Source organism: Sparus aurata, chromosome 15 (assembly GCF_900880675.1).
Source record: "Sparus aurata chromosome 15, fSpaAur1.1, whole genome shotgun sequence".
Taxonomy (NCBI): Eukaryota; Metazoa; Chordata; class Actinopteri; order Spariformes; family Sparidae; genus Sparus; species Sparus aurata.
In genome coordinates, this window is record NC_044201.1 from 23,377,400 (window position 1) to 23,449,488 (window position 72,089).

At 42.6% G+C, this 72,089-nt stretch overlaps 3 protein-coding genes across 3 annotated transcripts; 1 reads left to right on the forward strand and 2 right to left on the reverse strand.

Annotated features, from left to right (window-relative positions):
* Nucleotides 1-1,458: 1,458 nt before the first annotated feature.
* Nucleotides 1,459-8,411, forward strand: LOC115597121 (G-protein coupled receptor 26-like). The gene is made up of 3 exons (XM_030442819.1): nt 1,459-2,847; nt 4,203-4,316; nt 5,283-8,411. The coding sequence occupies exons 1-3, from the start codon at nt 2,177-2,179 to the stop codon at nt 5,620-5,622; spliced, it is 1,125 nt and encodes a 374-aa protein (XP_030298679.1). The 5' UTR covers nt 1,459-2,176; the 3' UTR covers nt 5,623-8,411.
* Nucleotides 8,412-26,070: 17,659 nt separating this feature from the next.
* On the reverse strand, nt 26,071-45,082 carry LOC115597120 (carbohydrate sulfotransferase 15-like). The gene is made up of 8 exons (XM_030442818.1): nt 44,599-45,082; nt 33,145-33,779; nt 31,619-31,958; nt 30,065-30,208; nt 28,659-28,815; nt 28,281-28,437; nt 26,886-27,033; nt 26,071-26,489 (listed from the first exon to the last, which is right to left on the reverse strand). The coding sequence occupies exons 2-8, from the start codon at nt 33,619-33,621 to the stop codon at nt 26,299-26,301; spliced, it is 1,614 nt and encodes a 537-aa protein (XP_030298678.1). The 5' UTR covers nt 33,622-33,779; nt 44,599-45,082; the 3' UTR covers nt 26,071-26,298.
* A 14,959-nt stretch (nt 45,083-60,041) lies between these two features.
* nkx1.2la (NK1 transcription factor related 2-like,a) lies at nt 60,042-63,932 on the reverse strand. Its single transcript, XM_030441198.1, has 2 exons — nt 62,642-63,932; nt 60,042-61,124 (listed from the first exon to the last, which is right to left on the reverse strand). Exons 1-2 carry the CDS (start codon nt 62,856-62,858, stop codon nt 60,532-60,534), a joined length of 810 nt encoding a protein of 269 aa, XP_030297058.1. The 5' UTR covers nt 62,859-63,932; the 3' UTR covers nt 60,042-60,531.
* Nucleotides 63,933-72,089: the final 8,157 nt, after the last annotated feature.

The window sequence follows — 72,089 nt, forward strand, 5'->3', positions numbered from 1 at the left end:
TTCTTTTTACCACATTTCTCCTGTTAGGCGAGTTTAATTACAAGTTACTTTGCAGATTAAGATAACAAAAAAACTTTATAAATAAAAAATATTCCAATATAATGAATGAACTGAATGAATTCAATACGTTATTTCAAATCAAATCAAACCAAATCAATTTTATTTATATAGTCCAAAATCGCAATCATATTGCCTCAATGGGCTTCATAATCTGTACAGTGAACGACATCCTCTGTGCTTACAAACTTGGTCCTATTTATGCTTAAAGTCTCAAACATGAAACTTTGCTCGTAGCATCACCAGGGTCTCTACTCATGAACAAGAGCATTGAGAACATTGTTTGTGTACACAGAGTTTATGAAAAAGAAGGTTTTTGAACTACTCACATTAGCTGCTACAGCTGCTGCAGCTGCTGCAGCTCCTGCGCGTCGCCGTCATGGCATACAAAAAGTGTCGATCCCCGAGTGTGACCTGATAGGCAGGAGAGTAATGGTGAACCGCTCCTCAAGCGTGCCTGTCAGGTCACACTCAGGGATCGACACTTTTTGTCTGCCATGACAGCGACGCGCCCCTAGCTCTCCCGTTCAAAATTAACGTGCCCAAAACCGAAACTACGGTAAATCTTAAAAGTGCCTCTTTCGTCGCAATTATGCTTTTACACGAAGGTTTGACTCATATTCAATCACAAATAAAGCCTTGGTTGCTTTTTGGCGAGAGTTTTGCTTTAACAGAAGGCAGCCCAACACGTGTGAGCTGTTTTTCATATTGAGGTTTTTTAGGTGTTGGCTCACCTCTGACCAGGTTCAGCAGCACCTGTTGAACACATCTGAAGTGTGTTGGACCGTGACCTCCAACATGTTCCGTGAAGCCAAGTTTAGGGCCTCATCCAACCGGAGGCGTCTACTAGGCGTCCTCAATAACTATGTTAGTACTGACATTCATTACATAACGTATAATGTTTTGGAGAAGAACAACTTTAGAAATGCTGGCAGGATGGTTGTTTTATAGTGCCGTGTACTCTCGGGCTGCCCGGTCTGGTCCTGATGATGTTAAAAAAAGAAGTTTAACATCCAATAAGTGTTTTAGACTTCTGGTAACTCCAGACAACTTATCCACTGACTGACTGGCTGGCTGAGCAGAAGGGAGTGTGTGATGTGACTCAGAACGTGTTGGATGTGAAGTAATGCATCAATATTTTTTTATGTAGTCTGTGAAATTGTTGATGCAGAAACACATTCTTGGCTAAAAGTGAGAAAACACAGTGTGCCCTCCCTCACAGGGCTGGAGGCTGCACACACACACACACACACACACACACACACTACTGCTGCAGATGCCAGAGGCGGTGCTGCTGCTGGACTGTGGACTTTATAATGTGGATGGAGAAGCCCGGTGCCTCCACAGAGCCCCGAGGCTTTGAAGGCTGCCCGGATGAGGCTGTGGGTCTCCCTCTGTCGCAGTGAGCTGGATACACTCTTAAGTGTTTCACTGCTGAGGAATCTGGATAAAGTGACGCTGTGGTTCAGTCCAGTCAGCCACTGACTGCAAACATACTTTGTAGCACTAAATCAGACTGTGCTCCTCTGACACACGCTCACCTGACAGATCGACGTTTGCACTCTGCTCAAAACATCTCCTCGCCAGAACTGCTCTGCTCAACGTGATGCTCGTGACATCAGCCAGCCAGTCTTGCGTCGTGCTTCTATTTTTACACTAAAAAGCTATTTTTGAGCAGGGGCCGCACCAACGTGCTTTTACACTCTCGGTTGCAGAGAAGACAGTATAAGAAGCTGGAGGCGACGACAGCTCCGAGTACTTCTATGTCGTTTTCCGAGCTGCCATCATGTCAATGCGCAATTGCGCAGCGAGGAAGCCCTCAGCTGTGAGACCAGTGGCATGACAAGGGTGCTTGAAAACTACCGCAGCGCCTCACCAGTACAAGCCTCCCGCTGTGACCCCGTTCCCATGACACGGAGTGTGAGATCTCCTCATGGTAATCAGGTGAGCTGTGTGAATCCTTCGCCGCGGACGCTGCTGGAGAGACCGCTCCGTTCACTGAAGGCATTTGGTGCTCGGGGAGCGAAAGAATGACAGTGTGCTGGACACTCACGATGACAGCTCGCATCAGGACTGTGGATGCACTCAGCAGAAGTGTGGATATTTGAGAGGAAGCACCATGGACGCAGCGGACATAGTTGCTTCCGTGTTGGTTTTGGGGATTATTATCGTGTCGCTGCTGTCCAACGTTGTGGTGCTGATCTGCTTTCTGTACAACCCGGAGATCCGCAGACAGGTACCCGGTCTCTTTATCCTCAACCTGACGTTTTGCAACCTGTTGCTAAGCGTGTCCAACATGCCACTAACTCTGGTCGGGCTCATCACCACGGGCCACCCCGGAGGCAGCGGCTTCTGTCAGGTTGTGGGTTTCCTCGACACTTTTCTCACCACGAACTCCATGCTCAGCATGGCAGCCCTCAGCATCGACCGATGGGTCGCCGTGGTGTTCCCGCTGAGCTACCACTCCAGAATCCGGCACCGGGACGCAGTGATCGCGCTCGGATACACGTGGATACACTCGCTCTGCTTCTCCACCGTGGCCACCTGCCGCTCCTGGGTCGGGTACCACCACCTTTACGCATCGTGCACTCTCTGCAATGTGCGGGCGAAGGGAGCCGGGACCCAGTTTATCATTTTCACCGTGGCTTTGCACTCTCTCACTTTCCTCCTCACGCTCATCGTGATGTGTGTCACGTATCTGAAAGTGCTGAAAGTTGCGAGGTTTCACTGTAAACGCATCGACGTGATCACTATGCAGACGCTGGTGCTGCTTGTGGATATTCACCCCAGGTAAACCATCGCCAGAGCTGCAGTCAGTGTGTCTCCATTTGTGTTTCACTCAGATGTTTGTGTATGTCCCTCTGCATCGTGTCCGGTGTGTGAAGCATGTTGATCCAACAGAATAAGCTCCAGTGAAGGATAAGTCTGCGTCTGAGATGGTGGTGCATGTTCTCTTCTTTGTCTTGATGACTCAAATAGTTGATGGACAGGAAAAAAAATCACTCTGCTATTCCACTTATTCACTGAAATTGTAAGAACAATGTGTATATTCTGTGCAATTTGAAAACCTTTAAAACCATGTGTGATGCACATTGATTAACCAGTTAATAGGTTATCAGCAAAATTGTGGGAATAACCCTTTACCGAGCACAACATGTTCCAAATATCCTGATCCTGAGGATGCTGAGATGAGGGCAACTTTATGTAAAATGTAATTCTGACCCTTTTTTGGGGGGTAATTCTGTCTTTTGTTTCTTTGAACTGAGAATAATTATTATGAAATTCAAGTCAGAATTTGTTCTCTTTACAATTCTGACCAAAAAAATGTCAGAATTGTGAGTTTAGAGTCCAAATCCTGACTTTGTTCTTAGAATTGACAATAATTATGACATAAGTGAGAATTCTGAGAAAAAAAACAACTTTTGAATTGTAAGAAATATTAATTCTGAGGAACAAAAGTATTAAGTTTAAAGTAAGAATTCTGACTTTTGTCTTCAAATTGAAAATAATTATTCTGACGTTAATGTCAGAATTCTGAGACAAAACTCAGAATTGTGAAAAAAAAAAATCTGAATTCTGAGTTTAGGCCCAGAATTAAAGTCAGATTTTTCAGAGTTTAATCTTAGAAATGTGAGTTTACAGTCAGAATTAAAAAAAAATTTCCTCATAATTATGATTTTAATTTCATAATCCTGACTTGCAGGAAGCAGGTGTAGTTAATTGGTGATGAAAGCAGTTAGCAGACACACCATACATTGGACACAAAACCCTCTGAAGTATAACTTAAAGTGGCTCGACATGAATCTAAAGTGTTTGTCTGATGATGGCTGAAGCCTGCTGGCATGTGACAGTATCATGTCTCCTGAAGGTCGACGAGGACTTCCTCGTGTTCTGCGTCTCCGTCATTTGCTCTCCGTCCCGATCCAGTCAAATAATTAAACTTTGAATCGCTTCCCCATTTGCATAATTGATATCTGTGCAGTGTGAAATTTCTCCACGGTAATCCACCGCGATAACAGCAGCACAGTTCACTGCCTCCATCCCCGCGTCATTGCCACATGTTTCCTCTGTGGACGGCTGCATTATGTCTGCCTGTCTCTGATCATGCCTCCTGGGTCGATAATGGTACCTCTGTGCTTTGGCAGCGTGCGACAGAAATGCTTGGATGAGCAGAAGCGGAGGAGGCTGAGGGCCACCAAGAAGATCAGCACGTTCATCGGCACGTTCGTGGTGTGCTTCAGCCCGTACGTCATCACGAGGTGAGCACACGTTTACAGCAACGCCTGTGAGATTTTGTGTGTGAGTCTCACCAAAACATTTCTTGTTTGATCTTCACTTTTTTTTAAATCACAATATTGAAAAGACAGATCCAACATTGACCTGCAGTTGAATTCTGTACATTGTGTTTTTTTCTCAGGAGTTTTTAAAAAAAAAGCTTCCAGATGATCTCCTTCATTTAGTTTAATGAGTAGAACTCTCCTCAGACTTCTTAGAGGGATTTCTGGGTTTTCACTTACCTCTCTGTGGCTGCTCCTGTGTTTATACTCGGCTCATCGCCTCAATGCAGATGCTGATGATTATTTCCTTGTTATCTGCAAACATTCGAAACATCTTTAACTGCTCGATTTTCATGATGTCAGACACAAACACACACACACACACACACACGTCTAATCCTTGTCCCTGAGCCTCCATTGCTGGGGAGATGAGAGAGGGAGAGAGAGAGAGAGCGACAGAGGAAGAGAGACATAGCAAATGAGCCTGTGATCGTATCACTGGCTCTCATTAGTATTAGCCCCGGTATTAATGGTGGCAACCTGTCAGAAGCTGTTAGAATTGTGGAATGGAAATAGGAAAGAAGCGCATTAGAAGAGACACGTTAGGTTTTTAAGGAGATCACACTAATTAAGAAGACAGATTAACAACAAAACAATGCTCCCGTTGGTTTTGACTTTGTGTCGGCTTAAATTTGATTTGATATACGAGGACAAAATAATTGGTTGTGTGACAAAAAAAAAAAAAATGACACCCATCCGTTCACATTCCCCGACACAGTGCTGACATTTCAGTGAAGTGTAATGATGACATTTTCACAATATTACAGCACTGGGGGAGGGTTCGCATTAGATGTCTTCCACTCCAGTTACACTGATCTGAGAATTGGCTTTAATTTCGCTCGTGGATGGCGTGTGACTTTTTTCCTCTCTTTGCTTGATTTGAGGTAGAATTGTGGAGCTCTTCCTCCCAGGGCCCATAAGCCCTCACTGGGGCGTGCTGTCCAAGTGTTTGGCCTACAGCAAGGCAGCAAGCGACCCGTTCGTCTACTCACTGCTGCGTCACCAGTACAGGAAGACCTGCAGCCTGCTGGCTAACAAAGTCCTCAAGAGGAGTCCGCTCAACTCCTCCTCCCTCAGGATGGAGAACAATGGGGGAAGGAGCAACGCCAACTCCAACACAACCAACAACACTCAACCGCAGACCAACAACACTCAACCGCAGACCAACAACACTCAACCGCAGACCAACAACATCCAACCGCAGACCAACAAGCCAGTTGGCCAGTGAAGGTCGTCACTTTCAGAGACAATTCAGGTACTTTATCATGCGAGGAGGCATGATCGATCTCTGTGTGACGGTGCAACATCAGAGTTGAACAAGCTTGTCTCTTGATTACATGTTGAAGTACAAGGCTGGCAATATTCTATACTTTTCTGATCATCAAAAGAATCCCGCCCCCAAGGACCCTCTTTGTCTTTCCCAGCCTGCCTGTGGCACTCATTCTTTCCCACTGATGACATAAGTCTTAAAAATAGGTCACAAATAAATCCATTCATTTTGGAAGAAGGTTAAATAATTTCCCGCAGCAGCTCGGCACTGCAGAGCTTTTGCAAACGCTCAACAAATGCACACGCAGGAGACATCTTTCATGAGGAGATGTGGTCCACCGGTGAGCTGTACATGAGACTAATCAAGTGGTAATGCCGGGCGACGTGTCCATTACAACACCCAAAATGTGTTGTCCTGATTGAGGACACCTCTCAGGGCATTATCCTGTTTCTAGACCTGCCAAAGGAAAAACAAAAAAAGTTAAGACTATTAATTCATATCTGCAAAATCTACAGTTTGTCACAAGCCATAACCCTGTGACTAATATGTGGAATGATCGTTAGAATCCCACAAGGTTCTTATGCAATGGAAATGTTCTACTCCATTAAATAGGACGATCCTGATAGTGTATACAGTGGACATTTGTATGAATAAGTTACGGAGCATGTGTACGGTCAGCTGCAGCCTCATGTAGCTCATTGACTAACTAACGAATGGGATGTGAGATAATCACCTGATAGCAGTTCAGAAGGACAGTGTGCAGCTACTTTTTGCAGCCTGTGTTTGTTCAGAGGGTTGTAGGAATAAGATTTTAGCGTGTTGTATTGTAAAAGGAGGCTTGTCGCCATGGTTACTCATTTTAGATACAGGCTAAGGGCATTAATCTAGAACGCTGAACAGACAGTTTCACAGGAACTACTTGGTGGATCCCTACGCACTGTAGCTGCAGCCAATCAGGCATAACTCGAGATAAACTAGTTGGCATGCCCACATGTTGGAAACACAGGTACTATTCAAATCATTGACCATTCAACCAATTCATTTTTCAATCAAGTCATTGAGAAATGCAGAATCTCGCCTGCCTTGTCCTTTAAAGAAGAGCAGACCGACCACTTTTGTAGGTTGTGTGTGTAGATTGTAATGAGATTTCAATACAAGTGTAATACAGTCGTTTTCTGCAAAGGGTGGCAGTTTCTAACGAGACGATTTTGTAGCATACTAGTAATTTTTGTGTCTCTGTAAGAATTTGTGTCATTAAACGCACAACCTGTGATGCAAATGTGAACAAGAGTGTGGCCCCATCTCCAAACTTCAGAGCGCAGGAGCCTGCCATCACTCCCAAATTGATTAGAGGATCTTATATGTAGACTAATGGTGCGTTCGGACCGAACCCGAAGAAAAAATGTGCGTGAGTTACATCATTTATATATAATATTATTATTATTATTGTTCCCCAAACAGCCAGAACACTGTCAGGCCTGAGCTAGCGACCAACTGCACGCATGGAGGGTGTGTATCTGTGTGTTTACATTCAGTGGAGTCTCTCAGCTGAATTCAGTACTCATCACCAACTCCAGCATTCTGTCTTCCTCTCCCCTCTCCCTCTCATGAAAAGCTAATAACATCTCCCCCCTAGCTCCATTTAGCTGCAGTCAACACAGTACAACACTCGTACAACAGAGGTCACCTCAGCGGACGGCAACAGGAGTGAAGAGGAATCAACTTTTTTAATCGTAAAAAGTTCAAAACCCCACAACACACGCGTACACATTTTTTGCAGGAAGTTAAATGTGGTCAGCTCGCACGAATACGCACTCCTCACGTATGCGAATTCACGTCTTTTTGCATTATCTTTGTGTGTAATCGAGATTGTGAAAGACTTGCCTCGCGTCCGGTCTGAATGCCCCATAACAACAAACTACAGCTTTAGATATTAACATTGATGCTAAGTTTGGTATAAATCAGTTTCGTACCTTTTATTACCTCAAGTCAGTATAGTTGTAAATGACATTGTCTAAAAAAAATCACTGTTTGGGCCTTTAAATCTGAATAGTTTTACATCCCATCTGATTTCTTGATTCGAATTAAAGCGTAACATGTGACCTCAGTGGTGTCTCTCTGGCTGGATCAAGTAGTTTCGGCTACTGTGTTAAAGGAATAGTACAAAGTAAGCGATGATGTTGACGCTGCGGTCATGTTGCGGCGCGTCACGATAATGGTTTAAATTGACATCACTATATTGTAGCTGTGAGGCCTGAGTTCTAAAGTGCCTTTTTAGACCATGAGCTCTCTAATCGAATCAAAACAGAGGGAAAAACCTTTCACATTCTGTCATCTGCTTGGTATTCTGTGCTGTGGTGAAGCGTGATAATAGAGCCTGTTAACGCGGTAGGGTCAAAGTGCAAGAACGTTTTCCCAGTAATGTTTATTTTGTATACCATCACATCGTATTGTTACATCAGGCAAAAACAGGGTAAAATATTATTTGAATGTGGTAGCAACTATTCAGTGATGTGTAATTAACATTCCAGCTCATGCTGTATGAGCGGCCGTGTGACGTCTGGGTTGCTAAAATAATTCATTTTGGACGACACTGGCAAATCAGGATGTTGTGTTTTTACTTTACTGTGACAGTATGAAGCCTTTAAAAAGCATAAAATCTATTTATTTTTGTCAAATCTGTGTCTGATTTTTTGCTAAATACGTTTGTGACTATATTGCAATAAATGCTGTGCATTTTGACCTTTTAAGTTTGTCCTTACACATTTGTTGATGTCCGTATTCATTGCTTTACAATTTGAAGTGATGCATATACAGTTCAGCAGTGTTACTTGAACAGTGCTTTACCACTAGACAGGCCTGCCAAGTCTTAGCACCTTTATTCTCCCACGCTGATCAAGTCAACGAGAAGGAATAATTAATTTGAAAAATCATTTAAGATGTGTTCCACCCACCACTGCTGCTGTTGATGTGGCAGCAGAACAAAGACTTTTAACAAAAGCATCGGGCTGAGAGTTAAAGGCTTTCCGTAATTGCAGAGCGTCTAGAAGGAGTGGGAAAAGAAGAAAAGGAGGCAAGAAGCAGAGGGGAAAGTCGGCACTACCTCGCCAAACTCAGGCAGCTGTGGCAGTATGAAAATACTCTGGAGATCTGCATCATCCGTCCTCCTCACCCTTATCAGATACCAAATATCTGTCATTGATCATCAACTGTCTGGTTCTTTTCCTTTACCCACTTTGAGAATTCATTCTTGAATCGATATCTATTCTCTTCCTGTCAAATACACGAAACAATCGTGACTTGACACACATCAAAGCTGCCTCCATTGTTTTATTATCATTCACAAAGGGGGGCCAAAAGCTGCGTTCACCGCCACTGTCTTCACAGAGCGAGCCAACCAAAGACAATTAGAGGAAAGTATTTCGAAAGTTTGGATGGATCCCCAGTCTGGAGGTGTGCGTATACCTAATCTCCCTGAGAGACTCGGTGAGTGGGCGTGAGGCAGACACAGACCTGCCATACACGAAAGGCTGTGTGCAGACCTTGTGATTAAGCTACAGCGGCGCGTAGGAAGTACAAGAGAGCAGCGGAGGAAGGCAATGAATCCGAGCACACTGGCTGACTTCACACAGCCGCTGTGTCAAGGCAAGAAGGGTTCTCCTGGTCTCAGGAAGTAGACGTAAACCATAAACCACCATCAGATCTCTCTGAAGTGAAAGATTGTCATTTGTTGTGAAAAAATGTAAAAATGTGTCATGTAGTCATTGCCATTTATTGTTGGGATTTAATTTCATTGCGGATTAATCAGTCAAGTATTATTTTTCCTCAATTAATTTGTTTGTTATGGTCAGAAAATTGTTTGAAAAAATGCCGATCAGTGCTTCCAAGAGACATAGATAATGATAATGGCAATTTTAATCAGATCATTTTGATGAGGAAGCGGGCCATCTGCAGCTAAATGTTTTTAACAATACTCTGAGACATCTCCAGCAGTGTTTGTGCAACCCAGTCGCCAAAATAAGTGGCAGCTAAAAACCACGGATGAGTTCAAAATGAACGTCTTCTTATGTTGCAACTTTTGTTTAGGTTCAGTTTTCCATTTCTCTCTTGTCATAGAAGATTGTCCGACTTCCTGTGAAAAATGTCAGTTTGGTCGCCATTAAAACAGCTACAACTCACCTGTCACCTGTTTGGCAGCCTTGTAGGTTGTAAGATCACTACTCCCTTCCTTCCTTCCGCCCCCTGATGTGAAAGTACATTAACAGGCATAAAATGTGAATGTCATGTGCAACATCTGCCTCAAATGTCAACCTCAGACTTATCCGTGGTTTGCTGAAACGTGAACTGCTGATATTATATCGTAGTTGACCGGGCTGGTTGGTGGCAACCAAAGAAGAGATTTTGAGCCGAACACAATGTTTTCCTAACCCTAACCAAGGTGCCTAAACCTGACCAGAGCACAAGTAAAGCATTGTGTCAAGAGAAAATTGGTTGAATCTTACCAAACGCAAAATTGCAACATAAAGAAACGTAAAGTGTTAACATATCTCTGGTTTTGTAGAAAAAGACGTGACCAACATTTATTCTGGCGACTGGGTTGCAAACCAATTAAGTGATGAGTAGCAGGCAATTATTACATTTGTTGTCATGTACACTGTACAGTGCCATCTGAGATTTTAAGGGACATATAAAATCAGAATCAGAAATACGTTTTCCATCCCTGTGAGTTAAATTGTGTACTGTACGTTAAAGACATATCAGGCAGCATGCGCCTAGATGAATGTAAACTCTTGTCCAGATGTGCCATAATGGAAAACAACTGACTTGAGCATAGAAAAACATAGAAGAAGAAGAAGAGGAAGAATCTTTATTCTTTAGAGCCTCCTGGATAGACCATAAAATAGCTGTACTTAACTTTAACTTAAGTTACTTTAACAAACAGCCAAAACAACTGTCAAAACTATGCAAAACATCCACAGTAACTGGAGTCACCCATGCAGAGCAACTTCTTTTAATCAGCGGCTACAGCGCTGAACTTCCTAAGTAATGAGTCATACCCCACACACTGAGAAAACTCGACTGATTGATCTTTGTAATTTCTTCACGACAACATAAGAGCAAACAATTTGTTTCACTGTACGCTCCCTCAGGTTTGCTCATTAATCGTACGACTACAGCGGAAGGTGTTACGCGTCAGTCGTGTGTTCAAACATCACAAATCACTTGATCAAAGCAAACCAAAACATGAGCGAATGGATGGTGTGGATATGCTCTTCCATCATGTCTGACTGTCTCCGAGTTTTTACTTGAGCATCAGGCTGACAGGCTCGTCTCTAACACAGCCAGAGGAACTATAGGACCGACTGCTGGCATGTAATGGGAGTCATGGGAACGTTGGCTCCAGATGTCATGGTATTCCCCCTTGCCCTCGAGCAAAGCAGCCTGCACTGATCACAGAAGAAATAAAAAAAGACCAACTATTTATGTCCAGGAATGCGGTATTTGTTTTTGCTGTGGGCTGTATTTTTTCCCTTTTTTTTTCGTCTGTCTCATGCATTTGCAGCAGTGTTTGAGGAGTATCATTGGCTCGAAGTGAAAATCTCATACCTCCATTATACAGTTTTGAGGATCCTCAAGGACTTCAAGCAGCTTTGATTTTTATACAGCTGGTTTGGAAAAGGTTTCATAAGCATAATTGTGTCAAGTCAAAGAGGAGATGATGCGGCTCATGAATGAGTCATGAAGATCAGGAAGAAAAAAAAAAAAAAAAAAAACCCCGATCCTGAATATTTCCACATCAATAAACATCGACAGAGGAAGTTGTTTTGATATCATGTGTAATCCACCATAAGGCCCCAGTCTGCTCCACATATCTGCAGAACAAATGTCAAGCTGATACTACAGTAAGACCAAACATATGGCAAATGTTTACTCTGTGCATTGAGTGTACCTGTGTATGTTTGCGTGTCTGTGTTTGAGCATTTTCTGGATATAGATGCTGCCTGTTTTGTCAGAGACCTTTTAGTCTGATGCACAAATGTCAACCTGCTGATGACAGTAGAGGAGGAATCAGTGGATCATCACAGCGATTAAGATTCATCCTCTGGGGACCATGGATGGCATTTTTGTGGCAGTCCGTCTTGTGTTAAATGTGGAGATATTTCAGGGGATGGATGAAAACTTTTATCCAATGTTTGTGCAAGACGAAATGTCAGAGGATCACCAAAGTCTCGCGGGTTCATTCTTTTGTCGCCCTTATCTATTTCAGCGAACTGCCAGGCTTAGCAAAAACCGGACCCAAACGCAGACAGAGGGGCAGCAGATTAGCAGCAAAAAGTGAGAAATGCTGTTACAAAAGACAGGCAACAAAACAAGAGCAAAACAACATACAAACCAGAAATAACATGCGGATTTTGAGAAACAATGCATGTAAAAATGACAGGACCGGGAAACATAGGAAACACAAATGTAAAACAGATGAACCAACGAAGAGTGAACGAAGATGAACTAATGAGACACAGGTGAGCACAGAAAAAGAGGGAGAAAAAAACAGACGGAGGAAGGAAGTCATCCTCACTACTGTTCATCAAATAGCACTGTGATACAAATGTTGGGGCCCAGCTGAACTGCTAGCATTGACAAAAATCTAAATCAATAAATAGGATTTTTTTTTTTTTTTTACTTGGGTTTAAAATGAACCACTTTACAAATAAAAAATGCCAAACTGTCATTCATTTAGTGACAGAAATGTAGAAAAGTAAGCTCAGACACTCGTGATCTGATCTGAGTTTCCTCGCGCTCCGTACAAGTACCAATCAAGATGTGCTTGGTGTCTCTTCTGCAATAAAAAGATAATCGCCTGGCAGCACTCTGCACAACCGACGCAGCTCATTGTTCCACATTCAAAGCAACAAAGGCAATTAAGAACTTAATCCAGTCTGGCCTTTACCAGAATAGATTAGACCGGTGAGCCGCTATAAGATCTATCGGAGCCACCTTTCCAGCAAATGTGACAGAGTGAGCAGAGGCATTGTGTATAGAAATCAGTTTGTCCAAAATGACTCCTGAATTTTGACGCAAGGGAGAGAAGAAGGTACACTTTAAGATGCACTTTTCTGACAAAACACACACTACCACACGGATCTCTTCTCCTCCTGCGGCTGCATCATCTCTCTGTTGAAGCCGGAGACAATGGCGGCTCCTCGAAGTGTAGCTTCACGTCTGAGTCACATCCACAGCTGAGTAATGCTGCCCTGAATCAAACAACAGCTCAACTCCAGGGGAGGGAATTCTGCTGCACTTTGTGCTTAAAAATAGATCAGAGGGTAAGAAGTGCTCCATATTTTCTTTTCTTTTTTCTTGTTTTCATTCCTAATCAAAATTCAAGACAAAGACAGCAGATGCATTGAGGTGTACCCACAAGGCGTTTGTTTGCATGTGAATACCAAGTGGACTGATTTGCATTCTACTGCTCACTACAGGTATCATGAGTGCTTTTTAAAGAGTACTCAAAGATATCCTGCACGGGCACGTTTACCGCTGCGAGCCCGTTGTGGATGTAGCCTCTCGTCACTTTAACTGGGCCTGCTGCTGTGAGGGATGTGCTGCCGACAGTTAATGAGAGTATGATGTATGTGGCTTCAGTCGTCACAGTGAATCATCTCCAACCATCTGTTTTTCCGAGATCTGAAGATACAGTAACTGGAGAAAGTTTGGCGGAAAGTGACGTTCGGATGTCCAACAGATGGTTCTCAGCGCAAAACTTCTGATTGGTATCAAATAATTAAAGCGCAGTGATCCATTTTTAATGCTTTGATTTATCTATTTAAGTGACTATTTTGACAGAGGGATGAATTTTAGGGAATGTAATACAAGATGCCACAATAGCCAAAATGGTGAGGACTACACAGAAGCAGGCGGGTTGAAAACGAAAAGCCAGTCGAAAAAAAACCAACGGTGCGGGCAAATGTAAAATGCGAAAGTAATACAAAAACTGAGGACAAAGCAGAAAAGCATGAGGAACAAATCAGGAACACAGGGATGGCACGAGGACCGGGCAACAAGCACATAAGATGCGTGGAGGTTTGGAGTGAGTGAGGGAACGACACCGGCTCAAATACAAACTAAACAAGGCAAAACCGGCTGGGGGTGAGCACCAGGAACACAGGAGGGAAACAGAACACTGGGAACACAGGTGAGCGGGAAGTGGAAAGTGACAACAACACACAAGAAGACACAACTACACAGTAAAACGGACCAAATACCCAAACCGCGACAACACACTGATAATGAATTGGTAGATGAAGTAAATGTGGCGTTCTTCGTATTAATCACATGGCTTGACTTTCCCTGTGGTGAAATATCTCATGTAGGAAAAGAAGAAAAAAAACTGTTTCATTTATCTAAGTCAGTGTTTGCAGGGCTTGTGTGGGTGGCAGGGAGATAAATATTCTGCTGTGAGGGATGAATAAATGTTCTATAGAGTGGAAATTCAGATGACTCCCGTCTTCAAAACGTATTTTTGTCCTGGGATAAGTTCTAAAAATAAAACACCATGTACTTACATTGGTTTATAGTATATCAGCGATAAAACACACCCACGTCCGTTTCAAACGACTGACTGAGAATGCTGGTCTGGTCTCTTCCTGAGTCTTTTCTGACCTTTATGTCTCCAGTTAGCATGCTGCCCATGTTTACCAGCGCTGCCCAGCACAACAAGGCACATATTCAGACAGCCGCCTCAGACTTCATTGATGGAGCGCTGCACGCAGACTCCCAACTTGCTAAAAATCCATTAACACGACTCGACCAGTGAAACGGAATGACGGTGAGATGAAATCAATTTCTTTTGCTCAACATCCATGAGACGTTTTTTTTTTTTTTAAATGCACAATTACCGGAGTAATTATAATGTGATTATTCTGTGGAAATTGCCGTTTCCCGTCATATTGCCCTTTCACAGCCACTTTGCTTATCAAACAAACACACTGTTGTACCTTTGCCTTGTGTCACTCCGCTATAAAGCCCTCAGATAAACCCCGGGCCCTGAGCGGATGCTATGAAATGCATCTGACAGGTGATTCTACCTTTTTCATTACCCTGCTGTCAGCCAGAGTGAAGGCTGTGTGCGATAAAAACGTGCCAAAAAGAGCCACTCTGACATGAGGTACCATTAGAAAACCCATCAGACAATAATTGAGACCAAAGAGGGGCACATCCAAACTGACACCGGGAGGACATGTATGTTTTTAAGGTGCGTAAGAGCTCAGAGAAGGTCAAAGGTGAAGCCGGAGTGAAGACACCACTCAGGGTTGTGTTACATTTGAACAGATAGCATTCACAGTTTTCATGCCCTGAGAGGAAAAAGCCAGAATACCCGCTAATGCAGAGTGACTGAGGAGGGTGTGACGTTTGAATGCAGCAGTATGCGACGTTCAGTACAGTTTTGTTTCCAATTCAGTCGATGCCCTCAGCCACAGAGGAAATCTAAAAGAGAAATTTAAGGTGATTCCCATTAAAAGACCCAATTGGAGGGATTGGGAATCAATCAAAAGGGAAAGAGAACAAACTGATGCACACAATCATTGTTTCAGCCAGCTAAAAGACCACGGCTTAGGGGAAATCCATCAAGTCATTTCATTAGGAGAGACTTCAGCAGTGAAAAGATCGGGAGACAATGGAGCCACTTTCCGAACTACGGTGGTTACGCATGAATAAGCCGCTCTCGCAGGGGTCAACTGAACAAGCAAGCCCATATCCTGTGAAAAGGAGAATCACTGTCAAGGGAAAACACTTGATAACAATAACCAAGGGAGCAGAGTTGTTGATGCCTTTTCTGTAACGTCCAGCCAGTGAAAATGTTGGCACAGTCTAACAGGTGATCTACTGAGAACTGGGATGGTTAATGAAACTATTTGGGAAATTAAATAAATGTTCTTTTTCTTTGCACACTCTTGCCAGAAATTAGGCAAGGGAGGTGTTGATCTGTAGCAGCGGATGTGTGTCACTTCACACCATGAAGATGCTGAGTGCGCCTGGGTCCAGTTCCTCCTGGATCTCTCATGTTTCCCACTCTGTGCATGGATTTCCTACCACAGTCCAAACACATGCAGGCCAGATGAACCGGACTCTGCCACGTGTCTACTACTAATTTTCTAAGATGTAGTTGGTGCATCACATCTTTTTTACGTCCTTTTAGTCTTTCTGGCATCAGTAGATCACTTTGGTCGGGACTGGAATATCTCAACAGTTCACAGACGATTAATCCTACTTGCTTTATTGATACACTAACTTTCCCTCTTGCACCACCCTGAGGTTGACATGTTAGGAAATGTGGTACCTATATTGATGGTGTCAGTGTCGGTCTCTGAAATTCTTCACATTTCCTGTGAAGTATCTCAACATTCACCAGGTGATCTGGCTGTATTCTGTGTGAACTGCTAATTAGCAAACGTTAGCATCCTAGCACACTAAAGGAAGATGGTGAATGTGAAAAGACGATCGTATAGATCGACTGTGAAGGCAGCTTATTACAAAACATGTTTACGTTCCGTGTTTGGCAGTGGTGTCTAGTTGCTGTAGCAACCATGGCAACAAAGGAGGAAGTCAGGCAAAGAAGTATAAAGAGCTCAAATTAAGTCCACACAAGGAGGAGGACAGGATAGATGGTACCTGAAGTTAGGTACATAACGTTGAGGTTATATAACTAACAGTTATATTAAGACAAATCACAGTGTTCCTCGACCTAATCAAATAGTTTTCCTTCCATAACTTAATGACGACGGTCTGGTACCCCTGTCGCTGGTATGTTTCAACGGTCATGTTGTTTCGGGAACGATGATACGTGTCGTTTAGGAATGAGCTGTGTTTAGAAGTAGACAAGATGTATCAACGGTCTGCATGTGTTACGCTTACTCATTTAGCTCTTCCTTCAAATCTCTGGATTGTGCGCGAAGCAGCATCGGTGTAAGTGTAAGACACCATTAAGCCTTCAATTGATCAATATAAACAACAGCATCAACCTCTGGCATGTGTGAATGTTTGTGTAGCTGTGTAGAGAGAGAGTCGAAAAGAGGAAGAGAAGGAGAACAACGGGAGCGGCGTGTCATTAAAGCCGGCAGAAGAGAAACATCATCACCTGCTGTGAACTACGGAGGCTCCTCTTCGATTTCCGCTGGTCCACTGGTCACGTATCTCGCTAATAAGGGGAGCGATAAATGAAGATATGCATTCGAAAAGATCAAACCTGATCTGATCTACTTGTTAACCACCAGGCAGGGAATGGAAAAATCCTGCATGTATGTGTGCGTTTCTTTTATTTTTTTTTAATAAGGCACCGAATCTTAGAAGTTGTTTACACGGCACAGGACTCTTATATAAATCTTTTCCAGGGAGATGTTGACATTTTTTCAACAATGATCCTGAGAATAAGAAGTGATGAATTCAGATTTAATAACTGGGTCATGACCAAATCTCAAACATGTAAATGCAGATGTGACATAACAAAAACATCAACAACAAAAGAGATTAATATTTCATACAAATCTGAGTCACGGTTCGTCACATTATCACATTACCTTGTTACTGATTTACTATTCGGGAGGAATCAGATGAATGAGTCAGAGGTAAATCAACAGAGCGGCTCAGACAATAGATGAAGATTGATATCGACGAATGTCAGTTGACAGAGTTGCCATGGTTTCAGGTCCATGTGACTTTTGGAAACATGCTGTGTGACTGAGCGTGTGTGGAAGGCAGTACATTCAGTTGACCCATTGTTGAAAGTCTAAGCCGAAGACTTTGCAGAAAGAAGAGTTTGCAGAAAAGAAACAAGAAAATGTGTCCTCGAAGAACGACGGGCAACTTTATGATTTTTAAGTATGATTCATGTGGTTTGATCGCAAGGATTCAGAACACGAACTTGACTCGTGTTCATTATGCAAAGACTTTCGTCAGGTTGCTCTCCTCGCTCGGTTCCCTGGTTACCTTCAATTCTTTTATAGCCGGTACATTTACGTAGGGGATAAACTGTTGGCTCCTCTTGAAGTGCCTTAATAAGAATGATATAAGTTTAACATTTCACTGAAATGGAACTGAAGGTTTCTCAAATTCAAGTTCTGTACACATCCGACTGAATGTTGCTGCAGACTTAAACATGTTAAAATATGAAATATAAGAAAACCTCTCTAACCCTCTAAGTCTTAGTAAGATCTGTTTGCATCTATTTGTGAAATAAAGTAAAATTACCTGCATGTGTAGATGCATGTTTGGCTGTTTGTTCTTATACGTAGTGCTGCATGTGTGTATTTTTTTTGTGAAACCGACATTGAAATAAAAAAAAAATCCCAAAATTGTTACGTTTCTCCATCCGACCAGACTGAAATGAACAGAGTCTGGGCAACGGGCCTCTCTATTGTGCAATCAAATGAGATAGCAGGGTGAGTTTCCTCTCACTGAAATTGAAGTCATAGCAGAGTTCAACCATGACTGATTGCCTCTGCTCGGGCCCAGTAGTACACAGAGATTTATCTCTATCAGTCTTCTACTCTGTGTGTCTCTGCAAGCGTAAAACGAGACATGCCGCCTTCTGATGTCGCTGACTGTTGTTGCTGCCGATGGGTGGCCATGAGGAAACAGATCCACTACGCACAGAGTCAGGACATATACCTCGGCAACACACAGCTCGTCAGACACAGACACAGAGTTGGCATTGTATTTAGTTTTGTGTAAATCAAAGCCAAAAATGACCCTGAAAAATACAATTCACATTCACTGATGTTATTACTCCACAGCTCTGCATTCAATTAGACTTCGTTTGGATGCAGTATCATATTTAGTGTAATATTTAACCATTTAACATACAAGTCTTTATTATTTGTTTCCCTTGTTTGACATTTCAAACAGATTCTGTTACACCTTGCTCCATCTTTTCATTAAATGATTCTCATGGCTGCACTCTTCCATCAAGGTCAAATATTCTCTGTGAGCTTTTGCATCATTTTAGAAAAATATCTCAGAGTACAGCTTTCGCACACCTTAAGATCGGCAGGTGCGTCAGAGAAGACCGAAGGCCGGCAACATCAGGAGAGAGACTCCTGCGCATTTTGCATTAAGGCTGACATACTCGACTTTTTTTATGTTTGGAAACTTCTCCACAGAAACAGTGTTGTGTGAGTTCAAACAATGCTTCACTGGACAGCATGAATCTGTGATGACTGACCACTGACAGCCGCTACTGAGAGACAGACAAACCTTGTATTGACTGATCCGAGCCTCTGGAGTCAGCCTTAAATAAAGTATCAATAGACTGATACATTAGAAAATATATATATTTTTTTGAGATATTTTATTATTTTGCAGTTACTGACTTCATTGTCCAAAAATCTATAGAAGAGTGAAATATAAATTCAGTTTTATGGCTGATATTTTTCTGGAAGCCATCATGGTTTGGGTTAAAAAAAAAACAGGTACTTCTGTCACTTGAGTTACAAACATACCTATGTTAAGTATATAATTTACATAACATACACAACATAACTTGATGTTTTTTTTAACTTTCCTTCAGTGTTTTTTAGGTTCAAGCTGTTGAAAGTTAACAAGATCCTAGTCCACGCCAACAGGAGCTCCCCTTGCCCACGGAAAACACTGCTCCTGAAACACCCCAGTAGTCTGGCCTTCAATTCTGTGACTTCATGACCTCACACTATGTCACCATGTCACTGATTGCATAATCGTGTGGCTTAAAGAGACAGGAGTGTTTCAGACTGAGGGGGAAAACTGTCTCCTGAATGAAAGTCACATGCTTCTCTTCTTCTCCTCACTGCCTCCTTTGCAGATGTAATAATTACTTCAGCCACTAAGTGTCACCACCGAACAAGATACATAAATACGGGTCATAATAAGCGTCTTTGAAGTTGTTTTTCTGATGAGGACAGCCTGTTCCTTTCTGAGTCAGTGTTAGCTGGAGTCATGTCTTTGAACACATGTGTAACGTCACTTGCATTTCAAGAGGCCTGTCGTAACACAAACACACAGAATAGCGCACGCTGTGATCAAACCACAACCAGCAAAACAGTCATTAATCAAACTACGTCGATCAACTCCCACAGAGTTCATTGACCTTTACTTTCGTCACACAGCAATGTAGCTTTAGATCAGCAGACCTACTCCACATGCCACATTCATCCATGACACATCTGTGACTAAAATTAACATGACAACTGGATGAAAAGTGTTTCATTCTGCCAGTGTTCCTTTTTTTTCCTGACACGTTCCAATTACAAAAAAACCCTCTCAAAAGCATCCCTTAATAACAAATATAATGACAGAGGAACATGTGATAAGAAGTCGTAATTATAGGCCTATTCAAAGAATTACAATATGAATCTCAAAGTGTCTGTAGTGTTTCAATTATGAGAGTGAATCAGAGTCAGGTCTGATCAGAGTGGAGATGAAGCGTCATATAATTGGATTAATTGGGGCTGAATCAGAGTGCCAGATGTAGGCAGCTTCCTGTTCTCAGTGCAGCCTTAAAATACTTTTTTAAACAGCGTCATTGCTCGCCTGCTGACCAAAGACGTTTATCAAAAAGAGGTTTTAGTGCACTTCAAACTTTGTTATGTACACCTTTCAGTGAATAACAGTTCAGCAGAGAAAGATAACAGGAAATGAAGGCTCACGGACGACAACGCGATTTGTTCCTGCTACATGTGCTGCACAAAGCTCATTCTCCCGTAAAGGACTGGTGTAGTTACAGTGGACACGCCTGTTGATAAATGAATTGGTTTTCACTCTACAGTGATGAAGCTCCAGTCTTGTCATTATTCGGAGTCTACAAGCTGTCTACAGCAACCCAATTATAAAGTTTTTCACAAAGAGTTTTCTTTCTATTTTTTTTGTTTACAGTTTGCTCTGTTGAAACAAAAAGGCCAGTCAGAGAACAAAACAGCTGCAGTTTTCTGTAAATTGACTCAGCCCATCAGAAATCACAGAAATGATGTTTATGTATAACCAATGTACAGTAGATTAAATTTGTTATACACATTTGTAAGAAAGTAGATGAGTAGATGCCTTGGGGATGGCTGCCGTCTGTATGAGACTAAATAATCAACTTTTCTTACTAATCGGATACTTACACATATGTGACAATTAATTCAAGTGAGTCTGAAAAAAATGTTAAATATGATTCAAGCCTACAGACCTAAACACAAAACATTATTCAGTTATAACTGAATATCAGCATTACTACTAATAATATTCTAATAACATATTTTAGCAGGTTCCTTGTCTTTTCCCCTTTCATCCATTACACTTCTGTTTCTGTCAGTAGCTTTGAGCGTCTGGTTCTCGAGGTCTAAGCTGATGATTTTTATTCATTGTGTTCCCTATTGATTCAGTAATCAATGGGTTGAGGATGCTCCAAAAGCTTCAATTGCCTTTTTCCTCTCCAACGTGGGTAATTTACCTCAGGTCATCACAGATGAGCCGCACACAAGTGCCAAACAACAGTAGACAGTAGATTTTTTTTTTTTTTTTTCGTTTTTCTTTTTCTTTTTTTCCAGATGTGTGACTCAACATAGACTGTAAAAGGTAAAAAATCATTCATGACCTGACCTTTGTTTGTTCAGATCGTAATCACCGCGGAGGAAAAAAAAAAAACACTTTGCGAAGGCATAACAGGTCTGATGGGTTAGAGTAGCTGTTAGTTAGAGATGTCAGTGAATAAACGGCCAGGCTGGAGAACTGTTAAAGGAAAATAAGTAAATCAAGTATAAAAGTATCGAAAAAGAAACCATGTAAAGGAATACCACTGTAGATGATGTAATCAGTGAGGGGGGAAACATGAATTTCAATGCTAAAACAGGCTTTCTTCAAAATTAAACTGGCAATAGGCAACTTTTTTGCTTTCAACCTATCATTTCTCAGTCACAATCACACCAAAACACTCTCATCTATCAGTCTTCAAAAGTAGCCCAAAAAAACATGGGCCTACTTCTGCTCTCTGCTAGTTTCCTAGGCTGTGTTTGGTACTGTCGGCTGATAACCTCATGGTTCAGTTAGCCGTAGAGCCGGTTGCACTCGAGTTTGAGAGTGAACCACGGCTGGACACCAAACCAGGACTGGACACACCATCAGAGAGCAACCGAGGTAGGTTTAAAGCTAGGGGGACGTAATACGGAGGTGGTTTACATGACAGGCGTTCATGGAAGAGAAGCGAGAGGGTGTCAGGCATCAGCAGCGGGGGAAAGAGTTGTGATATTTACCCATTTTACTTACGGGAGCTTTATTTCCACCAAACCAGAGGTGTGGAAAAACCAAATAAGACAGTTTTGGTGAGTTTTAAGTAATCTATTGTGTTTTTTTATCAGAAGAAAAATAGATGTAAGAGTGTTTCATTTCTTAACAGAGTTTATTTGTTATTACACTGAAAGCTGAAAGAGCTTTTGAAATAAACTCACACTCTCATATCATCCCCCAGCTGAAACTATGGGGGCTTTCAGACTTTTGCCTCTTGTGATAAAACGTTTTGCATATGTACATTTGGTGGTGGTGGTATGTACAGTTTTCAATGTATATGTTTGACGAGGAAGAAAAATCATGTGTTACTAACAAAAGTAACTCTGTTCTTCTCAGATTTCAACTAAAAGAAAATCAGCCATCATTCATCTGTTTTTACTGTGTTTTGAAGCTTTTCTTGAGATCGCACAATGTTACATTTTAAGGTTGTTGGTGGGTTTTTTTTTTTTGCTTTTTTTACTAGATTGTGTTGTTTGCTTCCATTTCGAGTTGACCATGTGCTCTGAAGCAAGGCACTGGACTGCTGCAGTGAAGCTGCTCAGTGGACAGGAGATGAAAATGAGGATGGTGATCGTGGTGGTGGTGTTTTTATCTTTTTTTTATTTTTTTCAGTTCCCAGGTGTGAGTGAGCTGAGACTGTGAAACAAGGTGTGAAGAGGGATGATGCAAGAAAAGGGATGGGTGCTCAGTTGACTCTTAAATCAGTGTAGCTGCTAAAATACATCCACACTCTCTCTCTCTCTCACACACACACACACACACACACACACACACACTTATGGGGATAATATGATGTCTTTAGTGCCCACAGTACAATGTCTTACGTCCTTGACAAAATGAAGGATTGTCAAAAGACACCTTATCAAATCCTTCCGCCTTTGAAAATCCTGGAGAGGATTACTATCGATATCACATGAATAAGGCAATCAGCCAGGCCTGGCTACCTCTCTCCTCAGCCCCGCAGCTCCTGGAGCTCTGTCGTCATCCGTGAGACCAATCACATTGTAAATGCACATAATCAGAGAGCTTAACAAGGTGATTTTCCGGCACAGGCCCTCCTCAATCTCCGATCTTTGATTTTCTTTCCTCAATAAGTGCACGTTGACGATGACAGAAGGCGAGTGTCTCCTGTAATCTGTATGGTGTTAAATGTAATAGCTGTCAACCCATCAAGTCAGCCGCAGCGAAGCGGTGTAATCTCCTGGAGTGACAGTGAATAATGGCAAGCGGGAAAGTGTTTACGTGAGTGGCTCATCCGCGTGAAGCATCAGCTTAAATAAAGAAAGCTTTAATTGTACCTCATCGATTTGTGAAACAAAAATGAGACTTTCCTTTTCATCTGAGGGCAAATCAGTCGTTAAAACAAGGAATGTGAAAGCATGCTCACCACATACGACACAGTGTTTAAATCATTGCATTGCTTCTGCCTTTGCAGCTTTCTTGACTCTTCTGAAATAAATCCAGTGCCTGCAGCGCCTCCTGCCCAGTCTGCTGATGTGATTTCACTTACGCTGCCTGATGCACCTGAGCCCAGTTCTCTTCTCCTGTAGGACGGACGAGCCTCAGTGTTCAGAATAACGCCATCTCTACTCCGCTGCACCTGCAACCTGCTTTTTCTTTTTGATTGGCTTTTGGTTTTGTCTTCACACCTCACACACACACACACACATCCACACTTACACTACTGATGCCGCTGACAAACACACCTCATATCCAAATTTTACTTGGTTTATTTATTGTCGTTAAAAAATCTCAAATTTGAGAGCACGAGGGTGTCAGCTTCCTGCTTCTGTCGGGGGTTCTGACAAATACACTCAAAAATAACTTGCCTAAAAAAGCGACTTTAATTATTTTAATTACATGTTAATTTTCCATCTCATTCTGTTACACAAGGGTCACACTGAATGCAACCTTTTCTGTCAAGTTGAGTCAAATTAAATTAATTAGTTTAATTAAAATGAGTGCAGACTTGCACATAAACTTTGTGTGTTTATTCAGTTATTAAATATAAAGTTAAAGGGAGATTTTACATAAACATAATGCATTTCAAATGCATTTTCAAATATCCTGTCTCCTGTGATAAATCCCACATCTACATATTGAATTTCTACACACCGATTCAACATGATAGAGAACTTTGCAGTACATGTGACCATTAAACTTCATCTGGAATTAGATGGGAAACGTACATATATGTGATTGAGATTTTAAAACAAAAAAAAAAGTGATTCTCTGCGTAAATGATTTGGACTGGCTGTAAATAATTACCAGGATCACCAGACAGGGACTTGATTGTTGAGTCTAGTGGACGTCAGATCATTAAGAAACTTTGTCATATCTGGTCTAACTATCTGATATACTGTTAAACTCCCTCTCGCCCCAGTCCAGTCGACTAAACTGTATTTGGTTTGTTTATTGTACCAAACAGACTCTCTATGCTTTAGTAATGTTTTTGCGATCATCATGATGTGTCCGCATCAGACCTTCTCACAGAATTATAAAATCTCCCCAACAAAAAACAAAACAAAACAATATATAAGTCTGTATGTGAAGGCTTAAACAATGACCATCAATGATAAAACACGGTGAAATATCTCAATAATATTATCTGCTGTGGAGATTGTGATTTGGATGTTGGATACTAGAATTATAATCTGTCTTTTAGCGCCCTCTTGTGACTAACCATGAACATGATGTCACCGGTTGACATAATTTCTACAAAATCTACAGCACTGCACACTTTTTTAAGTCCTTAACATCCAGCTTTCTGTCTTTTTTTTCCATTAAGTAGCCAGAGGGTTTTATCCAACACCATCTGACATTATCATAGACTGTACATTCTGTATTAATGTGCTCTCTGACTATATGAAATAAAGCTAAATGTGATGTTTACGCTGCATGATGTATTCAAATCCGTGACTCAGTGTTACTCATGGCTGCATCGCTCAGTCATGTCAGGTCATTTGTTAGGTGTGTGTGTGTGTGTGTGTGTGTGTGTGTATTTTCACTCGCTCAGTTGTTGTGCTGCAGGCAGAGTGAAGGCCGGCTCATCGGAGGAGACTGGACACACCTGCACTGCCTCCCTGTATTCAGTCTGTCTGCAGAACCTGCTGGTTCTCTCTCTTCTGCCCTGCCAGACCCCGTCCACATCTCAGCTCTCTAAAGTTCTTACTATCCATATTTCTGTTTCATTACAGTTCAACTAAATAAATATCTTTAATATGCTGTTTGTGAGAGCCAACTTGTAACAATATTGTGAATGTAAGCACCTTACAATTATGGCATTTTTGCCCAAAGGGACTAACAGTAATTCATACATTGATGGCATGGCTGCCACACAAAGTCCTGACCATCACATCAGGAGCAGTTTGGGGTTCAGACCAGGGGAATCGAACCAGCAACCTTCCAATAACAAGACAGTGGCTCTACCCCTGAGCCAGATCCGCCTTGCCCAAGAATTCAGCACAACATGACTAGATATGTCGGTTATATCTTTAAAAAACTTTAGCATAGCAGTATTTCATTAACAATATTTGAGTTGTTAATTTATATGTTGTTGATTAAAGGTGCTATTTGTAGGAAAAGTAGTTTTTTCAGTCTCATTCCCAACTTGTCAAACATAGACGAATTGTGATGGCGATCCCAATGCTTCAGATGTAACGAGTTGGGAATGAGACTCAAAAATCAACCTTTCTTACAAATAGCACCTTTACTTGTCCAACAGCTCAAATGTGAGACAAACTTCATCTTTAGTATGATCGACAGCCCAAAACCAAAACCAAAAGATAGTGAATGTACAATTATATGAAACAATCAGCAGATCCTCACATTAGAGAAACTGGAGGCGGACAACATCTGCTTTGTGGTGACTTTCTGTGATCAGTCAATTACAGGCGAGACATTTCAGTGCAATTCTTTTGATTGCCATTAGAATTGTTCCAAGTTTTGTGGGTTTAACTGTTTGCGATAATAGTTCGTACTGACAGTGAAACACTTTTGGTACTGAAATATCTCGGCTTTCAATATGTTCTTCAATGATTTCCCTAGATTTGCCTCGGGCTTTGATTCAGCAGCACTAAAATGACTTTTCGACTCTAAAAACATCAAAACGCAAATTCAGTTCACTTTATTATTATCAACTTGATTTAATGAGTCACTCACATTCTTCCAAAAGCAAATAAATATCACAAACACAACCCAAACACTTATTCAGAGCTTCTTATGATCCCATTTACAAATATCCACGTGAAATTATTTTCCTCCAATAGGCGCTGCTTTAGCTTCATGCTCTGGTTGTTCATTCACATCCGTCCACATTCAGTCCAGGCTCGCTCTTCTTCAGGTTTTTCTCCAGAGGAAGGCCTCGTTATCCAACACACTGGCCAGTTTATGGTTGAGGGGCTGGTGAAATGCCCTCAGGAGGTCTCTGGTGACTGGAAGCATTGGACCCAGGTTCCTGTCTGCCACCCGCCGAGTGTTGGACATGGGACGTTTGGACAGTGCTGCTTCTACCTTCTCTGATATCGGACCTGCAGGGAGGACGACAGGCTGGTGTCAGATATACAAGAGAAACCCAGTCGGCAGAAATGTTGCAGAAATTTCTTTATGTTTCTTTGGCTTCATTTTCTAATCGTATGTTATGACAACGCTGTGCTTAAGGTCCCGTCTTCCTCTCCACCTCTCAACATGAAACTCAGCTCAGATGATTCTTGTGAATGTGTTATGACACATATTGTAGAAAGGTAAATATGGTACAAATGTGAATGTGTGCATTGTCTGAAGAAATGTAAAATGCCAACATTTCAACACCTGTTTCAACAACAGCAGAAACAACCAGATAAATGCACAGAAATATTCAGGCTCTAATTCATCTGAGATTGTAACATACAAAGAGTTTGCACCTTTAGCTTTTTTGGTTTACGTACCCACACTCAGAAAATCAAAAACTTTCCTGATGGTCACTTTCAGGTTAGCTGCGTAGTCCTCCAGTCGAAGAACTAGAATCTGCTCCCTGTGGAAAACTGTCAGCCAGTCCAGTAAGAAGACGATGTACATCCCCAAACTGAGCCTCACCTACGGGGGGAAACAAATCATATCAAGTCAACATCAGATTGTTGTTTAGTCAAGGTCAAAAAGAACTTTCAATCTGTTAATTAAACATGAAGGAGAAGTCCTTAAAGCGACCTGTGATGAGAACGTTTATCGACTTCAAGGAATAAAGCGGGTAAAAGTCTTTGTTGTTGAATAGCAAGCCTTGTTCTTTAACTCTCCCTTTACATTTCTTTTACAGTTCAAAATAAATAAATCACCACAATAAACACTGGGCAGCTTAAAAGGAGCTCTTTAATCAGCACTTTGATATGTGAGCTTCAAAGAAAACAAATTATTTGTCTGCAAATTATAGATTTTTTAAAGTAGTGCACAGGTTTTATGGCTCCAAAACTTATACATATGGAAACTGCAAACCATCTGCTAATTATATGTATATATACATATTTATGTATGTATGTATGTATGTATAAAAACGTTTATGATGTGCATTGATGAACCAGCAGAAGAGAGAAATACAGTTTTATTTTTGTTTGTTTTGGGCTTTTCTTTCTGGAACAGCAGTCCAATGAAGAGAAAAACACAAACAGATGATATTATGGAAATATTCAGTATGAATACTTCTAATTGTGAATGGGATCCACATTTGTAGCAGTAGCATTGATGATTTATTCTGTGATTTTAATGTCTTTGTCAGTCATTAAGTCAAAATCAGTACAAGTCATTACTTGTTCCAGATGCACTGACACTCTGAGTCCTCAGGAGGGAGCCACAGCGCAACAACCAGCTGCCGAAACTAGGCTTCTGTGTCATGTCTCCCGAGAAGGGTGGCGCAAGCAGAAATCCCTCATCTCCATCTCATCCGTAACAGGAGAGTAAACACAGACTCTAATGGTGTTTTTCTGGTTGTTTTTCTTAGATTTGAGATCCTGTTTCTGTTCCAGCGGCTTCAGGTTGAGCTGATTGCTGCTTTTTTACCGAGGTAAATCTCCCGGCATAACAGTGCTGTCACATACATGCTGTGATTATGGGTGACAGCCGACAGAGCTCATAACTCAGCTCGGTCCTGTGGGAGCGCTGCCTGATGGGATACATGCTGAAGGGTCTGAAGTGAGTCTGGGCGGCTAGTTAGTCATATTTTTCACAGACTGAGGCGCATTTAGTCCATTAAGACACATGTACAACCACCTCCGAGACAGGTAGGAATTCTCACAAAAGAACTTAGGTTAGGTGTAATTAAATACAGTTTTGAGAACATCGTTTGAGCTCACCGGCATGGCGTTGTAGAGGCTGGTGTTGTAGACACAGGAGCGGAGGGACCTCTCAGACAGGCAGGACTGAAACAACTGCACAGACTCGACGACCTTCTGATGGAAGTCCTCTGCCGACTTGTTGGCCATCTTAAAGTACAGGTAGTCAGAATAAAGTCTGGGAACAGAAGGAAACAGAGGTGTAAGCCAGTTGGAACTGTGAGCAGATATTTCGCTGGATGTACAACCGGAGCTCTGATTTCAAACGAAAAACGTTCTGCAACAGTGACGAATTACAGGAAAACCTCTTCATGGCGATCCAAACCAAATTGTTCCGCCGCAGAAAAATCACATCTGTATCTATACAGACACATCTGCGGGTGGATTTCTCTACAGTACCTCTCAACTGGATCTCTGAGCATGATGATGATTTTGGCATCAGGCTGGACTGTGTGGATGAAGTCCTGAGCCAGGAGCGGGGGCTCTGTCTCCTCCCCGTCTCGAGGAAGATAGCTCCAGGCTTGGTTGTCCCACATAGTGGATGCACTGGCTTCACCTGTCAACACATTGACAGTCTTAGCATCACCCTGGGTGAACAACATTTCATTGAAAATGCAGCGAGTAGTGTGCACTCTGGCCTAATGATGTCGTGAAGCTGAATTTTAGGCTGAAATGTCCGAGAGATGCTGCAAATTCTGTGCTTGTGTGGGAACATTATGCCCTCCTAAACTACATGGATTTGGATTTGTGAAAGTGAAGTTGCAGTTTTTTTTAGATTTTAATGAAGATGTGTTGTGCTTTTTAATTTGTTTCCTTTCCTTCAGTGTTGCATATATGATCTTCAAACTTCAAGAGGTCAAAGTCAGCGCCTCGTCAGTAGTCCCGCCTTTAATTCCGTGACTTTGTGATGTCATACTACTTCACCATGCAACACAATTGCATAATTTATGCCAAGCCGCTAGTTTGAGGAGTTGATTAGCACAGCTGCTCTGGTGTTAGCATCGCTGGCTCAGGCGTTTGTGAGCTGACCAATGACGAGGAGACTGGGTATTCAGGAGGGGGGGCCTTAAAGAGACAGGAGCAGAAACAGAGCTGCAGCGCTGGACAGTATGAGACGACGAATGTGTTTACTTAGCATTAAAAGATGTAAACCTATTCTAGTAGTAACCCAAAATTAAATTATGAAGCAGAAACATTTGCATGTCTCCTTTTAAACAGATTTGTGACAGTGCAGTTGCACCTTTTCAACTTCGTTCAAGTTTGAGGAGAGTCTTTCACTTCAGAAACCAAAGCCAAAAAACACATTTCAACAGAAGAAAACTGATAGAACTAAATAAACATTAAGAACTGCCGTCAAAGGACGACTGCCACTTCTCTTCACAAATGTAATTTCTTTAATTCCTTGTTTATTGAGGGATGTTCTCCATTTCCCCTCAGGGTCAGAAGAAGAAAGCACGGAGAAAAAGAATAAAGGCGGTTGTGACAGCAGCCAGAGGCGTTTGAGGTTCTGTGTACACTTCTAAAGAAGCCGAGCCGTTCACAGAATATCAAGAATGATGTGTGCACCGCTGTAGGGCTCCTGAGGTCAGAGCCACTTGTTGGAAAATGAGCAAGGCCCGACAATAAAGGAGAGAGGGACAAAAGAGAGCTGCAAGTCAGAATATTCTGCTGTTTGAAGGTCTTCGGAAAAACACCAAATGAAACCTATCAAGGCTACAGATTCCTCCATCTGATGCACAATGGACACTAACAATACCAAATCACAAGCCACCCACGCACACACAAACACTTTCACATGTGTTCACCTGTTATGAACTGCAGTGAGCGGTGGTCTCCAGATGAATTTCCACTGATTTCGTCTTGAATGTTGTGAGCTGCCAAGTCAAACAGATCCAGGTAGTCTTCCACAGGAAAACTTTCCTGGAAGCCATCTTTGAAACGGATATAACCTGTCGCCCGAGGTAACAGAAAATAACACTCATTATAAACTCTCTTATGTGCTTCTTCACCATGAAATGCATTTAATGGGGTTGCGTAAGCTTGGAATCAGGGAGAACAAATTGAAAAATATTAAAAGCATCAGTGTTTTGGTCGAGTTGACCTTCGTACAAAAAGGTCTTTGGTTATAGTCAGAGGTGGGAGGTTAGTGTTTAAGCTTGCAGACTGGCTTCGCAACTGGACGAATAACTAACAGATGATCTACTGTGTTTGCTGATTTCACATTTACAAAGGCAACAAAAAAAGTCTGTTTTTATTTTGGCTGAATCACAAAATCCCTCTGGATCGATTGCAGTGGATTCAGATCAGATGTGTGTCAAGACCAGCTACTAATTAATGAGTGAAAGTCGCTTGGGGCATTTCCCTTCCGGTCAATCAGGGTGTCATGATGCCCTTTTTGTGAAGGGTATAGAAGTGGGGAAAGGCACCCAGGTCGGTCTGATTCTCATTCTGATTCTGCCCTAACACACTGCAGACCCTCGGTCAGGAACTCTGGTCTGTTTATCGACTGCCCCTGTTCTTTCGAGTTGTGGGAAACTGTGAGCATCATAAGTCACCATTCTACCAGGTGACCTGCATCCGGGCCGTGCTTCTTTGTGCCGGAGTGTTGCTTGCCTTTCAATAACCTCCCATCTGCAGGTTTCTTTGTTTTTGTCTTCACTGAACCCTTCAAATCCAACCCCATCCACACACCTTCACTGTTTTACCATTTCATTTCATTGGGGACTTAAGAGGCAGTAAAATAAAAATAGATTTCAGTTTCATTATTTCCTAAAGAGGCATTATTTCCCTTTCCCCTGAAGAGGCTTTTTTTTATTATTATCCAAGTATCAGTGACTGTTGGCATTCTTCAGATTATGTGGTTTGGGGCTGGCTTTAAGACATTTTCCTGCCATTATCGCCCACATGCTAGTAAAGATGAGGTGAAAAGTTTCTCCCATTAAAAAAAAGGCTTTTTCATCAAAGTTGCTCTATATAACCTGCCGTTAATCTGCCTTGATTTCTCAATTAATAATTCATCAAGTCGAAATCAAGATAGATCTTGTTTTGTCTGACCAAAACACAAAAAAATTTAATTTAGGACCAGGGAAAGCAGACTGTTCTCACATCTGAGAGCTTAAATCTGTCAAAAATGTGCTTTTTTTTCATGAACAGCACTTAAACAATGAATCAAAATATCTGCTGGTAAATTCTCTTTCGATCAACTAATCGTGGCAGCTCTTTTTCCATACCAGACATCTGTTTCTTTCTTTTGGATGAATTCAGTCATAACTATCTTTCAATACGTCAGCTAGCTTCCATAGACCTTTGCCAAAATCATGGAACACTTCTACAAAAGCGCCCATCTCCTCGTGACTTACCAAAGCGTTTCCTGGTCCACCAGTGCGGCTCCTTCATCGTGTTGAACTTGACCTCCGGATGCAGCAGCAGCCTGTGGAACAAGTCGGTCGTGCCACATTTTGGTTGACCGATGATATAGAAGAAGGGCAAACAGCGGAGACGAAACGGTTTTCCGTCTCTGTGGTGTAAGTGCTGCTGGAAATTAGTCCTCAGGCGGTCACAGACCGTCTTGAAGCTCTTTGAGCGCTGAGTAAAGAGGTTCCTCTTGTACAGATCAGCACTGAGCTCACTGGAGAACTCCTCGTACCAGCAAGGGCTCTTGATGCCAGGCATGAAATGGCGAGGAATCACAGAGAATAACTGAGGAGAGGAACAAAGTGACATGAGACAATACAGAGAGTGGACGAAATAACAGATACTGGATAATACAGCAAAGACTCGGGGGTGTAATGGTACATTGCAGGCAATCACACAAAGAATATTTCTGACTCCATCAGTCACACTATGTTGAGAGTATAACCATTCTGATCACACTCCAATAAAAAACAGTAGAAGACAGTAGCAGCAGAAGAAGACAGTTTGGCTGACTGTACATGATGGCAGGTCAAATAAGACACAAGAGCGAGAGGAGCTGTCAACTCTTTTCAAAACAGCTGTGAGGGAAAGTGTCAGGTTCCCCGTGAACTACTTCTTGTGTTACTGTCTGTTGAAAATAAAGGGAAAATAAACCTGGTAAGCTACAATGTGCTCTCTAAAAGCTATTTCCTGAAGAACAGCAGCTATTTTACCCTTGAAATCAAATAACTCACACTGCACAGAGATGATTACAGTCAGTCAGAGAACACAGTCAGATCTATCCAATTCTGTGTCGGTCGCATGGGACCAGCACGGAGTCCTCTTACAACTTGTTAGATAAAGTGGGATATACTGCAATCCATTTTCAGTTGGATGTTGTTTGTACAAAACGTCTTTGTCCAGTAATGGAGCACTTTATCTTGAGACTGAGAGACGGTCACGTAACCTGGTGCAGTTTATGCTTCATGGTAAACACACAAATGTTTGCGTATGCTGTCAAAAACCTCAATCAGCCAAGAACACTTCCATTAGTGCATCTCTAATAACAAGTTCGGATGACAACTGATGCATCATCTTCATTATTTTGCCCTTTTGCACAGCTGTTTGTTGCATTATGTTGCACCACTGACACATACCACTTCCGGGTAAACACTGACTCACTACTTCATAGCCATAAACACTGTAAACTGATGCAGGGTAATGCGGAAAACTCTTGTGAGAACATTCATTGAGCAGAGGTGAATTACACTACATTAGCTCACAGCGGTCAGTGGGCCCATAGAAACACTTAGCGAGACATGTAACCTGATATTAACTACAAGCTTTGCCTCTAAAACCATTACAATGACTCAACACCTCATTACGAGCTTCAACAAACAGGCATTTGCTGCAGGGCTGATTGCAAGGTGTTTGTTATTTGTCACTCCAGCTGAATTATCATCTGGTCTACTGATTTACAGCACAAACTTACATGTGAGTCCGTTTCGATGACATCCTTTTCGTCAGGCACCTTCCTGGGCGTGTATTCCAGTTTGGAGCCGATGAGCCTTACCAGCAGCTTCATGTCTATTAAATTCCTTTCAGAGGAAGCTTCAGCTGCTGTCGCACTGGTGAGGACGACCACAGGTCTGAACTGATCGGGCGAGGGGGTGAACAAAAGTCCCTTCTTGTCCCACGTCAGGATGTAGGAGGCCATGATGAGGAACGTCAGCGTCAAGCCCATCAGGAAGCTGACCACTTTGACCTTGGAGATGCTCCGCAGGTTCGTCAGCGACAACAGGGGAGCCGACTTAACGTCCACGTTTTCAGACACGTTCAGGTGCCTAAAGTCAAAAAATGTCCTGACAGGCTTTTTCCCGTGATAGTCCTCAGCCATGGGCAAGCTGTGGAGGCAGTAATTGTGGTCCTTTTGGGGGTTGGTCCCATATTTGCAGTCCGATAGTGGCATACTGACATTGAAGAAGAGTCGGCATGTAGGAAAAAGGAGACGGGGAAATTACTCTCTCATAGCCTCACCTACAGGGGGTTGTGTGTCCTGATGTGTCCATTCATCATAGCTTTTAATCTGAGGGCCGTCATTTGTCTTCATCTCTTCGGCAGGGCCTCCTGTTAATCACAAACAGTTGTTAAAACACAGCTCATGGCTTTATTAAAAAAAAAAAAAGACTTTTCCTTTCCTTTGAAGTATTTCAGGCATCTCCAAAAAAGGTGGTAAGAACATTTTTTAATATCAGGGTATTTGAGGGAGCCTCCTGGGGCATCGGTGTGTGAATTTCTATAACTGCGCTGCCGTCTATAGCGCGAGCCCACCTCTAAAAATGTTTGAGGTCAGCTGCAGAGTGTGTGTGTGGTCTGCCTTCCCTTACGATGAGGGCTGTATAGCACATGCAAAGAAAAGCTCTCCTAAGAGACTTCCAAGGTCAGAATAATAGTTACTCTGTAATTCAAAACTAAAAACACACGATTATTCTCTGTGAGCTGAAGGCCCACTCACAGCTCTGTTTTGTTAACCTGGAAACATCATCCGAAGATCAAGGTTTTCTACAGAGGTAACCGAGTTAGGTATTGATACAGGTGGACAGGCAGCGTGGCAAGTGCACCAATTCTGTTATCTTTTCCCTCCACATGAATAATAAAAAAGTGTTCATTATTATTTCTAGGGTTCAGTGAGAATAAATTCCAGACACCGAGGTGTAAAATGTTTTTAATGCACTTCTGTGACACTTCCACAGCCGGTAATGTATTTCTTTTTACTTTTGTTGCAGTTTGTTAGATTTAACAATCCCACTGGACCGGGGAATGAAACCCAGCACCGAGTACACGGAGCCTTCTCTAATTTTACAGCGCTGAACAACAGCGGCCTGTTAAAGTGTTGCCACAAAAAACACGATGTGGCTCAACATGTTCGCGCTCACGTTATTAAATGGCGTCTCTGTCTCTGTTATCTGGGCGACATTTCTTAAACATACAAAGAACTTTCAGCTGGTTATTAAACAGTTTCATATATATACATATACTGATTTACTGATGCTTCTAGCGTATAAACAAACATGGAAATCAGTGTGAAGTTTTGCCATAAACATAGTTGTTATAGTTTTCCTTAAAGCAACATATGTAGAAATTGGCATTTTGTTCAATTTGGCGTCCCCCACAGTCATAACACCACTGTGGTAAGTGTAAATCCCAGGTGTGTAACAGTTTGTCAGACGTGATGTAGGTGTTAACTACAAACAAAACTCATTCCGTCACACCAATGTTATGTGTTGAAAACGTGTAGGTTGAAGTAAACACCATCACAATGATGCTGAAGCTGTTATTTCAAGCTAAAAAAGTTACATAATGTCGCCTTGAAGCCTCTCAACGGGTCGGATTTCGTTTCCATGTCGGATACGTCATAAACTATTTTTGTTGTTGAGTGCCGAGGATGAATTGAGAAGTCACAGTCTGAGGCCAGAAGCTGCTCTGAAGTCTGGAATATTACAGACCGATAACAAAGTTTACCTCATTTCACCACGGCCTTATTACAGTTATTAATCTAACGTAGCCACAAATAGGTAGACGACCTCATAGCCATGCCTACAGCAAAAAATACACATACGTTGCCTCTTTCTCTAGCCAGATCAAGATCTTTACGAGAGGAGGCGATGATGCAAAAACCACTTTTGTCCACAGGGGCCGCCAGAATCAACAACCATGTAGTTCCTGGTTGCTGCTTTAATTTGCGTCTTTGCAGGTAATGCAACTACAGCCCGACCAATATTTGTTTTGGATGCTAATACTGATATTAGGGAGTTAAAAAAAAATGCAATAATGACATTTTGGCCGATGATCACTTCAATGTAGTTCTGCAACAAAGGCATGAAATCGTGGCAGGATATTTTACTGTTTAACAATAAATGATTCTGATGAACATTTACTGAAAGAAAGTAAACTTCACTATGAATTTAATAATCATAAATTACCCCGAGCATCTTTTTTGCAATATAATCTCTTAATAATGTTTTCGTATTGGTGCATATCAGACAACATTCACATCAATACTGATTTATATCTCTGTGATTGGCCAATACTGGCTGAGAATAACTGAACACTGTATGTACAGTATATAAGCAACTGCAACCAGCTGGAAACCATTTACTCTCTGCACCGACACTGCAGCCGCCTGCAGTGAATCACTGCAAGTGATTGGCAGCTTGCTATCGTATCTGCAGGGCATGTCTTTCCTTTCACCTACTGTAGCTGTTACTGATAGCAAAATCTTAAATTATTGGACAATGTTGTGAAAAAGATACAAGCCTGAGGAGGCTTTCAGAGGTTATTGGCTGTGTTGAGAGAGAGAGAAGGAGGGAGGTGCTCTGTGAAAGACAGCCACGACTCAAATGTTCACCCGTTAAGTAGTGAAACCTCACAGGCTTTTTAGACGTCGCAAATGTGTAATCGCGCGGACATGTTGAATATGAGGATGGGACCGCACTGTTTACACACAAACTAGTCGTAATGCTGTCAGACCAAACAGATTAAAGAGGTTCTCCAGTTAAAGGGGAATCGCTTCCCAGCCTGTAAAAACACTTTAATTGCATCTTTGCAGCTCAGAGGGGAGCCTTACAAAATCTTTAAAAAAAAACAACCCCTTCAAGACATTTTGGAGATTTATCACAACTAACTCAACTAACAAACCCGCCTGTGACCCGCGTACGTGTTCCTTCTCGGCAGCTCATTCCAAACAAAGTCGGCATCGGTTCGGACTTGCTGCATGTTTGCACAGAGGGCTGAAAGGTCCGCGAGAAAGCCGCCTCACACCTGCAGATTTCAAAATGGGACGACTCTGAGCCCTCGCAGACTTATCAGGAATGCAAGGCAATATCTGCAGACCTCGGCGGGTAGACGCTGGGGTTGGGTAAGGAACTTTTTTTCGACCCCTCTAGAGGGTTTATGGGCCTCATATAATGAAATATCAGTAGATAGCGGTGGGCTCTCTGAAATGTCAACGATACCTCTCACTAAATGTCTACATCCAGGACTTGATAGTTTAAACTACACAGAACCTTTGCATGTCTTATGCTGTTTTCTCAAATTCTGATGTTGTTTATATTCTTTTTAATGTGTAAAGCCCTTTGTAGCTGTGTTTTGAAAAGTATCACATCAATAAATGATACTGCTCTCTGGTTTAATTCTATATTTCTGAAAAATCCAGGTAATTGCTCTCCTCTCTGTTCTCCGCAGCTATTAATCTACTCTCCTCATTAAAGATTAATGTCTAGTTCGAGGAAAAATTCAAAGTGCGGGAGAAGAGAGCGATTTGGAAATGTGATAGAGCATGAAGAGGACAGTGAGAGTAAAGGGTAAAGCGTGGAGTGGGGGAGTGAAGCGGTGCAGACGAGGAAAAAAAAACTGTGTGAGAAAGAGCAGGGAAGACAGCCTTTGGACCTCTTCGGTCTGAAAAGAAATCGATCTGTGGCGGGAAGCAAACAGCAGGTGGGATTGACTGAGATGAAACCCCGTCATCAAAATCCTGCTGACTCCAGAAAAAAAAAAAAAAAAAGGCATTCATCATTGTATAAGAATCCTTTGTTGTCCCACGAGCACAAAATGACACGACTGATCTGGAGCCAGAGCCAGAATAGATATTACTCATGTAGTCGGTCGGTTTGTTGTGTTGTTTAGACCATGAGTTTGTCGGATTATCTGAAAAGGCTACATAAGATACTGTAGATAGTGTTATGTCTTAGTGTCTTGTGCTTCTTTCTTTTCCTGTGCAGCTACTGATCTCTCAATATCTCCATCTATATCTCTTGCATTGTCCATATTCTATATTATTCTCCAAGATTACAATACCAATAGCTCAGAGTGGCCCCAAGTTTATGGAGACAGAAACTGTTCAGAAACACAGATCTGGTGTCTGGAGTTTGTAGAAATGCGAGTGTTTATCAGTTTAACTTTCTGTGAAACGAAAGGATAATAGATGCAGTTCCAATGTTTTTTTTTTCTGTAAAAGTAATGACAGTTCTTGGATGAAACCAGTGCGTCAACATTTCTTCGGTCTTCTGCAGAAAGAATACCAGTTTGTCATCTCGCTGGCAAACACATAAACAAGACTGGGAGTCCACAGCGATGACTGAGCCCAAGTGGTTCCCGAATGCTCACATCAGCATCCAACATGCTCACAATGACGATGCAAACATGCTGATACTAAGCAAGTATGATTACCATGTTTACAACCTGATTTAGCACAAAACACTAAGTATAGCTTACGCTGATGAGAATGTCATCAGTTTTTTCAGGTATTTGGACGTGAAGAAATCAAAGTTTTGATCTTGAATTTCTGATGCCGGTAAACAACTTGGAAAGGCAACACTTTATTCCTTGACAGGTGACTGGACGAACCGTCTGCCCATCATCTTCTAACATGGACTAACTTCAACCAATCAGATCGACAGTAGGAGAGCGCTACCACCAGCAGAGCCTGTTGGTTAAGTCAAACTCTTTGAAATGGACCAACATGGTGGAAACCTTCTCTTATATTGCAAAAAATAGCTCAGCAAAATGTGCTTTTGAAGACATATTAGGCGAGAAATAAGGCATGCAGTTGCTGAATTCGACTTCATTGTAACTCCTCAATGATTTATTTTCACAGTTTGAAAGTGGTTTGCAGAGGAACATGAATATATGTGCGTGCCAAATTTCAAGCAAGTCCATGCAAAATTTGCTGAGACATTTCACTAAAAAACACAAATGTTCTCCTCATTGTGGAACTCCAGGAGCTGTTAAGATTCATCATCTGTACACATGATTGTCTGGCAAAATTTCATGGTTTTAAAACGTTGAGATATTTCAGTTTGGACCGACCAACAGACCAACACTGTCTGGCTCTAAACACTTTCACAGCCACACACTTTCTATTTCTTTTCACTTCTATGTTAATTTCAAACCCCACTCATTCTGGGGCCTCAGGATGGCGACATTGCCAGACAGTTGTTCAGTTCATCCAACACAAACATCAACATATCACATCAACTACTTAGATATTACTCCTGATCTGTTGATGAGAAACATCAGGGCATTTTGTGTTTGTGTCACAGTCACAGGCCAAAATTTCAAACTTGTTGAAATGAACTGGGCAGACTGCCATGGAATTTTGAGAGCACTGCGATGCTCCCAGAGGATGAACTTTGCCTATTTGGACAGTGGATTTCCTTCTTTTCCCATCCTCAGGTCAAAATATCGACTTTGCAGAAGATATCCCACGAAACGCTGTGCAGATGTGTTGAATCTGTTCAGGCTGAGGGGGTAAAAGTTCTTGATTTTATTGAACCAAAGCTTTTTTTATTTCTTACACCAGCCACGAGGTCAAGGCTAGAAGAGCTGCTACTTCTTACATTCAATTACGATTCATATTAACCAGGTCTCCTCTCTAGATGATGAATAATGAACTCCACTCCTCTGCTGTTTGCATATATTATCAAACCATGACTGAGATTTGTTTGTTTTTTTACAACACAGCCAACACATTCCAAATGGAAATTCTACGTTGTGTTGTTTTTAAAATCCAATCTTTCTGTTTACCTTCTTTCTGAATCCTTCTCAAATCCGCTGGGGACCATGAATGTTTGCACCAAAATTTCACAGTAAGCTTTATTACAGTTATTGAGAAATCAAGATAAGAAAAAATGTCTACCTCATCATTCCAATAAAGGACTTGTCAGTGGAGCTCTAAAGTCATTAGCATGCTATCATCTGGGAACCATGAATGAAGGCAGGTGATGAGATGATTAATGGGGAAGTGAAAAGTCAAGTAATCACCAAAGTCATGAGAACCGTTCCTCTAGGGCCTAAAGTAAATGTGATGGTAACCCATCCAACACTTGTTCTAAGCCATCAAACTTGTGTAAACCATTTACCTATATGCTTTTTAATTATTGCATTCGTGAGTCTAATAAAAGAGGACGACAGCAGGGGAGGTATCAGCCACCGTCCTCACCTCCAACGTCTCAACCCTCGAGTGCGGCGCAGACAGAAGCGTGGAGGGTGGAACTACTTCAGGCAGCTCCGTGTCTCACTCTCACAACATCTCCATCCTACGAATAGCTACTGGGACATCGATTACCATGGCAACGGTGGAAGCTTTGAAGCATCTGCGTCAGCCCAAGTCTTTGCACACTGCCCGCTGTCCACTGCACCTATAGTGAAAACCACTTCCAGCTGATTCGTGATAACGATACTTTAAGCTGAAGTGATGATGGTCCATCTTATCGGCAGCGTGTGGCGGTAATATGGACAAACCATGAAGGTCGTTATTTTTAATCATCCCCAGCTGTGCAGATCCCACAGCTGTGTCAGATTCAGCATTCAACCTTTTGTGCTGTTGGTAAATATCAACAATTACGTTGTCAGACGGCAGGCCTGTGTCTTCTTCCCTCTCTTTCCAGTCAAGGCGACGGTATATGAAAATGTGATTGCGTTGACTTCAGACGGGCTCTCGCGCATCCGCTTTATTTGCCCGCTTGAAATTCTCTTTGGAGTGTTAAATGCATGCTCCTTACGCGCTGCCTCCTCGTCTTGCGCCGTCTAATTTATCCCCCCTCTCTTTACCCTTCACCACAAAACGATGCCAATCAGCCTCGACCCATTCTGTGCTGCAGATACCGAGATAACAGCGGAACAACAAATCAGCATCCCTGCAGAGGCAGAATGCTGCATGCTGTATGCAGACCTCTCTTAAGCATCAACATTATGAAAAAAGAAAAAAAAAGAAGATCCACCGTGACCACGAAATCAATGAAAGTGAGCAGATGATCGGCCCCCGGAGCCTGCACTCAGCATACGCACGTATTCTCGCCTCTCGTGAAACATGTTTCAATCATGTCTCTGTGTTTATAACTGTGTAAACACACCCCGACCTTGTACAGTACACTCTGGGACTGGAACTTGGCTGAATCCCAGCGCTGGGAAATGGGAGGCACCAATGCCACAAAAGGAAATAAAACAGGCTCGCTGCTGATGGGGAAGCGAAACAAAGACGGATTGGATACCAAACTGAAGCAATAATACAACTTTCTCCATGTGGATGAAAAAGAGCTCAAGACTCAAAGTAGTTTTAAGGACAGAAAACAACAATTGCTCCCAGCTGGGGGAGGTGCTCAGACAACAGGATTTTTTTTATATTTCCCAATCAGATTAGGGATGATATCTTGGCAGGAAATCTAACAGCTCCCTAAAACCACAAATATCTCAGGAAGTGGACTTCATCCGTCTCATGATTCTGGACAAGTCCTCCCTTTCCTTTTCACATCCCAGTAAAGGAAATGGATGAGCAGGTTGATAGAGACTCTCTGACGGCTTCATTTTGAATAAGCAGCCTCGTGAGGCAACGCTGCAGTCTCAACAAAACAGAGATGTGCAAAGAAAGCACCAGAAACATCAAAACCTCTTGTTTAATATTTGTGTCTATCTTGATCAGCCAGGTCACCACAGTCCACCTTGACATCTGGAGCGCAGCTGCGGTCCTCAGCACAGCTGTGTACATGTGCATGCATGTACGTGTATATATCTGTGTCCATGTGTTTTCCTAATAGCAACAGGTTGTTTGCACTGGCAGCGCTTTAAAACCAATGTGACATTAATAACGAGCAGCCAACATGGAGATCGCTTTTTCTACTGTTTAATGAGTGCGAGGGAGAAGGAATGTGCACTTCTGAGGAAAAGAGGTGGATTTGAGGTCTTCCTGGGTGGGCGGTGCAGCCTTTTGCAGCCTGCGACACGGCATCAAAGTGCAACAATCACACAGGTCTGCCAGGTGAAGGCACCTTTTCTTTGGAGTTGAAAGAAAAGGTGAGCTTTCCCGAAATGCAGGTAATATTCCCTCATTACACAAACTACAGTTAGACAAAGTTGAACCAGGACAACAGTCTGTAAACATCACGGGTGTATTAAGAGACCTGTTTTGTAACATTGTATAATGAAAGATGATCATGCTAACAGGCTAGCCTCAGCCTTTCCTCTCTCGTTGTACCACTAGCTGCACAGCTAACCGAGCTAACTAGCTAATAGCAGCTACAGCAGCAGTTAGCAGTTACTTTGGTGGTACGGTGCCCCCTGTTTGTCTGCACTATGAATTTAAAAGGTGGCCAGTTCTGTACATATTGCACCTTTCAGGCCAACTTCGGTTTTAATGAATAAATCCTGTGTTTCTAGATGTTTCTTTTCTTAATAAAAGTTGTCATACATCATCCTTATTAATGCGTCCTGGGCAATGTTACAAAAGATGGTTCATTTAATTTTATTTTCATGTGATTATAAAATGATGATGAGGCTTATTAATCCGACCACAGGGAGGTTTTTTTTTTTTGTACCTGCAAGGACCAAATGCTCTCACCGCAAGATAGAAATGAAACAGTTTTGAACACAGATTACTGAAAACCCGATTGAGCATGTTGATTTGAATGTTTTTTTCCGGTCTAAAAGAGTAACTCCTCTGCCTGTTCATGTTATTCACTAAGAGGCAAGAGCTCGACGGAGGCTTTGGTTGGCTTGATGTTTCTCCACCGACCTGACGCATGTATTTCTTGAGTCACAACCAGGAGTGCATTTGGTTGCCATTCAGGAACAAACGCTCGAAGACAGAAGCTGTCAGTGGCGTTCAACTGCTGCTGCTTTTGATTGAGTGTGACGACCTACTACTGTTAATCCTGTTTGCACACACAAAACGTTGCCACATGACGTGTCGCAGCTCGTCGGAGTTCTTTATCAGCCCTTGTGAGCCAAAAGCTGTTCACACGCTCAATATGTATCTGGAGGTGAAACACAAAAGTTCAAACTTGTGAAATGAATAATTCTAATTTTAAAAACCTTTTATAATTAAGCCTGTAATTACCGTGTGTCATGAATGTAATTATATCTTATGAATCACTCGTGACTTATATGAATACATTTCCCTTTTAGCACTGCCTGATCCCACAATGTAATTGTTTTTATACTTTTGGGAAAATATTAGTCTTGGCTGATGACTCAGACTCTCATTCAGGGCTGCAGCACGTACGCAGCTAATTGTGGACATTTTGATATAATGCGTGTCTTGTACTATTCAGAGATCGTTGTCAGTGATTAAATAGTAAAGTTAAAATGTTGGGTGTATTGTTATAAAAATGGTTATCGCTTAAAAATAACAGCTTCTAAAAACAATAACACTCATGATGGCTTACACTCAGTGTAAATGAGCACATTATGTGCTGGATGTCCAAATTCAGTTACTTTGTTACACGTTAAGGACGCAGTTCCCTTTTTCTTGTGCACATGCAAACTCAACCCAACAACTCTATTTTGACGGATGAAAAAGAGACAGGATACTTTATTTTTTTTTAAATCAGCTCCAGTAACAATGGCAATGATGTCGAAACAACAAATCATCAGGCGGAGAAGGAAAAACAAACGCAGAAAAAAAAAAAAAAATCCCCGTGAAAAACATCATCCATCAGAGAAAATTTACTCAACAGGCCGGACAGCTCGAGTGGAACAACAAGGGAGTGAAAGATGCAGATAAGAGTTTGACCGCGCTGAATCTTCCTCTCTTAAAACAGTTTTTTTTCGTGTCAGAAAATAATGCAGAGCCCATCATGCATTTCTGAGGGATCGCCGTCATCTGAGGTTAAAAACTGACAACTCTGAGAACAGAAACTGGGAGCGGTTGCCAGAACACTTGAGTATCATGCAATCCCATCCTGCATTCCTAATGTGCTCCGTTCTCTTCTTCCATTTGTGGTGGACCCCCAGAGCCCAGTCTAAACAATCTGATACGGGACAACTCTCTCTCCCTTCTCATACTTTTACCATTACCTAACCCTTCCAACAGCGGCTCTTGCCAAGAGAAGCACGGCTTTGACATCTCAGACGCCCTCGACATTTGTTCCACAAACTCAGGGGGCAACCTAAAACCTTTCCTGCCCGGTCGAGCGGGCAGACTGCGTGGCTGGGACTGAGCGTTGCCTTGAGTTATGGAGGGGGGGGGCGTGGAGAGGTGCTACACTTCACCTTCTCTCTCGCTCGTTCACCCTCCAATTAACAATAAAATACAACTTTAGTGATTTAGAAAGCTGCACTGAGAGTCCGCAGAGGCAGCCTTGTCCAAAAGGTCACCCGCCTACCTGTCAGGACCTCGGCTCGGCACTGTGAGCGGCGCCGCGGCTCCATTTAATGGACTCGACCAGGGGAGGAAATTGAACTAAATGTCAAGCGGTAACAGCGGGTGCACAAACCTCTCGCACATATCTGGCCCCCAGACTTCAAAACCAAGGAGTCCACAGAAGTCCATAGAAACCATTTAGGCATCATGGAAGGAATGAGGAATCCGTCAGCGCCGCGTTACAACAAACAGAGCGATAATTACAAGATAAGCAAGACGTCGGGAGCTCGTGTGTACAAATGTTTACAGCCACATGGCCTCATAACTCTGCCTTGTTTGTGGTTGAATCTCTGGTAGATCGAGAGTCTTCCTGGCCCCCCCGAGAGACACGACACCGAGATACTCTGCAGCTGTTCAGCGAGGGAGAAAATTCAACCGGGAGGATGTTAGTTTTAGGAATTAGAGAGACTTAAACACATAGTTTCCCTTCTTTGGGGGACTTTAAAGCTCATCTCTGGCGCTTATTGAAGAATTTGTACGCCGTGATTGCATCTTTGAGGAAGTGTGGGCTATTATTACAGTTGTGTCTCCGTATAAAGCTGCACTCATCTTAAATGTTAAGTAGGGAAAAGATCATTTATGAAATAAAAGGTACATTTGTGAGAGAATGTTCTGAAATGTTCCATGTCAGGAATTGAACGGGAAAACTAAATCAGCTATGGAATAACCACTTTAATATCACAAAGTCCTTACCTCACCTCAATCTTTTTGAAATACTCGACTAAATAAATAAATAATAGATGTACTCACACAGGAGTTGGGTCGCTTTACCACACGCGCCTGTTCTGGTGCCGCTCACGAGCCATGCTGACCACCAATCAAAGCGGTTGGAACGAGCCGACAGGTGTGGTGAGACCGACCCGACCGTGTCCTCAGGGTGCGCGCTGCTCATGTTGACAAGCGCAGTCAGCGCCGTGTCGCGGAAATGCGAGACTTTCCGGAGTCTCCATCTGACTGGCTGACTGACTGAGCTGCCTCCTGCCCGAGCGCAACACAGAGTGAAGAGGAGGAGGAGGAGGAGAAAAAGAGGAGGAGGTGTGCGTGTGGAGCAGCGCAGGAAACACCAGCAGCACCAGTCGGTTTCATCTACATGTCGACCTCAGTGTGCTTTTCATTCTGTATGATGAGCGGTTAGGTAAGACTTCCTGGAGGTGGCTCCTGTTGGTCACAGGGGACACGCTGAAACACTCACTGTGATGGGATCCAAAGAGTCCACAGAGGCTCCATGTTATCAGTGACTGAAGACGGAGAAAAGCTGTTTCCTTTGTTCCAGAACTCGTGAAAATTCAGTCATTATCTGCTCGCCCCCCCCCCCCCCCAGGTTTCAGAGTCCACGAAGCATTCCTGGAGTTTCACAACAAAGCAGCGTTTCTATTAACTAACTACAAACTTGTTTAAAGAATAAAAATAAAAAACACAAAATGGCTCAACACAGCGATGTTTTTTACGCCCTTCACTTTAGCCGCCAAGCTAAAAAGCGTTAGCGTGCGTCCTGTCTAAAGGTCCACCAAGCGTCAAGGCTGTAAATAAACACAGGTGGACCCTTAACCCATCCCCCGGTGTCCCCACGTCACAAAAAAATCGCTGCAAAAGTGCCCTCTTGGAGGCCCCTGTGGTAGATAAAACATGATAAAGTGGCCTCTGGGGAGCCTTCTCTGCACGCTGGAGCATGGATGCAGGACCTCGGGGGGCTGACGGGGCTGCAGCACCCCCGAAAACCAGGCTCTAACATATGCCGAATTTCCAAGAAGGCCTAAATAATTACAACTTTGTCAGAAACAGCGGTGCACAGAGCTGATAAAGTTCCTCCAACCGCAACAACTCACAAAACTGAGCAATTTTATAATGGAGTCTTGGGAATTTCCTGTCTCTGTTCCTCTCCTTGCCGTTGTTGACTGTTGATGTGGCTGTTTGCTGTTTGCTGCAGTGCGAAACGCTCCCGAGTTACTAACGATCAGATACATGTTATGCTGACCGTACAAATTAATACAAATAACAAGAATATCCCGCAACATTTTGACGTAGTTATAACAGCTGGTGCCCTTGTTTAATTTTTTGGTAATGTGTTTTCAACTTTATTACCAGCGTTTTTGTATTTTGTCCCCATCTACTTCAGTTGTTATGAGTCTGCTGTTTTGCTGTGAGGCTCCCGAACTGTTTTGTGGACAGCGGAACATAGCAGACAGCGGGTTAGAGTAGATAATGACCTCAGTTTTTGGGTGAACTTGTCCTTTAAGTTCATTATATTGATTGCGTTGCTTATGAAGCTGAGCAGTAAACCGTGGAAGATTATTCAGTAGGAATGATTCCGTGGCATTGTCTTGGACTTGCAGAATTGAGTTACCGTTTCATTATACTTTAAAGCACTACTTACATTTGTAACATTTAAGCTGCACTTCATGTCCCCCCCCCCCCCCCCGCCGCCGCCTCAGAGTAAACATTGTTAGCTTCGACCCAGAGGGGAAGGATGACTCGGGACAAGGAATATAACATCTATCTTCTTTTAACTGAAGACGGACTTGTAGGAGGTTCTAAATCCAGTCCAAGCCAGAACCGGCGAGCCATCACACACACAAACAAACAAAGCAGAACTGCCACCTACGTTGTTCCGGTTACAAGCAATAGTAATAGTACCAACACTACGATATTGGCAGGTGGGTGAAGCAGAGTAACGTGTGCAGCGAGGCGTTTGTATAGTGTTGTGAAACAGAGTTAACACAGTTACAGAGCTACTGCATCAACTCCAGTGTACTAGAGAGCACTTTGAGTCACAGAGGCCCAGTGTTCTCAAGAACCTCCACAGAACTCAGTACCATAACGTGCACATTTCCTGTAAATGGCCCATTTTATTTGATTTGGCTGCGTCACAGTCGTTTCACTTTCATGCACAGACCAGACTCTTTGAATACGCAGCAGCACCTCCAGCCTTGATATGATGCCCACATTATTACCTCATCTCGGTTTGGATCTTCATACCTTTGTGGTGAAGATCTGAAAAGGTGCTGAGGCATGACACCGTACGGCCTCGAGCGACTCGGAGGAAGGGCGTAGCGCTCAGTCACCGGCTTTCAATGTATGTGTTTTTAAAAAAAGCGGTGTTGAGCAATCAGGGACATTTATCGGTGACGTAATAGCTGCAGCACTTTGGATTATTACCGGAACAGATGTCACCTACGGAGAAGACAGGTTGCTGCACTGGTTTCCAACTGACGATCGTAATGTTCTTTTGCACTAATGGAGAATCTTTTCAGCACTAGTCGTCATGACTCATCCTGTGGGAGTCAGCGAGAATGTTTCACAATGACAACAAGACACTGAACTGCAGTCCACTCAAATGTGGAACCACGGCTATATACAGATCACATATTAAAAGCAACATTATGTGAGTATTTCGTCTGAAAACAACAGCTTGAAAATCATTTTAATGGAACAGTGACTTGTAAGAGGGCGAATGCTGTCTCCGTCTCAGCTACTCAGGCCTCCTGCTGCTTGATCATCACACAGCGCCAGCTATCACTGACTTTGATAAAAACCGGATCATATTCTAATCTAAGGAAGAAACGTTCCTTTTTTCCCCTCATCTGATGTCCTCTAGCTGCTCTGCCTCAAGTCTCAGTAATTTATGGATTTCCCCGAAAGCAACCTGTAAGTGCTGCGTACCGTAGCTACACGTTAGCTCTGTTAGCCTAGAGGACTTAGCTCAGAACAAAGCCAGAGAGCGTATGTCTCGACACCGCTGCGACAGGCATCTCTAGACCACTGCGACGAGGAGGTTTTCACTCAGATGTGCGGGTAGAGAAAGAACCGAGCTCAGCGGCCTCAAGGGACTTCATGACAGGGGTGGAGAGACCAAAGCGGACGCTGATGGAGGAAGCTGAGAGGAGACAAAGAGACAGTGGCAGAGCAAGAGACAAGTAAATCTTAGGCTGGCTTTTTAGTTGTTGGGGAACAGCCACGATAAATAAAAGGCGGCACGACAGATGGAGAGCTGCTGAACAGATTTCAGATTTCAGACATCTTTATTAATCCCGCCATGGACAATTTGCAGAACAGCTTGCCTTGCACACATATTTACACATACAGTAACATGTAGACACAAAAATAGATGATTGATAATTAAAATGGGGGTAAAATAGAAATAAAATATGCCAAGGAGCATCTACGGAAAGGTTTAAGAGACGTATCATTCGAGCAGCGTTAAGTTTTACAAGTAGGTAAAATGTTACGACACCCTGACGGAAACAGAGAAAACTCACCAACAACAACATGTCCAGAAGTAATATTAGCTGGCTCGCTCAGGTATATGGCTTGTGACTGACTTACTTACATACAGCCAGGTGTTATGGTCTCTGGTTCAGGTCACGTTAGCTTGGCGTTCTTTTAAATGTACCTTGTTTTGTTGTTTATATCTAGCTTTTTCTGTATTCTAAAGGAAACAGGCACAGATGTGTTATCAGTCCATACGGAGGAACTGTGTTAAGCTGAACAGCCACATTTTAAACGCTGGTGTGTCTCTATAAACCTCACCGTACCCGCCACTAAAAACACAACAGGCTTATGTGTTCAGATTTATTTAGACTAGCGCTAGGAACGGATTGATTTCATCCAGCCGATGCCGCGTCTACGGTTGCTAACAAGACATTACTCTGTGCCTGCAAGGGCGACATTTATCACGTCTTGTGTACCTCAGAATGAATTTATACTATTAAGACTGTGAATTTCAAGTGTGACACCACTTTGTCAAGTTTGTCACTGAATCCAGAAAAGACACCACCCGAACAAAAAAAAGTGTCTCCACAAATGCAAAGTGCCAGTTAGAGTATTTATCAGCTGGGATGAGTTTAGAGCGGTGAAAAAAAACCCCCATCATGATGAAATGAAAACCTTTTCACGCCGCTCTCCCTCACACGAGATAGAGTATTCTCTGTAAGCCCCGCCACTGACACGTTTCCTCCTCTTTACAGGAAGGAAATTAATTCTGTTGTCGAGAGCCAGCCCCATCGCCATTCGTCATGACATCTGTTTCTTGCGGGGAATAAACAAAAAGGGAAAAAAATTAAGAGAAACGGAATGGAGTGCCGAGGGCCTGCCGCGATGTTCATCTTCGGAGCTCCCACCGGTTGCGACTGTAAAGAGGTGAGATGGTTCATTCGTGACAAGTGAAAGAGCCTGCCCTGGGAAACTGACGCTGCTCTATGAAGATAAAGTCTCATTTGAATAAACTGCCTCCCCTTTGGAGCGTATACATATGCATGAGACTCTGAGTTTAATTGCTGTTAATTCCTGTTAAATTGATTGTGATTTATTCGCATCTCAAACAGACGCACGAGCGGCGTGTGTGAATGGAGTCTGACTGAGAGATTTCCCCACGGAGTCACCTGAATCACTTTCGATCTGTTTGAATGTATCATATGTGGATTAATAGATGTACTCATTCGAACACACCATTAAATTACGTTACGACTCGCGGGGTAGCGATGTCAGTCTGTTGGTCGGCCCGCCACTTGGACCCAACAATTTGGGTTGACTTACATGTCAGGAGGTGAAGGAGATGGAGGTGGCGTGACAGCAAAGCGACATGGCCGTGACTGTGTGAGACATTGTTTCAACATTTGTAAGAACCTACCAGATATTTTGAGGGAGACACTGGGTCATTTTCCAGCCATAGAAGCAACGAAACTAGATATTATTTTATGAGATAGTTGGACAATTTGCAGTTGAAAACGTTTTTAAGGAGATTTATTCAAGCCTCGTTTGTGGCGAAAGAATCAGGTGAGCAAAATAATAAAAATGTCTAAAAAATTCAACATAAAGAAATGTTAAGTTGCAACATATCTGTTTTGTTTTGTTTTTTGAGCTTTTCTGGAATGTGCAGACATTCATGTTCCACGCAGGATGAACCATTTCATTTTCATCATCCTTTGACTGTCCCTCCACATTGCCCAGAGGTTGATGTTTGTAGAAAATGTTTTCAACAACATTTGGATGAATTATTCTATAAAAAAGATGGTTCACACATTCATGTCCCCCATATGATGCATTATGACAACACAACTTTCCCTTGAAGATGCACTGTGACTGAAAGAAATGAACAAACAAACAAACTGACCCTAAAGGACAACACAGATTCATACTGTTTTACTGTTTGTTTATGTGTGGCGGACCCTGCCACCTTTCTAGCTTCAAACGGTGTTCTGAGCAGTGGCGGTTCTAGACCAGTTTTAATAGGGGGGCCAGGTCGGGGCAGGCTTTTTTTGTTAGGGGGCACATACAACCCGGGAAAAAAAGATAAATCCCTCATTCAGACAAAACAGTGTTTACAATTTCAGCAATTTTGATTGGGTAGTAAAATGCTGAGACACTTTATTTCAGCCTTTCCCTTCAAAACTAAATCATTGCAAGGAATCTGTCATTGTATTATTGATGCAGACTCCCTGACAGGGGGGCCACAAGGGGGTCCAGACTCAGAGTTACGGGGGCACTGGCCCCTGTTGCCCCCCCCCCCCCCAGAACCGCCCCTGGTTCTGAGTACAGCTTGTTTTTGTTGTTGTTCAGTTATAAAAGAGAGTTTGTGTTATTAACTCAAATGTCTGCTCCTTTAACTTTTCATCCGGCACCATCCACAGATGTCGTTCCCATCAGCCTCATCTGTACTTTGTGTTAGTTCAAGCGAATGTTAGCGCGCTGATGTTCCAGATGAATGACTTCGCTCCGTAACTGCTGGCTGTGTAAATTAGTAACTCTGTTTACTAGTTCACCATAATAACTCAAAGAGTGATGACATGTTGTGTTCACAACTTGTTTCCTTCGCCCACAGGGGGACAGACAAATGGGTTATTTCAGGTTCTTGCAAAGCACCCTTTAAACTGTGAATCATGAGCTTGGCCTATTTAACTTTTTGTGGTTTATCTTTGGCTGTCTAAACTGTTATTATGTTGTGTTGTTTTGACTGAATAATAATTGGGTTAGCATTGTGGATTCAAAGGTTAAATATACGGCATTCACCCGCACTAATGAGGCGCTGGAGCACCGGCATCTCAGGCCAGAGCTCAATGAAGATGGTTTGAAAAGCCTTTTGAACGCACGCTGCTCACGAAACTCAAATAAGGCAGTGCCGATCGAATGTGAGTCAAGTTTCTGTTATTGCATATTCCCTCACATGTTCTCAGTAACTTACTGTTTAGCTATAATATGGGGAAGTTTCTCACCAGGCCATCATGTTGTAAACAGATGTGGGGAGGACAGAGAGGGACTGACATGAACGCACGGCCATCAAGACAAAGAACAGAGACGCTCAGATTACAACACATGAAGGGAGCGTGACGCCATTCTCTGCTCAGGAAGCCATCACTCCGCTACATCTATCACTATATGGAACTGTTCTATGTTATTGTCACGTAAAGAGCTTTATGACATTTTATTTTCACTGACTTACTTGAAGTCCTTCTCCTCCTCTGTGCCTCTTTATGGATATATACCCCTAAACTGTATGAAATGCATTTAACAACAGCTGGAATCTACGGAATTAAACCACAAACACACCGCGCAGGCTTCCTCTGTCGTCTCTGGGGAAAAAAAGTTGCCACTTTCTTCACAGGCCTGCAGAAATATTCCTCGAGGTGAAAAAGTTTTTCATACCGTTATTAGGGATCCTTGAAGGGGAAGCCAGGCTCACTAACAAATCTGAAATGTTCCCCCTCCTGCTCTCTGCCTCCAATCTCAGAGTCAGATATATGATGTCAGCTCACCTTGGAGTGCTCACCAGCGCAGAGACGTCAGGATTTCAGCAGAATTTCTTAACAACCGATTGAGAAACTGTGGCTTGCGGACTGTTGCATCTCTTCTCCAAATCTGACAGCGGCAAACGGAGTTCATTAGACGGTCATTAGTTCACACAGCAGCCGTTGCGAGATAATGTCCTCTAATGAGGGTGTTGGAGCTGTGTGTGCATGTATACAAGTGTGTGTCTGTGTGTGTGTGTGTGTGTGCGTGTGTGTGCCCACGCGAGGGAGGACGAGCTCTCTCGCAGCACCGCGGTCTTTGACTTTGAGACAGACTGTAATTAACGGCGCTCTGTCCTCCTCTGTGTTATTAGCACAGCTGACCTTTGAATGCATCAGATGAGTGAAACAACACATCTGGTAAAGCCGCCGTGTTTGGGGAGCGGAGAGGCGAAGAGAATACCAAGCAGAGATCATCAATGAGACTAAGTTTGGCAAATGATCGCAGCGCTCACAGCCGTTGTGACCAGAGGGCTCATCAATACCTCGACTCAGCCCGAGCATACATTGATTTAAGTATTAAGCATCCTCACTGACGACGATTGCATAAGACATCTTACAGATTTATTTTTTTTTTACGCAAGAGGGTTCGACAGAGGACGTCTCCGTTGCTGGTCCAAGCCGATCAGATGTTGAGAGAGATTTTCTATAGAGAGAACAGCTTCCTCCACGAGCGACGATGGGAAACACACTCCCGTCAGCCGTGCTTAAGTTCGGTTAAAGTTGATTCAAGGATCTGGAATTCCCCCCTCGTTCTACTCATGATTAAATCGCATTGCATTCATTTCCCAAGCCATAAAGCCTCTTCCTTGGAAAATCTCTTTTCATCCAGGGGCTTGACTCCTGTGCCAATGGTCTTGTAATCACATCAGTGTATCCACGCTGGCCAGAGTGCAAAGATTACAACACGTAGTCAAATGATTTGCGGAGGAGGGGAGGAAGATAGACCAGGCGAGCTTTATCGGCGTTGCCTGCCAGAGGTTTATGCAAAGACATCGCTCACACGCTGGCATGCCATTTCAGGACTTTCTTGAGCAAAAACCCTGACTGGGAAGTAATCCAAATATTTTCCCTGAGTTCAGATTAGGCCTCCTGAAGTCTCACTTAAAATCATAATTGCTCTTGCCCTGGCTGCTTTAATTGTTTTGCAACTTTTTTCTTTTTTTTTTTTGCTCTCACGGGCGACGTTTTCACTCTTGCGAGGCACTTCTGTGTAGAAATTGCTTCATCAAAGTCACATTGTTCATCCTGGTGGGAGCCAATCGATGAGGGACAGCGAAGCCCGACTGAATGAGACAAAATATTGACTTTCTTTGAACAACGGCAAAATAGAATCAAAGAAAACCTTGGTGAACAATTTATTTACACGTACGATATGTAACTTCTGCCGCTATGGGGTTCTCTGTCAAAACAAAGCAGAACATGTTTACCGTCTGTTGTGCGCTGCTGAGAGCCAGCCAGACAGTCTGGAGAATAAACACCCTGAGTCACCTCAGATTCTGCTCTGATCTGTAACTATTTGCCGACAGAAGGAGAACTCGGAGATCACTTTTGGCCTTTTGGGATCAAAAAGTGGATTTATCTTCACCGCTGTTTATTAACCTGACTTGAATGCTGACTGGAGCTGCAGAGGAAATTATACTTTATGAACTTAACGTTACAAAGATGAGAGGGGACGAGAAAGAGAGAGAACCAGAGTCTCCGGTGAGTGCTGAATTCAGTCAGAGTTGACCTGAATCTGAACACGCAGGCTAGCTTACGGCTATCGTGCGGTAAAGTAAACTGTGTGTTTGTAGCAGATAAACACAAATAGACTAAATGTCAAACACACTTCACTGTTGATGTATGTATACACCACTGAACAACCACCACAACTGCTGATAAAAATCTATCTGATGTGACTCAGGCACAAATGTTCCCAGATGAGGCAGCGATTTAAAGTTTTTATTCCCCTTGAATTGAATTTCGTCTCCTTCACCGACTTCCTTCTCCTGGAAGTATTGGCAGGCGTCCGCACGAAACGCACCATTACTTTGAGTAGACTTGTGGATTTCATTGAAAACATTTTGGATCATTTAAGTACACAACTCAACGCAATATGGAAGAGTGGATATTTTCTTACTTTTACACTTGGAGCCCTCATTTCAGCACATTGTTTCCTAATGGCGGGTAACAGCTGGAGTAGACAGCTAAAATGATGACAGACTGCGGGCAAACAGAGGGAGCAGTTGGATTGTGAAGCATTTGGCATTTTTACTTCCTTTCTCGGCGCGGTAGCTGTCTGACTGCCGGGGTGATTTGTCTCTCAGCTTTAAGGATTTAACCGGAGGAAACAGCTGGTGTTACAATCATAATGTAAATATTCCAAACAACTGTGCAAAGACGCTCAACAAGTCCCGCTATGGTAATGGTGCTATTTAAGTATTCATGATTTCAGAGGTTTGTCATTGAACTGACCCGGTGGGGGGGGCGGGGGGTGGTACAGTACAGCTCACGTCTGAATCCCAAACAGAGAAGCCCTCAAACCTCCGAGGAATCGCCACCTCAGCCTGACTTTCACTTTCTATAGCTGATTAAAAGACCATTACAAGTCGGCTCCTTCTGCAGGCCGACTGCCGCATGGTACTGAAGAAATCAGTTTTATCTAGTCTTGCCTTTGGCCGGGGTCCCTGCTGCGCCGGAGGATGCAGCTGAAATACAAAACACCTACGAGTCACGGCAAGCAAAACTGGAGCAGCAACTGCAAACTCTCTGGACCAGCTTTTGCTTTCATTTCATGGTCTGCATACCCAAACATATTAGTATTGTTCCCCACAGATTAACAGTAAATTCAAAAAGTACTTGATTGTAGTCTATTGCACCCATTCATTCCTAAAGTTGGTGAAGTTGGTATGATTAAATTAAATGTCCAACAGCCAGAGCTCACAGAGGACTGGCTGCAGTTTTACATTAATAATGAAAAACCTTCAGGAGTGCACCTTGACAATGAAGGTCTACTCTCCAATCAAAACGCACTGTTCAAATAATGAGCTCAGAGTGATCTTTGAATCTTTAATCATAATCTTTAAACCATTCCCGATCATGTATCTGTTAAGCAGACTTATCTCACTGTATTCTGCAGCGCATAAAAGAGTGAAATCAGTGATTTTCTCAAAGTTAAGGTTCACAAAACCCGACTGCACAGCCCACATGGTTTGAGAGTTTTTAAATCGTGAGTAGCAGCATGATGTGTGTAGGTGCAAATATCTGAACTGCTGCCATCTCGGCTTATAAATAAACCAACTTGGCGAATCCTCACTAGAAGCAGCTCTGGATATCCACAGAAACATGCTTCAATTCTCGTGTTGCGTCATTAATTCAGGACAGTTTTGACACTATAATGTTTTTGATATTTTTGACAATTGCAACCTCACCTTGACGGTTGAAAATGAAGCGTTTTATTTTTATATTTCTTCAGATCCATGTACCGCACCTCGCAGTCTGCACAGGATGGAGTGTGGTCCGTCGTGACTTGTCGTTAAGGTCGTGATGACAAATTAACTGTTTCCATGACAGCTGGTCCCAATCCATTTGTAGAAAAGCCCTGGGTGAAGCTAATTAGTGGGCATGGAGGTTGTTTTTGGCGAAATTTTGATTTAGTATGAACTTTCTCTAGTTTCAAGGATAAAATGTTGCCAGTTAAAGTTTCAGTTAAGCCCAAATAAACGCACATTTTTACAGCATATGTGATAGACTGCTTACCATATTGACATCCCTACAGAACATGTTGTCTTCTGTTCACATCACGTGTTTATGATTTGAATATCATATCCGGAGCCACAGGGGAAAAAAATGATATTTTTAGAGAGACATCTGGACTTTTCCAACCACGTTCGTGGCAACAAATAAGGTACTTTAAGCCAGAATATGATCTTTTCCTGAACCTAACCAAGCTTAATTAACAGCATTGTCACAACATAAAAATTTAAAACTGAAATTGTTTGATTTCTACATGTCTGTTTTGTAGAAATGTAGATATGATAGGTATAAAACGGATTAATGTGACACGTAAAATGTACAAATGAAGCACATTTATTGAAGAAACATACAATACCCACATGTTTCGTTACCATTAGGTGAGATGGATCCACTAGCTGGTGAACATATGAAGGAAAGGGGAATATTAGATTCATCAATTGGACACAAATATGAGTCAGAATAAACACAAATGTTTTTCTAAGTATACACTGGCAACTGTTTGCTCACAAGTTCACCGTATCAACACATGGTGGCAATTTTTAATGCAGGTTTGAGATGATTTAGATATCAAAATTCAAATAAGCAGCCAATCAGGCACTTGACCTTTTCTAGGATTAAATCAGCATGAAAGCCTATTTTCATGTCACAGAGTCAAGAACTAAGTGCTCATTATCAGATGATATGAGCCAGTAATCATAAGAGAAAGATCAGGATGGATAAAACTGTTTCATAAATTATTAGAGGATTCAGAAGCTGTCTGGTTTCAGCATGTATACCTGGTTGTATCCTTATAAAACACTCCTACAATGTTCTGCCTGGAAACCTCTCTCCTTATATCTTTTTTCACCTCCAGCACCACCACCCGCTCTTCCCCATCCGACCTGTGAACCTCAGTGGAAACGACGCGGGTCCCTGCGGACCGCCGCGGCTGAAGATAGCGCACACACACACATACCAGGAAATCCTCTGCTCCAATTTATTTATTCAAGCCTCCTACTCGTTTCTCTGCCCAAGATAAGTACAGCGAACAGGGGCTGGAGATGGAATTTTCTCCCCTTACCACCACCACCACACACACAGACATGAAAGCACTGTTACTATTAACATCTGACCTTGTCCAGGGCATTCTCCAACATGAATTTTAAACATGTTCTCCCCTTCGCCAAGACTTAAATGACCCCCCTCAGACACCTTGCAGAATTATTCATCATATTGTCATATAACAGTTGCCTTAAGCCAAAACAGGGAATGGGTTCCTTACGCCGGATTTTCCAGAGTATTGATCAAAACTGTCAAGTTTCAGCTGCACGGCAGGCCATGTCGGAACGAAAAGGGGAGTGACATTCATATGCATCAGTCAGAACTAATAAATCTAAATGGAAGTATAACACATTTTTATTAATGCGTGTTGTCGATGTTTGTGCGCATCAGGCAGAAAAACACGAGAGAAAATCGCAGCTACGCTAACAGCAGCAGCACCGCTAACAGCAGCACCGCAGCGACAAGCCGGCCAGGGTTTTGACAGCAGTGAGAAAAATTCGATCTAATTGAAGGATGCTTGTCAGGCCCCTAACCGTCAAACTGCTGTCAGGAGAAAATTGCCTACCAGCCATTCTCAGTCAGCTCTCCTGCTGTCTCTCGCCCCAGCAGCAGCGGCAGCAACACACTCACCGTCTGCAGTTAAAGACAGAAGCAGTTTATTCAACCAGTGCGTCACGAACCAAAGTGGTGAAATCACAACACACTCCTGAAAGATGTCAACTAATGACACTGGCTTGACATTGGGGTTTGAAGCGTCTCCTATACCGCTCTTCTGTTGCGGGCCTGCACTGATCGTCCTCTCCACCTATAGCTCTGTCTTTAGTCGTCCTCTTCCTCTGGCTGGCTTCCATCAGCTCAGTGGGTGATGCGTTTGCATCTGTCATGCACATCTGCTACACACGGAGGCAGAAATAGACGGGAATTGAGTGAAGAGAGGAGTGTATTCCCCAGAACCAGACACCAATTACAACAGTAATGCAGTGAATTAGCAGGTGGTCTGCAATTACTTCAGGGCTGCATGGCTTTATTTTTATTTTATTTTTTTCAGATTTCTCCCTCTGTGGATAAAATATGTGCATATGTGCCACCTTCTCCTTCATGTACTGTTCATGTATCATGCACCTACCAAAGCAGGGCCGAGTGAACTCATCATATATTACTTTATTTGAGCCGGAGAGACACAAAGAAGAGAAAAAAACAAGGCTCATAAAAGACATGAAATCAATGTGAGAGACTGCTAAAATATTAGACACAAACACACCATTTTAAGTCATAGAAAAACAGATACACAGTAGACTCAACACTCTTTAAAAAGAAAATAGGTAAATTGAATGGATTATAACATCCTAGAACAGTGAATCCCAATTAATAGAATGACTTAGAAATGATCTTTTACTTCTCTGTCACTGGCGTCTGCATATAAGCTGAGCTCATGTAAAAAGAAAGAAAGGAAATGGTGACACTGTGTGGTTGTTTTATGTAAGTGACGGTTGCATATAATCAGTGGTGGGAGAAATATTCACAGTAAAGCATTCAGGTGAAACTCCTGCATTAAAAAGTTCACTAAAGTAAAAGTACAGGCGCTGGTTGAGGAGCTCACGGCCTCAGGCAGAAGGAGATGAGTTGCAGCGCTCTCGCTCCGCGCAGGTACAGTTCAACTATGCGGGAAGTTTGAAGTTAATAATGTATCCTGGATTTCTGTTTCGGGTAATTGAAAAAGTCGGCACTGTCTGAGAAAATGGACAAGCTGCCAGTGGCGATGGCTGCCATCCAGGAAACTCTATTCCGCTATTCACCTGATTTGACACCCTCAGTCTGTCTTTACCCCAAAAATGAAGAAGGAGCTCAGCGGTCACCGTTCTGACAGCGATGATGACATGATTGCTGTTGTCGACCACTTTTCAACACACTGACTTCAACAAAGAAGGGCTCCGTACACTCCATGGCCGAATGTGTAAATGTAGGAGGAGTCTGCGTTGATAAATAAATGTGTCAGATTTCCTGGAATTGACTTCTTCCACTTGAGGCCATGGATTTATTCATCCTCCTCCAAATTAAAGTATGTTACTTAAGTATTAAAAAGGAGCTCCTTGCTCTTCAGGACCCATTTATATAATAAAATATATGTTTTTTTCACTTTCTAATAAGTCTTTGCACTTATAAATGTTAGTAAGTCTGAAACACAGTCATGGGTTTTCTCAATTTCTTGTAAGCCATCAGTGAAAGTGGGTCAGTCATGTGTCATTTAAATGTTGAATCATTGATAAAGGCTCCTTTTAATAATCCATCGAGTCTGCAGCTGTACATTTCAATGAGTTGTTAATAAATCTATAGATTCTGGTCCAGATGCTGCAGTCCTGTTCTGTGATATAAGTGGTCAAATGATCCAGTGTACAAGCATTCTTGCTTCATTTGAAGCAGCTGTAATCCGCATTTAACAATAACAAAATATTTAAAGGTGTTAGAGCAGTGAGCCTGTGTGAAAGGGCCTGTTCAATGTGATTAATCTACAGAGAATGAATACCCAAATTTGCATGAAAGCAAATTCATCCCACTGTTTATCTCTCTGATCCGTTAATTCACTGAATTGCTTCTCACTTAAGTCTCTTTCGAATATGTATTTAGAAAAGAAAAAGCTCTGAAAACACCACATAACAGCAGATAAACACAGTTTGAAACTAGTTACTGAAGATAATGGAGTACAGCTCATATCCTGCATATTGGACACAACTCAAAATCAGTGCTATTGTTCAACTGTTTGTTGGCACAGCGGTTCTCAAACTTTGTAACCCTTAACCAAAATAGTCGTGAACTATGTCAAGTCTTATTCATGAATGGAATTATAGTAAACATAAATGATTCCTCTTTGTTCTGGGAACACCCTGGAACCTCCTCAAGGACCCCCGAGGGCCCCCCGGGGCCCCACTTTGAGAACTACGGTGTTATCATATCAGCTGAAAAGTTGATCTGTTGTTGGTTTAACAGCCAGCTGGAAAGAAGCAGGAGGATATCAACTAATTAAACTCTTAAAGCTGATCTAAAACTATTACAAGAAACTGTCCCATCAAAACGATTTGAAGCTGTTATTTTACAATAAAAACGTTACGTAATGTTTTAATAAAGCCTTATTAGTAGGTGTTGTCCATCTAATGCATGACAGAATCATCATAATTAATACATTAACTCGGATTCATAAACTATTGTATGATAATAGCGCAGCATATGATGCAAACTCATCCCGATGTGGGGGTGAAATGTTTATCTGCAAAGTCTCTTGTAACTCCAACTGTCATGTAAAAGTACCTCAGTGACATAGTGTAATATTCACCCCTGAAATGTTGTAGAGTAGAAGTGTAAAGTAACTCGAGTACATGTACAACTACTTTTTGTCTCTGTGCAGAATTAAACACGTCAGCTCAGCCTCGTGTCCAGGAGATGGCAGCATATGTGTAATTTCCACTGAGCCCCTTCAACAAGGACGAGATCTACGACTATTAAATAACCTATTAATGACGCTGCCTTCCATCAAATTAACATTTAGATGGATGCAAAACGCCCAGCAGTTCATCCTCATTTGAAATGTTTTCACTCTGCAATACACGAGCCACACACAGATGTTTCACGTTCTTTTTTTTAATGAAGTTACACTGATAATGTTGTAGAAATGGCAGCGGTACGTAAGCTGTGCGAGCCCGTGAGAGGTAGAAACACGGCTGGGTGTCGGACGGTCGCAGTATGCCACAGCGTGAGGCGTGAGACAATACACAGATGTGGAAGATGATGCTGTACGAGCCGTCAGAGAGACGGCGTGAGCAGGTGTTTGGGCAAACACAAGGACGGACAGTCAGTCAGTGCATAGTGGTGCTATAAAAGAACAGTAATGTTTAAACAATCTGTCGGCTCAGTCACAGATCACTTGTTTGGCCTTTTGTTTTGTTATGTTCAAGTTTTTGGAAAAAGGTCCACGACGAAAGATATTCTCAGTTCGTTTTCTCAGTTTGTTGGACGTGACGCGGCGTTAATGCACCAGTTACGATAATTCTGGGTCGTGAACCTTCAGCTTTCAATAGTTCTTTTGTTTTTCAGTGTCACCAGCTGCAACATGTCAGTCTCGGTTTATCTTTCATAGATGGGGATTGAAATAAGCCGGCTGGATGAATCCACTGGGCATGAAGGGATGCAAGAGCCCTCCGGTGGACGGAAGCGGAACAGCGCCGGCCGTATGGAAGATCACGTTCCCAGAGCTGAAGCTGGGGAAAGTTTGGTGGAAGCCGGCGGGGTTCGAGCCACACGGGGGAGGGTTGGGACTGACGCTGACAAGGGAACTGGAGCCGGGCTGCAAGGTGCTGTCCGCCCCGGGGTTCTGCTTTTTCCACTTGGTCCTCCTGTTCTGGAACCAGATTTTCACCTGGGTTTCGGTCAGACTCAAGGACAGGGCCAGGTTTAGTCTCTCGCACACGGACAGATACCGAGTAGCTCGGAACTTGTTCTCCAGAGCCACAAGTTGCTCGTAGGTGAAAGCTGTTCTGGCGCGGCGGGGTTTGGCGCAGGCCTGGTCCGGGCGCCGCCTTTTATGCGCAGGGGGGTCCTGCAGGGGGACCGCGGACTCTCCATCATCCTGGTCTACTGTTTCAGCCGGTGGGGAGAGCAGAAGGGGGTCAGCATCACCTGCATGTTGCCTGGAGGCTGTGGAGTGTTTATCTCCAGGTTCTTCCTCTGTGAATAAAGAAAGAAGAGCGAGTTGACAACACGCAAACCTCTTTAGCATAGCCTGAGTCATTAAAGGGGCACTACGTAGTTTTGGAGAAGGAATTAAAACTCAGAATTTAACTATTTAAATGAGGTAATAATACAAACTCAGAAAAAAAAAGTTCAATAACTGAATAAAGATCAGAACACAGTTTGGAGCGAGAAAGGTGGCAGGGTCCGCCACAAAACATGAACAAAACATGTTGTCCTTTAAGGTCAGTTTGTTGATTTTCTTTTCGTTTCCAAAAACTACATAGTGCATCTTTAATTTGAGTCATTGATATTTAATTCTCCAGAGGAATAATTTAAGTCATGAAGCACTTATCAGGTATCTAAGCGTGAAACCATAGAGATGGCAACTTATTTGACATCACAACTTGGTGGTTTTGAAAATTGTTACAGATCGGCTGATTTTCTAGGTGATTTTCAAAATAAAACTACATTATTTGAAGCGGATGCTTTGATGTGTCCATGTGAAGTCCGGCAGCAGGTTAAATCGGTGAAATGGGCCGTGGTGCTGAAAGGACAGCTCCTGACAAGACACAAGTCATGTGTCAGAACTGAAACCTCACACCTGAGAGATTTTTTTTCTCCATTGAGCACCTTTTTTTTTTTTTTTTTTGTCCTTTTGGAGCTGCAGTTTAAATACCGAACACAGAAGGCCTGAAGTTGACATCTGTAAAGTGTTTGATTAGGATCCGGAGGTCGCTCGAGCGGAACAGAGCACAGATTCATAGAAGGTGAGGGAGAGGGAGAGAGAGAGAGAGAGAGAGAGAGACTTGGTCACTAATCCTTAAATAATTTATAAACCACACAGCGCCTCAAATGTCATGTTGCGGAAAAGAAATCCCGTCCAAATCCAGCCCCGCCACCTCAGCCGTGACGTGCTAATGGAGTTTCATATTTGCGGCCGGGTCGATAAATGTCATCTATTTAAAGGGAAGTTTTAATCGAACGATATTTAGGATCAGACATGGATGGGGTGTGAAGTTTGTACCTGCAAGGTGCTGGAGGGAGATATGCAGGATGCAGTAATGGGATATCGATCAAAGCGCGCAGAGGCATCCTCAATGGGACGATTTAAACAATTATCTAGCCTGCCTGTCCCGGTGCCAATCACACGCCGGGGCTCTGGGACCAAGCCTTTGTGGCTTCCTTGAAAGGAAACGCAGCCTTGGAAATTAAGGGAAGGTCATACAGAGATGACAATAAATCTGATAGAAAATAGCGACTTACTTGCGGCTGTTTGGTGTGGAGGGAAAAGTTTTTTATTGTAGGATTTAAAAATGTGTATTCATTTTATTCATGTGCTCCATTTAAAAAAAAAAAAAAAAAGATTTTTTTTTTATGATGCAATCTATATTCAAACCCGGACGTTTTGAAGTACTTGCCACATGTAGTGAAAACAAATGTAAAAGAGTGCAGACTGTGACATGTTTGATGTATGAGCTGAATTTCACTCTTAAATTGCGTTTTTTCTTTACCTGCTTCCGTGCGCTCAACTCTGAAATCTCCCCCTGCGTCGCTGTCCGACTCCAGACTTGTCCTCTCCGCGTTTGGCACGGGAAACTTCTCCGCGACGATGGAAAGTTCGTTCACCCGTTTGCTGTTGAATTTATTCGGATCCAGTATATCAATAATAGAGAAGGAAATCTTATGAGTGGACGTCGTTGTCACTCCACAGTCCCTGGGCTCCAGCATCCTTCACAGAGAAAGACCTTTAAAGAAAGGAAGAAGAAGAAAAAAAAAGAAAAAAAAGGAGCTGCCGTGCGTAATTACGCGTGTGGAGAGGAACTTCTCATAGTTAACTTCTCGTCTTCAAGCTTCATCAAACCGGATTAGCGCTGATGATCCCTCAGTATGCGGAACTTCCTCTGCTTTCTGTCTGTCAGTCTCACAGCGAGTGAGATGACCGGAGCGCGGTCTTTAAAGCGTCTGTCCTCCCAGTCTCTCAGCCAGACACGTGACACAAACACTATTAGCGTTTTCACACGACCACCTAATGGGCTCAAAGCATTCGTCGATAATCACCCATATCATTAAATTCAATAATCCACGACGACCTAAGAGTAAATTGGGCACAGATGGCACTTGATCTATATCACAGATCTGCCCTGTCTCCACAAATTGGTCTCTTTTAGAGGCGTTACTGTCGTGAGGGGATTTTCGGGTCCCTCGAGCGACACAGGAACTTTCTCTTAATCGAAATCTAACGGTCGCTGGCAATAAACTGCTGGCTTTTCATGGGAATATTGCCACCTCATCATAAAGTCACACATTTATGTAAGACTCTCTCCATTTGAAAGCTGGATGCATCAGTAATCATTATGCACAGAGGTAAGTAGATGTTGAGTAAGTGAGAGGGAGAATCAAACACCTTGATATCTGCTGAGAACACAAAACTACAGGGTGTCATTAATAATAATACCTTTATTGTAGGGTAAAATGGCCTTTAAATAATATTGTAGTATTTGGGGGATTTAACACGATAAACCATGTGTAACTCCATTTTTTGAAATATAAATGCAACAATATCTGATATCCTTTTGCAAAGATATTGCAGGGACGACTTTCATACGTTCACAGAATCCTGACAAAGTGAGAATGTTAATGAATAATCGTCAGTAATGTGGATAAAACGACTGAGCGGGTCAAAAGAAGTAGTAGAATAAGAAGAAAATCCCATCACGCACATGGAACGCAGCCTTTCAAAACAGGAAAATACTTTGCAAAACCATGAAAATACATAGCATCATATCACAATAACTATATTATGTTGCACTGCAGCAACTTTAATACAGTTAAATGACAGAAAATAATGTTTGTATTGTCAAAATGAGTTGTTTTTTATGTGTATTTTATTTAATTTTACGATTCTGGGAGAGATCATTGATGATGCCAGGATTGCACCTTGGAAAAGGAAAATTGTTATTTGAATTTTATTCAGTGGGGACGATGCAGTCTAACAGAGCTCCTAAACGGAGAATGCGCCTGATGTGCTGTGCAGAGAGTTTATAGCTGATGGTAATTTTTAGCTCTTACATTGCTCTTTACACGTGCAGCATATTTCAAACGTACAGCTTTCAATGTTCAGCATCATAAAACCACGGTAGAGTCAAAAACACACACAACACAACACATCGATACACACCCTACATCAAACTACAATAAAATAAAAATGTGTACGATTTTGTTTTTGCTTTAAACCAACTGTTAATCTTTTGTTGTAAAAGATTTTATATATAAAATGAGTTTGATTTCAGTTCCAGAGTTGACAGCCGTTTAAACAGAACGCTGACTGTCCAAATTTAGATCTGCCATGTGGTATTTTACAGTTGCTATTCACCGCGCTCCTTGTTGCCCTGTTACTGTCTCGTCTTTGGATGAATCAGGAAGGAGGCTCGGCAGACCAAATCAGACAAAATAGTAACAGTGAAACCACACAGATGGATACAAATTAGTTAAAGCAGTTACAGACAGTTATTAAGAGCATTCCTTAAGTATCCAAGAGGAGAAAGAGTTTTTAGTTTATGTCTTTTTTAGAAGGAATTCCGTGAGACTGATGCATTAAACCTACGGCAGTCCTTCCAAGAGCCTCCAGTCACCCGGTGAAAGATAAAATGGTTAACTCCTTATTTGCTTGTTTTAGTCTGATAACAATCTTTACCAAACCACGGCCACTTGTACCTGTTCATTAGAGAAATCTAAATAAGGATGTGTGATTTTGACTGACGTGAAGGATCCATAATGCATCACTGTTAACGCATTCAAAGCTAAATTGCAGGCGCACAATGAGTACGGCTGATTGTTTTCTCACCTCGGGTGATAGATTTATATTCACAATCAGTCGGCTCCCAAGTCGTTGCTATTAGTATTCAATATAAAGGGACATCGGGGTTGTTTAAAGCTTGATGCCTGGTGATGGCTAAAATGGTGAAACCAGCGCAGGATCAATATTCTCAGCAGGTGTCCAATACAGATAAAAGCTGATGGCTACAGACAGTCATTTTGGATACTGGAAGGCCAAACCAGTAACTGCAAAGGCAGAGGAGAGCTGGCGTGGAGCTTCCTTTAACTCCTCACACCTTGAATGACCTATTTGCATTTTGCCTTCTTGCATTTCGTACGATTTCTTTTAAAGAGTCGTTTTTATTTATGTGGAATTTAAGTGGCTTAAAATGGACCTTTTTTTTTCTAAACACAGCTGCAGCTCGGCGTTTCTTTTTTTGTTCCAACGTGTTTAAGCATTAACATATTATTTTACCATCTAAGCCTGTGAGGTCTGCACACACAATGTATGTGGATGAGAGAGACACACACACACAGGCAGGCAGACAGACAGACAGACAGGCAGGAGGGCGTGAGGGCCATTTCTCTGTTTGTAGTTCCGTCTGATCGTGTTTACACACTGTTAAATGCCTCCCTTCACAATTTCCTGTGTTTCTTATACAGTTCGGGCTGATTACTCTGCTACATGGAAGTTTCATTGCTGCCCAGTCACAGTCTGGCGGACCGGCATGGTCTGCAGTAGTTACATAGTCAAACATTTGTTAAAGCCGCCCCTACAGGGTGTCCGCATGTCGGCATTTGCATGTGTATGGCACTTGCACGGCCATTACTGTAGCCCTCCATATGAATAGAGCCCACTGCGCACTGGAGGTTTACAACTTCCTACGAGAAAGCCCAGTGGCTGGACATCTGTTTGTGTGGATCGGCGGGACAAAGGGGACAGGCCCCGAGGACAAAGAGGCCCTCAGGTAGACTTCAGAGAGCGGGAACGGCAGCTGGCTCAGCGCAGAGTCTGTACGGGGCCAGAGTGAGACTTCAGAGAGGAGGGGTGTTCCCTGTCGGACACCGCGGGGAGCCCAAGAGACACACTTCCATCCGAGACCCCCCTCCAGGGTCAATAAAGTCATCACTTCGCAGGGAGGCTGCCCCGAGTCTGCTAAACGTCAGATAATTTGTCTAATGGCAGGAGCGGCATTATGAGCTGCAGTTCTACTCACAGACAGTAGTGTCCATTGTTTTCTCTAAAGTCCTCCAGTGTTCCCTCAACTCCTGGTAAAGTGGGACTCAGACAAAAGAGCAGCAAGTGTCCGCCGAGCCGTTAACAGAGGCTGTTAGATCTTCTGTGTCAGATTCCTGAACTTTGTAGCCGCGGTGGTTTCTAAGATACAGTAACATCACTTACGGTTTTTGCGTGTTTCGGCCCAGAGATGTGGGCTCGAGTCGACTCAAGTCACCGACACGTAATTTGTGACTTTAATTGACTTGACACAAGATGACTCAAATCATTTGTCTGTGTTCATTTTAGTTTTGAGTTTTGTAAAGATGAAGAAAGATTTTATGAGGTTATTAGTTTTTCTATTTGACAACATTCATCTCACAAGTTATTGTCATATTTTTTAAAACAGGTTAGATATATTAGAAATGTTTTGCTTATTTTGTCCTCCGCTATATGTATTTGAAAGCTTTACTTGCTCACTAGTTTGTTTGTAGATGCAAACTAATAACATCAACTAATGGATTAGACTATATCATATAGATTTGGGTACCCAGCAGTATATAAAGTATTTACAATCTGCCCCTGTTAATCAAACCTGATGATTAGCTGCTCGGAGCCGGCCAGAGAGTCATGTGCAGAGCCAAAACATCTGGAGGAATAAACACCAGACACTGCTCAGATCCAGAGCCGTTACCAGTGGGAGGAGAGGTCAGAGATTACTCTTCAACCTTTAGGATTAAACAATGGATTTATCTCCACTCCTGTTTATCAACCTGACTGCAGTGAAATGTGAAATGGCGACTGCCGACTGGAGCTGCGGGGGAAATGTTCTTCGCTTTGTGAACATAACATTCGAGGAGGAGAAGAAAAAAGAACCAGAATCTATGGTGAGTGCAGAGGTCAGCGAGAGTTGGTGTGTGCCGTTGCTCGCTAACATTAGCTTACGGCTAACGTACAGTAAAGTAATCAGGCTGCTTACGGTGGATTAACACAGCGTGGTTTACCAATAAACACAAAATGTTCTGTTAGCATCACCGCTGACGTCAACAACATTGATTTCTCCGGGTTTGAACATCGTTGGAAACATTTGGAATTATATCAGTAAACGACTCGACAAAATATATAACAAAGGTCGTTTTTGAACATTTTAATAAAGAATTCCTACATAATATATCTTAAAGTAAAAGATTAGAGTACTTTTTCTACTCTGCAAATGATAACTGATGCATAACAAATCAGATTGATTTTCACATTGTGCTAGCATGAATCATGTGGTATTATTTGAAGACCTGTCTTCAATAATACACATGAAACTCATTGTTAACATGCAACAACCCCCAGTTTGGTAATTTGAGTGCTGTGTGTAACATGTGACTAGACTTTTGTTCTACTATCTGCGCTCTGAGGCGGTTGGCATTGTTGTGTGGCAGTGTCGATGTAGATCAATACAGTACAATCCTGCTTAACGGGCATAAAGCTTCCCTCATTTTGCCAGGTAGCCAGTCTGCACAGCGTGCAGACGGGTTTTTTTGCTGCCAGGCTCTCCTTTCAGTTAGACCTCTGTGTTTGTTTGACTCTCTCTGACAACAAGGTCAGTGGCATTGCCCAGTAATTGTCCTAACGGCCTGTATACCTGTTGGGTGGAGGCGAGTAATGAGAGTTTTTCATTATGGGCGGGACGGGTGAGTGCGCCTGGCAGATGCTGACAGGCAGCAGATGTGTAAAGTTGGGGGTGATTTGTAAAGGGGTCAACTGCATCACAGAGGAGATGGAGGGCGATGTGGGGTGGGGGTAAATTATGCTGAGGGACATTGTCAGTCATGCCGCGCCCCTGTCACAACAAGGTAAAGGTCAGTTCAAACGGCGATGTCGTCAACTAACAAACCAGCGCAGTGTGGTCATATCAGGAACTTTCCGTCACGTACTGACCGCAGATGTTTAGACGAAAGTTCATTTTGTCTCTTTGAAATTGTCTGTTTTGTCTGTTCCAGTTTGTTTTTCATGTGTAAACCCTGCATAAAGCTGGATGTGCATGTGCAAAAAGAAAATTATTCTAACGTTGTTTAATCTTAAAACTTTGGATCGGATGTTTTCCTGCTCAGAAAACCACAATTGCACTCCATAAAAAATGCAAAATTGTCTCTTGTGTTATTGCAATGTTAAGCTTCTGTTGTTTTCTGTTTCCATTTCATTGTTGTGTTGAATTTATGGAAAAGCAAAACTGTTGTTTGTTCTGCATCCTGTCTCATTAAAGGGGAAACTAATAAGACATGGCCAAGATTCGATAGTAGCTCCAAAAATATAGGGAGCAGCTAATCACCATATTATCCGATAACTGCTGCTGAATACACTCTTTGCTGTTGCTATCTTTGGTTGCAGATCGCTAATTAGCTCAGTTAGCCGAGGAGATGGTGGCCCTGGTAGTTGACTGGAATCTGCCAGACCAGGAAGAGGTGGTTTACAGTGGCTTATATCAGGACTGTGAATCCAGTGAGCGATGAAGCGGTAAAGGAGCGAAACAGAGAGTTGGGCATTTAGCATCAGGGGAGTGTATAGCTTTAATATTTTCACATCTAACTCAGTAAATTGAGGATTTATTTTGACTAAACCAGAGGTGATTGTGGAAAGACAAACCAAGACTGTGTGGGTGAGTCTTATTTTGTTAACAGAGAGTTTGGTATGATACGGTACTGTTGTATTTTTATATTTAGTACAGGATATAGATGTACGTACGACCTTGACATTTTGTGAGTTATTTTGTTTACTTAATAGACTAAGGAGGAAACTCACCTGTTCCATACAACAGCAAGCTGAAACTACAACAGACTAACAGACTACCTGGTTAGCATGCTAACTTCCTTAGACATCTCTGCACCCAACAACCTAAACATCTTCAAAATAGCATCTGCTGTTGTTTCTTCTTCTTCACATTCTTTTGATAATGTTAGTTCCATTTTGTGAATGTTTGAAACTTAAAACTCTGGCTTTATCGTACACACCTCCTCTTTAACGCGGTCTTTCTCAAATGTTTTCCAACAGAAACAAAATAAAAGTTCACGGCAGCCACCTTTTTTTTCACACATATTTCATATTTTTTCCCCTTGTGGATCTAGTTTGTGAACCACCGCATTAATGACACACACAACATGCTTCAGTCTCCTCAGGCATTCACACGGCTTTGTAGGCATACATGGATTCAGAAATCAATGAAAATCATGATCCCCAATTGTGATATCGCCGTGGGTGACGGGCCGAGGATCGGAGCGTTTGATCTCATTTCCATTCCTTAAGCTCGAACTCACTTTTAATTTTGAGGAGAAGAGAGTATTGATGTGATCCAAGTTCAAATGGTAAAGAACATTGAATGCTAGAATTCACTAGTGTGGAAGACAAAACAATCGTGTAACACGGCAGCATTTTGTGCACTGGGTACAAAGCTGAGCTTTCTTGGCCTGATTCCCTGGCCAGGCCTTCAGATCGTTCTGTCTGTAAATTGGGCTACGCGGATATTTTGGCCGGCCTGTCCTGTCTGCACAAAACACCCGCCAGAAGCCACGGGGAGGTGAGTGTTGCGTCGGGTGAAGCAGAGTGTACATATTGTGAGAGACCAGGAGGAAACTGCTGCAGCTGCCTGTTTTTCCACAGGACTGAGGCCCTGCTCGTAATGGCTCTGTGGTCTCTGGCATCTGCACGGAGCGCACTGTCACTCAACGCGAGCATTGATTAGCCATTGTTCTGAGAAGGTCACATCATAATTCATTAACAATAATTAGTCCCGCAGTGCCACCTGCACTCCTTCCCTCGATTGCCCTGTTAAATTACGAGCAACCATCACGGTTCACGCGTGGAACAATGAAGATGTATCCGCAACGTAAAGGCAAGAGCTATTAGTTACATTATTTAAATGGACCCGTTTAAACCTGGGGAGCTGTCTTTATGAAGGGCAATTAGGCACTAACCGTAATTGATAATTCGTGCTAATTACAATTAGGAAATATAAATAGTGGGTGTAGGATTAATCATCATTGTGGTTAAGCGGGGAGCAGCCACGGTGCAGGCTGGGGAGGTGTGATGGAAGGCAACGGATTAAACCCCATTCATCTCCATCTAGTGCAGAAACAGATTGTGTTTGTCCCTTTATATTTCTCAATTGACCATTATCTCTTTTTTGTTTCGGTGCCCTTGCCAAATAGCGCACGAGGTTGTGGCTGTAGTTAGTGAGCTGCAGAGCGAGAGCACAGCGGCTCTGTGGTGTACGATGGTACCGCGAGGACTGGTCTCTTTTAGTCCATTAAAGCCTGACAGAGGTGAAGCTCTTACTACTGAGCAGCATCTCTTACAGTTTTGGATTTCAGATTTTAGATTTGTCCTTTAAACTTCAATCTTTTTTTTTAATCTTTTACAGTTCAGGTTTGGTCAGTTTTCGACATTCTTTAAATTTGGCAGTTTTACTAGTTTAACTGCAGGTGAGGCGCCAAATCGCACAAAATGCCCATTTCTACATAAGGTTGCTTTAGGTTATGAATATGTGTTTTTATACAGTTGCAATATATGATGTGTAGGAGACACAGAGGCACTCTGCTCATAATGTTCCCAAACAGCAGTCACTGTTCAGTAAAAAAGAACCAGATCTGCCCATTATTACTGCTACTTAAAGGATAAGTTCAGCTAAAAATGAAAATTTAGCCAACATCTCCTCGCCCTCGTGTTTTGTGGTACTACGAAACTTCATCTTTAAACTTTCCATCAGTATTTCTTGAGCTTAACAGCAAAACAGTGTTGCGGCATTCTCCTAAACAAGTGAAGTAGATGTAAAGATAGTAAAGATACAGGTTGTCCTTCCTCCACCGACCTGTTTTAAAGCCTAAACAGTCTTGGCCATGTGTCAAGCGTGTAAATAACACCTTTTAATCAATTTGGGATCTCTGAGCCTCCGGAGGGCTGGATGACACAGACGAGCTTTATGGAGCCGATTTATGTTTTTCTTTTTTCTTCAGTTCTTTTCATCATTTTAAAAGAGGTCCCCACCTACCACAGTTGTGCAGGAGAATGTTGCAACACTATTTTGCTGTGAAGCTCCAGAATGAGGAGGGCAAATAGATAATGGCTGAATTTTAATTATTGGCTGTATTTATCCATTAACATATTATACTTAATTTTTTTATTCTAATTCAGATTAGTTTTACATGTGGGCAGTTTTAGTTCACATCTAATTTCGTCATAATATGTGTTTTTATGTGTTTCAGCTCATAACAATAAATAATCACCATCTAAATATTAGTTTCCTACCTTGTATTTGAGTCAGTATAATTACTAATTACTTTACGCCCTCACCAGGTCGAGTCTCACATTAAATCTCCGGCCTTCACCTTTAATTACACAAAGGTTCTCCCAAGGTCACCTCACGTGACCTTTGAACTTGGTATCTCAGCCACGAGGACGGTGCTGCCTGCACGCTCGCCTCCCCTCCCCTCCATGACGACTATATCATGTGACACAATGAGATGCAACCTCATGAAGAGATTCCCACTACGTCCCGTCTTACATTTCAACTACACACAATCCATCACCGTACGCTGCGTCGAGCCGCCCACGCACACACGCGTCTGCAATCTAAACAACTGCTCTGATGAGTCGACTTACACATCAATCGCCTAACAGCCTCTTTGGTCTGAGAAGAGACAACAGTCTGATTTAAATTAAAATACCGAGCTGTCTTAGCTGAGCAAACAAACGGACGATCGGCCGGGCCCTCTGCGGTAGGTATGTGGGCATGTTGACTCAGATGTGCCCCCATTAGACTTTATTGCTTTATTCACAGGGGATTTGAATTAATCATTGGCGTTTGTACGTGTGTGTGTGTGTGTGTGTGTGTGTGTGTGTGTGTGTGTGTGTTAGAGAGCGACAAAGAGAGGGAGACACCTCTT

Bases quoted from the DNA above. Each gene is read 5' to 3' on its own strand.
- LOC115597121 (XM_030442819.1), top strand. From the start codon at position 2,177: ATGGACGCAGCGGACATAGTTGCTTCCGTGTTGGTTTTGGGGATTATT. The intron at 2,848-4,202 runs GTAAACCATCGC...GTGCTTTGGCAG, and splicing joins CTTGTGGATATTCACCCCAG to CGTGCGACAGAAATGCTTGG. The intron at 4,317-5,282 runs GTGAGCACACGT...GATTTGAGGTAG, and splicing joins AGCCCGTACGTCATCACGAG to AATTGTGGAGCTCTTCCTCC.
- LOC115597120 (XM_030442818.1), bottom strand. From the start codon at position 33,621: ATGCCACTATCGGACTGCAAATATGGGACCAACCCCCAAAAGGACCAC. The intron at 30,209-31,618 runs GTAAGTCACGAG...CTCGGGCGACAG, and splicing joins GTGGACCAGGAAACGCTTTG to GTTATATCCGTTTCAAAGAT. The intron at 28,438-28,658 runs GTACTGTAGAGA...TTCTGTTCCCAG, and splicing joins CTCAGAGATCCAGTTGAGAG to ACTTTATTCTGACTACCTGT.
- nkx1.2la (XM_030441198.1), bottom strand. From the start codon at position 62,858: ATGCTGGAGCCCAGGGACTGTGGAGTGACAACGACGTCCACTCATAAG. The intron at 61,125-62,641 runs GTAAAGAAAAAA...CTTTATTCACAG, and splicing joins AGTTGAGCGCACGGAAGCAG to AGGAAGAACCTGGAGATAAA.